The 60948-nt window shown below is 38.6% G+C and overlaps 1 protein-coding gene across 3 annotated transcripts; it reads right to left on the reverse strand.

Moving 5' to 3' along the window:
• Window positions 1-9999: 9999 nt before the first annotated feature.
• Window positions 10000-60361, reverse strand: LPGAT1 (lysophosphatidylglycerol acyltransferase 1). Of its 3 annotated transcripts, none has more exons than XM_070948708.1 (9): window positions 60177-60361; window positions 58395-58619; window positions 57139-57406; window positions 45620-45738; window positions 36633-36728; window positions 31050-31323; window positions 19650-19776; window positions 12971-13077; window positions 10000-11894 (listed from the first exon to the last, which is right to left on the reverse strand). In XM_070948708.1, exons 3-9 carry the CDS (start codon window positions 57374-57376, stop codon window positions 11743-11745), a joined length of 1113 nt encoding a protein of 370 aa, XP_070804809.1. In that variant the 5' UTR covers window positions 57377-57406; window positions 58395-58619; window positions 60177-60361; the 3' UTR covers window positions 10000-11742. The 3 variants fall into 3 exon arrangements, with proteins under 3 accessions (XP_070804809.1, XP_070804817.1, XP_070804826.1); XM_070948716.1 differs by lacking the exon at window positions 60177-60361 and adding an exon at window positions 59625-59706; XM_070948725.1 differs by lacking the exon at window positions 58395-58619.
• Window positions 60362-60948: the final 587 nt, after the last annotated feature.

The following is a 60948-nucleotide window of genomic DNA, read 5'->3' on the forward strand; positions in this document are numbered from 1 at the left end:
ACCTTGATATTGGGCCAAACTTTGGTGAGGAGAAATTAATCTACATGCTCCCATTTCCCAGGTTTCTGGAATGAATGGGTGCATCACAACACTTCTCTTACTAACTCAGAGTAACTTATTTATTTGGAATATTTAGATGATTTATGGAACTGCCCAATCCACATAATCATGATTCCAGATGGTATACATTAAGTAAACAAAAAACAGTAATCACAAATGAAAAACGGTATGAAATGAAAAATGAAATCCATAAATCAGACAATATACAGCTAGATCAACTGAATACCTCCACCTCCCAGAAAATGGGTTCATCTATCATTCTGGCCCAAATCCTGAAGGAAAAGCTGTTTTTTTTTAAAGCTTCCCAACAGGTTTAAAGGATTGGGCCACCTGAATCTTAGGAGAAGCAGAAGATCATGCCAGAGAGCATATCAGAAAAGGCACACCTTCTAGGTCCCATCAAATTATCATAAACTGCTTCAGAGAGGGGAAGTGGTCTGCCATCCTGTGAGAGTATGTGGGAAAGGCAGAAATAGGCAGTCACAGGCGTAACTTGACTCTATTCCAAGTAGGGTTTTGTAGGTTGTAGCCAGTGCATTGAGGTGCACTCAGAAGGCTAAAGAGAGCTGGTACAGCTTGCCAAGTAAATGTTGCATAAGCAGATTCAGGGTGTCCAAACTACTCACACAGCTGCATTCTGGGCCAAATGCAGCTTCTGGTGGTCTATAAGGACAGCTCCATGTAGACAATTTAGTAGTCCAGATAATTAAGGCAAGAGGGCTCACAAGCAAGGCCCTCTGATCCAGGAATGGTGTACAAGACGGAGTTGTGCAAAGGTCCTCCAGGTCACGGCTGTCACCTGTTCCTATTGTACTCTATGTAGAATATAGAGCAGGAATAGACAAAGTTTTAGCCACTGGGGCAGGGATGATGGAGAGACAGTTACATTTATATATATGGCCAAGGGGCAGAGAGATACTATGATAAAAAAGCAAGCAAGGCTTGGATTTGCAGAGGAGTGTTCTGGGTTTGGGTTTTTTCCCCTTTCTTTTACGTGAGTCCAGATGCACAGCAATAAGGAACAGGACCTTCTCAGTTATGGTAATCGCAACCCCACTCTCTCCCATGGAAATCTCTTCCCAAGAGGTTTGATTTGAGGTGTTGTAAGGTTTCAGATTACATAAAAATGCATGTCACTTGGGCAGTTGTAGTGAAAAAAAATGTTCCAAAACCAGACTGCCTTGGAGGCTATTTTTAATTATCCAGATTAACTGCTCAATAATCTAGTTTTGGTTTGTGGTAGATTATTTTACTGAATAATGGTTTATTGTTATTGCTCCATTGCACTACTCTGGACAACTTTTAAGAAAGAACAGTATACAAATAAAAGAAATGAAATAAACAATCCCTCACCTCCTTTCAGACACCAACAATTATGAGAAATCATCCTTACAACTTGGTTTCTTTTAATGGTTTTAAGGGTTGACTTTAGCAGTCCAATCTGCTTTGTTTTTGTTTTAATCTAGTATTATATTTGTAATCTGGCCAGAATTCACTGGAATGGGGCAGTTTTATTAATTTAATATTATTTGCTGAATTCTGAGTCTTCTGCCAACAGAATAGAGCTTGGTGACCTGCCACTTGGGGATTTAAGTTGCCCTGCCCTGATCCTATGAGGTTTGTCCGTCATTGCAAAATGGCAATCTCTATGAAGAGCATTATTATGCTCATTATTATGAAAGCAATACTTGTTTGTGGTTGCTAGGAGTCAATAATAATGATTTGTTGGCACACAATCATCAATAGCTTTTATGATAGTAGAATGTATATGAGGGGTCCTTGGTGCTTTCTGAGCTTGCTTGTCTTCTTGCAGACGTTTTCATTACCCTAACTAGGTAACATCATCAGTGCTAGTAAGGAATGCTGTTTGCTGTCAGTTTATATTCTGGTGCCTTGTCTGTGTGGGTGGGGGCAGATTCTTTGGTTGGGCTGTTTACTGATGACTCTTTGGCACTTCCTTGATTGGGGTATTGCTTACTTGATAGTTGGTCCGAAGTTAACTTTGAAGCTGGTGTAGCTTGCTGATCTGAGTGCTGATTACTGGTGGAGATATGGAGTTTTTTTCTCTTTTGTCTGGTTGATTGCATACATTGTGCAATCAGCCTAATGTTGATGATGAATGGATCATCAACATTAATGGAATGGAAATAGTTTGGGATTAAAAGCAATATGGGGGCACGGTGGCCTAGTGGTTAAGACGCTGGGCTTGTCGACCAGAAAGTTGGTAGTTCAAGACCCGAGCATTGCTGCCCCAGCTCCTATCAACTAGCAGTTCGAAAGCATGCAAATGCAAGTACATAAATAGGTATAATTTTAATGGGAAGGTAACAGCATTCTGAGTGCCTCAGCATATAGTCATGTCAGCCACATGACTCAGAAGTGTCCTTGGACAAAGCTGACTCTCTCAGCTAGGAAATGGAGATGAGCACTGCCCTGGGGTTGGACATGACTGGACAGGAGAAACCTTTACTTTTACCTTTTTAAGAATAATAAAAGAATGTTCTCAAAACTGATGCATGCATTTCTAATCCAACAACCTAATGCAAGGGAGGGAAATTTTGAAGCCTCAGAATTTAGTAAACTGAAGTGGATAAATTACAGTAAAAATTATAAATTCAAGCCTCAAAAGAATTATAAAAATGTGAAATGAGAGAACTGGGGGGAAAAGTATCTAATACAGTAGCTCAAAACTTATCTTAGAAAATAGCGAATCCCAGATAGTCTGATGATCCTTTATCAATGAAACACTATCAAAAAGTTCAGTTTAACCCAATACTCAATTTTTACCTTACATCATTTAAAGCCATTTGTAATCAGTATTCTGGTTACTGAAGGTGTTTTCCTTTTGAAGATGTTTATTACACACAGAATGGAAAAAATAGCAGCAACATCATTACTGTATTGGTCAAAAATGAGCATCTTTCTGGCAACTTTCTGTTTATCTCAAGAAAAGAAACCACTAGATGAGATGAGTTGGCCACCTAAACCCATTTAATATAGTATTTGCATAATGAGATAAAAGCAGGTGTCTGCATTCTTAAATCAGAGATGAAACTAAGCAGAGCAAGTGGACTTAGTCTTATCAAATGCATCTTTAGAAGTTCAAGCTTTGCATTATGCATGTACAGCCCAACAAAAAAAATACTGAGACAGTTAAGCTGAAAGCTAAATGAGAACTTTAATTAACTATCTTGAAGCACACATTCTTGTTTTACTTAGAATATTAAGACTCCATCCTCATTACTTACTGGTAATATGGAAAAATCACCCTTAACAGAATAACAAAATAACGGAGTTGGAAGGGACTTCTTTCTTCTAGTCCAACTCCCTGCTCAAGCAGGAAACCCTACAACATTTCAGACAATTGGTTGTCCAATCTCTTCTTTAAAACCTCCAGTGTTGGAGCACCTACAATTTCCAGAGGCAAGTTGTTCCACTGATTAATTGTTCTTAGTTTTGGGCTGGTTCTCTTCTTGATTAGTTTCCATCACTTCTTGTCTTGCCTTCAGGTGCTTTGGAGAATAGGGTATCTTCTTCTTTGTGGCAGCCCCTTAGATGTTGGGACATTGCTATCATGTCATCTCCAGTCCTTCTTTTCATTAAATTAAATTAAACATAACTAATTTCTGCAACCATTCATGTGTTTTAGCCTTGTCACCTAATCATCTGTTGCTCTTCTTTGCATTTTTTCTAGAATCTGAACATCTTTTTTATATTGTGGCGACCAAAACTGGATGCAATATCCCAAGTGTGGTCTTACTAAGGCATTACAGAGTGGTACTAACACATCACTCATTTAAGTCTAGGTACCCCTTGACGTACGATCACAATTGAGTCCAAAATTGCCAAGTGTCTGAATTTTGATTGCGTGACCAAGGGGATGCTGCAACAGTTGTGAAAACCTGACTGTACAGAACTGTACAGTTTACAGTTCTGTTTAAAATACAAAGATTTAGTTTTTAGATTTAGAGTGCTGAAATAGTTCTATTTTCATGTTATTTCAGTTCTTTGTAAACTAGTTTGTTTATTTAAAGCATTTGTAACCTGTTCTCAGTATCTGATGTTCCCAGGTCGGTTTACTTATAAGTAGGATGGGGGTTGGGGAATTGCTCAAGTTTCATAGCTGAATGGAATTAGGCTTTTCCAGATTCAAATTAAGGCATGCTGATTGAGGCAAAGAAGAAACAGTTCTTTCCATCCTTTCATCTATGGAAGTAAATTGACTGGGTAGCTGCATTTTATTCCCAGCACTAGTGGCTCCATGGCATTCTCTTTTGCATCTGAGATAAGTTTAGTTGAGGCCTTCAGGGTAGACTATGTGGTCTCATAGGATTCTGTACTTAAAGACAAAAACAGTTCTTGCTGAACTCCCTTCCTCAAAATAACCTGCTTCGTTGTCTTATATGGTGGGACAGCTTGGTCTTACCCACACAAAATCCAATTCTAGTTACCTATGCCACAGTCAGGAATCCCACTGAGATCTACCAATAAGTCTTGCTTACCTTCTTTCCAGCCCTACTACAGGTAATCCTCCACTTGCCATTCATTTAGTGACCATTCAAAGTTATAATGGTGCTGAAAAAAGTGACTTAGGACTTTTTTTCACACAACTGCTGCAGCGTGGCCAAGTGATCATAATTCGGACGCTTGGCAATTGGCAGGTATTTATGATGGTCGCAGTGTCCCAGTGTCATGTGATCCCTTTTGCGAACTTCTGACAAGCAAAGTCAATGAGGAAGATTCACTTAACAACCATGTTACTAACTTAACACCTGCAGTGATTCACTTAATAACAGTAGCAAGAAAGGTTATCACAGGGAGTAAAACTCACTTAACAGCTGTCTTGTTTAGCAATGGAAATTTTAGCTCAATTGTGGTCACAGGTTGAGGACTATCTGTATAGGATTTATTTGGCATCCTGTTTTCTTAAGCACTTCTTGTACAATCAATTATGTAAATAATTATGTAAATAATTATGTAAATTATGTAAATAATGGTTTAATGTTATTTTGAGTAAGTAATCAGTGAAAGCTTGTGACCTTTCTGATAAATTATTGAAAAGGGGGGGGATTTAAGCAGAGCATTAAATTCTCACTTTAAACAGTTAAAAATCTTATTCAGACACACTGTTATTTCTGAGATTCAGCACCACTGCCCACACATTCCCAAGCATCTTGTGGCAACTAACCAGCTATACTTTAAAAACCAAAAGAATAAAAGAAAAAAATCTAGGACACTTAAGTTTTGTTTCCATTACTGTTCTGAATAGAAAATGCTGAGTGGAGAACTCAGTGCCCTGGTTGCTGTTGGGCTACATCTATCCATATTCTTCAGTGCTTGTTGGGACTGCTGAAAGTAGTCATTACTCAACATCTGGCAAACTTCCCAAGCCAAGGCTATGTGATACAGCTCTTCATACTCACTAGCTGGTAGAGAGGCAAGTCAAATCCAGACAAAATCCTATCTCTTACAGGATTTCCTTATATATGTATAACCTGGGTGAAATCTGGGTTGGAAAAAGTTCATTGAAAACTTGCACAATTTCTTTCACAAGGAAGCTTGACTTGTGCTTTCCAAACAATGAACTGTTTATGGACGTGTAAAAATGTCTCCCATTGTAGTAAGTTTGATTCACCTTTACAATTTCTGTCGCTCATAATAAGAAAAAGGCCTGTGTTATAATAGAAAATATTTGAAAGACTAGATAGGCCAAAGACCACTTCTTTCTTATTCCAATTGCTTCTTTCTATATTGTATATTCCTATCAATGAGTTGTTGATCAATGAGAAAACACACAAAGAATTTACTAAAAACAATTGGCGAATATCCAGTCATCTTATTGAATATTGCGAGTTGCTGGACCCTAAGCCTTAGGGAGCAGAGTCCTAATGTAAGTTTATTATTAGTTATTTATATGACATGCACAGTAATAACTATTAGGTCATATCAATTGTTGCTTGTTAATGAAGGCATAATGATTTGCTACCAAGTCACCAAATCCTGAATGTGAAGACACACAAAGGGTGCTTTGGTTATAAGGGTGCTTATATTGTTTATATTTATTAGGACATATGTGATAAGTGTATGTTAATGTCTTTGTGGTATTTGATCTCCCAGGACAGGAGCCTTTCTCTCAAACAAAGAATCATGTCCTGAAATGCAGTCATGCCTACTTATACAGGCCCTACCATCTAAATGTTAATCTTGCATTTAATAAAACTATATCAATGAATATAGGAATAGGGCATATATAGTATATTACTGTGGAATCAAATGTATTTGATCAAACTGATTGTACAGTATGTCTGTTTCTAAATCTAAAAAAATATTCAAAGTGGTATCTCTCTTCTAAGACCAGTGTTTCTCAACTTTGGCAACTTTAAGATAGATGGACTTCAACTCCCAGAATTTCCAAGCCAGCCTGACTGGAGAGGTCTGGGAGTTGAAGTCCGCCCTTCTCAAAACTGCCAAGGCTGAGAAAGATTGTTCTAGACAGATAGTAGAACCAGTTCCCACTGTGGAAAAGCCCAAACCAGCCCTTTCTAGGAACTATTTCAGAAATTCAATGTGTATGTAAGTATCTCAAACTAGAGTGTTGTTTCAGTACATGTTCAGAAACATCAGAAAGAAATTAGAGACCTACTTGATTATAATTTCCTGAAGAGATTAGATGAATCATGCATGTCAACCAATTGGCAGACAAAAGACTAAAGATTTAAAAGCCAATATATCAGACTGCAGCAAAGCAGGATGTGTAAAATGTGAAGGCCATTTTGGAATTATGAATTTGGAACAAAATATGCAGTATTTCAGATTTTCATCACAAGATCAGGACAAAATGAGTCCCTTAAACAAAGTTTAAGCCCTAATTTTAAAAAACAACATCCCCAACCATTAAGAATGTATATTAACCAATTAAACAAGGAGCGGTCCCTACTTTTCTGGCTGGTTCTAATTAAGGAAGGAAAGGATGTGAAGTAGTTTTGACCCCTGAGAATACAAGCATTTAAAGCTAGCCCTAGATTCCACAAGGCAGCTTCAGAGAACACAGAAGCAGGAATGTAGTGCTATACTACTTCTCTGTAACTCTCTAAAGCAGCCATGTTGGGGGGTGATTTACTAAGTTGCAGATGAGGCTTCATTCATCTCTCTCTAAACACTTTTTGGCATCAGATCCAAAGTGCACAGCCCTAATATTTTGTTTTATGCTAGGAAAAATCCTTTCCCTTTCCCTTTGCTCTAATGTAGATTATTAAAGGCATTTCAATTTGTAGTTGTATAAAAGGAGAGAATGCAGCATTTTGACCCTGAAAATTCACAGGGCATGCCAAGCGATTACCTGAAACACCAAGCACAAAGAGTTCTGAAATATATACATTGTATTGCTTTCTATGGAGTCAGCATTATTACTGTCAAACTCATCACTTCTGGCCTAAAAATAATACTGTGCTACTCCTATGATCTGAAATTAACAAATTTTATAGGTATATAATTTCAACACAAGGTTTCAAGAACAGCAGGTGACCCAGGCAAGCAGGGAAAAGGTAGAAGTTTTCACGGGTATATATGTGTGTACAGTTAATATTTCGGGTTTCTTCCCGTGTAATTGTGAACATATCCCTAAAAGGGTAGAAGCGACGGTTCGACAGAATCTCAAGTTACAGCAAAAGACCCTTCACATAAGCCTGATGATGGCAGATGAGATTCTGTTGAACCGTCGCTTCTACCCTTTTAGGGATATGTTCACAATTACACGGGAAGAAACCCGAAATATTAACTGTACACACACACACACACACACACACACACACACACTCCTTCCTATAATTGGATCATTTGGCCTGTTGAACTCCAATGGATTATTGCCAAATAAACAATTTAACCATTTTATATTCTGTGTAGAGAAATACTTTTATTGAGAAGTTCCTGAAACCGCTGTCTTCAGTTTCTTCTGATTCAGCCATGAAGAAAGCACAATAATCTTTCTTCATGTTTTCCACTGCAAATACTGTAGAATAAAAAGTCCAGTGCAGTTTATACCGAACACCTTATTTGGAAGTGTCTCTTGAAATTAATGGGACATAGCATTATACCATTTTACCAAAATCACAAACATAATTCATAATTAAAGGGCCACCAGTGCTTTATAAATGCCTTATAAATGCTTTATAAGTGCTTTATAAATGTATCACATTAAAGAAGTAGTGCAAAATCGGAAGATGTGGAGAGACTGGCCCACAGGATCGCCAAACGTCAGACACAACTGAATGGACTCATCATCATCATCATCATCATCATCATCATCATCATCATCATCTTCTTAAAGAAAATAAACTAAAATTAGTGGTTAACCTACATTACACCTAGTGATACCCATTTGTGTTTTAACAAGCCCCCATTTATTTATTTATTTGATTTGATTTGATTTCTATACCGCCCTACTCCCGAAGGACTCAGGACGGTGCACAGCCAAACAATAAAATACATACATACAAAATTTAAAAGTGGAATTAAAATCAAATTAAATAGTTTTGGCCCAGACAAATTAAAACCCCAATCAATTTTAAACCAATTTTAAAATTTGAATATATAAAATACTAAAAAATATTAAAAAATTAAAAATCTTTTATAAAAGAGGGAGAAAATTAGGCCAGGCCCGCCTGGTGAAATAAAAAGGTCTTTAAGGCACGGCGGAAGGTGCGCAGATCCGGGATCCTCCGTATCTCCGGGGGGAGCTCGTTCCAGATAGTAGGTGTCCCCACAGAGAAGGCTCTCCCCCTGGGGGCCGCCAGTTGGCATTGTTTGGCCGACGGCACCCGGAGGAGCCCCTCTCTATGGGAGCGTACCGGTCGGTGGGAGGCTATTTGTGGTAGTAGGCGGTCCCACAAGTACCCAGGTCCTGAGCCATGGAGCGCTTTAAAGGTGGTAACCAAAACCTTGAAGCGCACCCGGAAGACCACCGGGAGCCAGTGCAGCTCGCGCATGTCGCTTCCATTACCACCCGCGCGGCCGCACTCTGTGCCAGTTGGAGCCTCCGGGTGCTCCTCAAGGGGAGCCCCATGTAGAGAGCGTTACAATAGTCCAGACGGGAGGTGACGAGGGCATGAGTGACTGTGCATAAGGAGTCCCGATCCAGAAAGGGACGCAACTGGCGGATCAGGCGAACCTGATGAAAAATCCTCCCGGTCACGGCCGTCAAGTGCTCTTTTAAAGACAGCCGTGAATCCAGGAGGACGCCCAAGTTGCGCGCCCTCTCCGTGGGGGCCAATGATTCTAAATGATTTAGAATTTGTAGTATTTTTCTATCAGAAATATCTGCAATGGACAAGGACTGTATTCCTCATGACAGAGTTTAAAAACAACAGTGAACTTGAGTGTCTACTTATTTTGTTTAAGCCCAGATTATTTTAGAAGCAAATTAATCTAATGTATCTCCAAGCAATGTACATCTAAACAACTATTAGTTTGTATCCACATCAACAAAAGAGTATTTTGAATTATAGCCATATCCATCCAATGAATAGAAAGAAAACCTGTACCTATAACACCATTTTGCTAAAGGAAAATGAAACCTTCTGTTCACCTTAAAACCAGCACAAAAAAGCAAGTGCAATTAAAAGTACTCATACCCCAAAATGCTGCACTTCATAAGAATTAATTTAATGGCTTTCTTTTTCTTACATTAGTAATAAATGGATCATGTTTCAAAAATTAATTAAAGGGTACCTGTAATACTCACAGCTGATTGTCTACTGCATGTAATTATGATGTTGAAAATATACGGTATCCTAGAGTGAACTATAGATGTTGCCATAATACATAGTAAAAGGTATTCTAGTTTAAAATTAGTATTATTTGCATATTATGGCATTTATATAGATAATATAAAATTTGCTTTTCTGGTTGTATTTCTACCCCATTGAAAACAAAAGATAAATATAATGTGGTTTTATATTTTTATTTTATATACTACTCACCAAAGCTGGTTCTCATGAAATTTGGGGAAACAAAAACAGAACAAAAACAGAAGAATATATATCTCAAACTCAGCACAGACAATTGTTGTTGGTTTGACTTTGCTCTTAGAAAAAAAGTTACAGTCCAGAAAAGACAACATTTGGTAATTAGTGTACAGGCCTGAATGTGTAAATTAGAAACTGGTTTCTAGGAATGGTTTTGTATTATAATGATGCAGTCACACAGTATTGATGTCAAGCATTCAAAGAATGATAATAACACAGAATTCTTCAAAATTATTATAAAACTGTAATGTGATCACCTGGAACCCTGTGCCAAACTGCCTCTTCAGTTTAACTCCCTATGACAGTGACATATTTCAACAAGATGACAGATTTAGTAATGCCCTTTACAGTTCAGAGAATTTTACAACAGCTCTGGTTTATAAAGCAGATTATCTTCTTTTTTGTTTTGTTTTGTTCAATGACTAGGTATTCTGTTTGGTGATTAAGCTAACTTCCTCTTATTTTTCCTATAACCAAAGCATCTAGGTGCTTGGCATGTATGTACATAAACTGTCCCACACACATTTCCAGTGCTTCTTTTTCTCATGAAAATAAAGGCCTCTCTGAAGATTAAAAATTACAACAACAACAAAAAAAATCATTTTGCCAAATCTATGGCAACTCATGTACTTCAATGCTGAAAATCCAGACCTTTCTGAACTGTAATAGCCCTCCAAAATACTAGCTCTTAGAAACAGCATCTACATTTCTGTCTAGCTATGCTCCTTACCACTTTTTAAAAAGTGCATTTTGAGAAAGAAAGAAAGAAAGAAAGAAAGAAAGAAAGAAAGAAAGAAAGAAAGAAAGAAGGGAGGGAGGGAGGGAGGGAGGGAGGGAGGGAGGGAGGGAGGGAGGGAGGGAGGGAGGGAGGGAAGGAAAAAGACAAAATGCATTCTATAATAACAACAGGAAACAGATTAATGACATTCCATTTCTGAAGCACCCTTTCAAGAGGATATTCACAAGAGGTTCAAATGACAAAAACATGGTAAAAATAGATTGGTCTATGAGGTATGCACAATTTTTTCAATACTTCGTGACACCGCAAGCCTTTTTGCAGTACTTTTCCTTTTCTTGTCTTACAATACAAGATCTCTCAGATAGTATTCAAAAGATTTTTTTTTAAAAAAGGAAAAAAGCTACTAAACAGGTATCATGGGGCAGTCACAATACCATAGCCAGGGCTGTGAATTATGTTAAACAGATTCAGCATAATTAATTACAATACAATTTGAGTTGTGCAGATGAAGGATCTCTACCACAAGACTTGCAGTACAGACTACTGAAGAAAGAGTTGCTGAAGATTTGGAGTTTTAACTACAGTGTTGAATACTACCGGTGATAAAAGCATTCTCTGCTACAGATATTCACCTGTGATGGCTGCATAACTGCATTTCCTGTTAAAATGCTGAATTTGCTGACATAGGTATGCTGAAGTCACCCCTTTTAAAAATATGGATAATTTTTAAAATATATCATTCGGTCACTATATTGTTGATCCTTTCTTCTAGCGGAGTTTAAAATCCTCCCCCAAAAGGAGAGAAAGTCCATCCAGTATGCTCCTTTCTACTGGCATATTCATATTTGAACACATAACATGATGCATTCTGTAAAGTACCCAAGTTCCTCATTGTGTCCTTGTGTCTCATTCATTCACCTTTTAAAATAGGCATTCATAAAAATACTGAAGAATGCAGTACCACATACCACCTGACAAAAATGCAAATAACTGTACAAGAATTAGCCACAAATTGCTAAGAGTCATCTCTCGGGAAACAACTTCAGTCTGTCCTTGCAGAGGAGGGAATGTTCCTGAAACAGAAAAAAAAACCCCATTTTGTGACAAGTTCAATTTACCTTTCTAAATTTTTTTCTCTATATCATGGATTTAACAAGAACTCAGGGCACACCAAATATGACCCTGGCTCTCTTTTATGATCATCAATACATTAGGAAGTGGTTGTGTTTCCCATCTGCAAACATTTTCCTATCTGGAGTAATTATTGTTTATATATCTTAGTAATGTTTATTCCACTAAGTCTAATTAGTTTTACCAACATTTTGATTTCTTATCAAATCCTAGTCAAGCAATGGAAAATGAATGTATCTTTGTTTAATTTCTGTTTGGGTAAGCATTGGGGTTTAGCTTCAACTCAGATTAGCATCAGAGCTGAATTCTTCGACCTTGAAATAGGGTTTCCTTTTCAAAGAACTCACATAGACAAAGGAATCAGAGTAACTTCAATAATTTTGCTTATCAAGAGACTGTTTTGCTCACAAAGCAAGACACTGCATCAAATCTAAACAGAAGGGCTTTAGATATATACAGTTTAAAAGATTCTCTTTGAATTTTTCTAAAATTAAAGAAGCAAAGATGACAGCATTTCTGAAAAGAAACAGCGTGGTGAACTAGTATTTAAATGTAAGATTAATGTATTATATGCATTTATTTGAAAAATAACATTGTTCAATAACTCACTCAACAAGTGACATTGTCTCTTAACAAAACTTTAAAAGTTTATGGCAACAGGAGAGGCACAGGACAATTTTCAATAACTCTTATTTTTCTAGCCACCTGAACTTTTTTAGACAAATCTACAAGCTATGAAATAACTTGTGGTTTCTACTATAGATTTCTTCTTTGTTCCATGATTAGGTGTCAACAAAAGTCTAATGGACATCAAAGATTTATTGTACAAAATATTTAATGTCCATGTTAAAAATATATATTATCTCAGGAAAGGAGACTAACCCAAACACATATCCATTGCGTGGTGGACCAACAAAATGAGAATATAAATAGGAGTTGTGTAACAGAACAGCAACACCTACATTGATTAAGAAATTGTTCGTGGTGTTGTGTTAAGCAGACAATTCTTACATAGTACCTGTCTTGTAAAAGTGTGACAAAAGACCCTCCTTTTCAATGAACCGTTGATATAACCAAACAGTGAGTGCTTCAGGATCATTGGGTACATCCTTAATTGGAAAAATTCTGCATTTAAAAAAAAAACAGAAAAGTCAATTAGATATATGAAATATTTTTATTTTTTCAGATAATTTTATTTTTGCTTTGAACTCCATCAGGATTTAGTAGATGTTCCAATATTTACCCAGCTTATTTTTTAACAATAATCTATAATATTTAGTATTATTCAAGGGAAACATTTTTAAAATTATTGGGGTGGTTGAATTATCAAATGATAGTTATTCTTCAATTTCAGGTTTAAAAAATAGACATTAATTCTGGCTTTCAGTTCAAACTCTAGTATCTGGCCTATATTTCACTAAAAGCTGCATTTTATTCCTTCAGAGACCTCTACATTTTGTAAACAAAAAATGTAATTTAAATCTTGTATTAAATATCTCGTCTGGATTCTGAAAAAGAGAATCAACAATTAAATATTTACAGATATAAATATGTAATACATATATAAGGCCTGATAATTCTAGCTCTGATTTTATTTTCTATTTGCCTCGGTCTATGAAGACAAGTACTATAAAAGAAAAATTAACATATGCAATACTATCTCTACCTAATGTTTCCATATGTGACTTACATTGTACAATTAGTATGATTCAGTCATGGTGAAATATGAAAAAATTATGCCATTTGCTACTTGTGATCTGCTCTGTTTCCCATCACATTTTTCTTTTTCTTTTCTTGATAGGATATGATGGAATAGATACTTAATTTTATTTAAATTCAAAATCTGAGACGCTCTCAGCCTGAAAGCACCACTTCATTCCAGTATTATATACAATGAGCAAGTTTAGGAAAATCAGTATTTAGATGAATGGAATCAACTAAGTCAAGTTAACATACAAAGAGATAAGGAATACTGACTTTTGAACACAATGTTATTTTATTAGATCAATTCTCATAGATTTGAAAATGAAAGATGTTTTCCTTTTGGCTCTGGCTTTCCTCTCATTTTTATTGATTTATTCCTGTCTCTTTTTGCTTTACTCCTCCATTTTGGTTTCCTGAAGATAAGCAGGCTGGGAAGTACCTGAGATTCATTACCTATATTAATTTGAGATCCTTTATCTATGAATATGCATGTTTACATCATCTGCTACTTATGTATTAGTCCCCCCTGTCTTTCTGACAGGCAGGCAGACCCTATATCAGGTGGGGTCTCCTTCAATATTCTTTGAAAGGAGTCCCACTAGCATGTGTTGTTTAATAAGCACTTCATTAAGCCTTGATTATTTGTTTTGGGTCCTGCATTTTGATTCCAAACAAGTAAAACATATTTTTTCCTTCTGTCATCAGTTTATTGAACCTTCAATCTGCAAAGCAATGATTTCCTCTTTATTGCCAAGTAAATACCTAAGAGTGAAAAAAACCTTCCATGCAATAAAAATCCAAGGTTTTTTTTAGATGTTACCATAATAGCATAGTCTTCAGAGAAACATTTATTGCCTTAGCCTAGTACAAGAAAGCTAATTCACTGAATGAAATATTTCCTGTTCATTTGAACCACTACATATCTGTTTTACTCATTTCACGGCCAATTTCTGATTCTCATCATCCTTGCCAGGAAGATACTAAAAGGTCATGAAGTAGCTGCTTTTGTTAGTAAGCTCTCTAACGCAAGTGCCTCTGGGCTTCTCTTATGCAAGCCTACTGAGCACCAGCCTTCTGTTAATAGCATGAACTGGTGATCTAAGACTTAGGCATTCAGAAACATCTTTCATAATCAGAATCTGTTTGTACTGTCCTTTTTGTTGGTATGATTCTTTATCTCTAAAGCCTTTCTACTTACGATACAATTCATTATGGTGAAAAGTTGTTCAAATTATAGAATAAAACATTATTGAAAAACATTATTGCATTCTGTGTTATATTCCAGATGTATCCTATTTTGGGGGGGCAGTTGGAATCATAGATTTGAAGGTACCATTCATCTACAGTATTAAATCCAATGTACTGTTCATTACAGGAATCTCAATAAAAGCATTCTCATGTTAGAAATTATTTTAACACATAATCATAGAATTGGGACATAACTAATATAGAAAGTGTTTTGTTCATTGAGCAAATAACAAAGGTTGCATGTTTACTCATAATATAGCATCATATTTTGCTACTTAATAAACACAACTGTGAGTTTGCTGCTATGCCAGGAACACTGCAGTACATGGTTTAAGAACCTTTAAGGGCACTGTGAACTGAGAAACTTTGGAACCCTCTCTTGTAGAGCATAATAATCAAATCCTGAAAACTTGCTTCCTTTTTTCCCATTACACCAAAAAGAATCAAAGTGGAATTATTTTAAGTCTCTTTCTCATACTTCCTCCTTTCCCAGGACTCAGTAGTTTACTGATTCTTAATGGCTTTCCTAACAGCTCTTAGACAACCTTGACAAAACTATCTCTGCACTCCGCTACAAACAGGGACATGGAGCCGGGAGACAACTAAGGGTCCACCTCAGTATTTATCTACAGGTGTCACACTGGGACCACATATAATAAAACACAATATACCTAATGACTGTATTTCAAATACTGTAAGCTCCATTTATTTATTTTTTTAATGGCTGGTACTACACAGTCATGATAAGTTTTGATTAACTACAATTTCAAGATCCTATTCTAACTACACTAAACCAGCTACAGGTACCTGAACACACTTGTAAGTGGATCATAAGTTTCCTAACAAGCAGGAAGCAGCAGGTGAAGCTAAGCAGAATCACATCAGATACTTGTACAATTAGCACAGGGGCCCTCCAAGGCTGTGTGCTCTCCACACTTCTCTTCTCTCTGTATACCAATGACTGCTGCATCTCTAACGATCCATCTGTTAAACTACTGAACTTCGCAGATGACACAACATTGATTGGTGTCATTCGAGACAATGATGAATCCGCATACAGACGGGAGGTTGAACAACTAGCCTCATGGTGCGACTGGAACAATCTGGAACTGAACACACTCAAAACCGTAAAAATGGTGGTAGACTTTAGGAGAAACCCTTCCATACTTCCACCTCTCACAATACTAGACAACACAGTATCAACAGTAGAGACCTTCAAATTTCTAGGTTCTACGATATCACAAGATCTAAAATGGACAGCTAACATCAAAAACATCATCAAAAAAGCACAACAAAGAATGTTCTTTCTGCACCAACTCAGAAAGCTCAAACCACCCAAGGAGCTGCTGATACAGTTCTACAGATGAATTATTGAGTCTGTCATCTGCACCTCTATAACTCTCTGGTTCTGCAACCCAACAAGACAGACACAGACTTCAGAGGATAATTAGAACTACAGAAAAAACAATTGCTACCAATCTGCCTTCCATTGAGGACCTGTATACTGCACAAGTCAAAAAGAGGGCTGTGAAAATATTTACAGACCCCTCACATCCTGGACATAACCTGTTTCAACTCCTACCCTCAAAATGACGCTATAGAGCACTACACACCAGAACAACTAGACACAAGAACTGTTTTTTCCAGAATGCCATCACTCTGCTAAACAAATAATTCCCTCAACACTGTCGAACTATTTACTAAGTCTGCACTACTATTAATCTTCTCATCATTCCCATCACCCATCTCCTCCCACTTATGACTGTATGACTGTAACCTTGTTGTTGGTATCCTTACGATTTATATTGAAATTGTTTCCTGATTGCTTATTTGTAACCTAGGATTATCATTAAGTGTTGTACCTTATGATTCTTGATGAACGTATCTTTTATTTTATGTACACTGAGAGCATATGCACCATGATAAATTCCTTGTGTGTTCAATCACACTTGGCCAATAAAAATTCTATTCTATTCATTCTATTCTATTCACATATATTGTTACTAAGCCAGATATATATTTGATATCTTTCCATTTGATTTATTTTTAAGAAATTTGAACTGGTTCCTATTAAATTTTATTGGTTATTTTCAGTCCACATCTCTTGCCTTAGCTAACCAACGTAATTTTGAATGCTGCTGCAATTTTCTAGAACATTAAGTTATGCCCAGTTCAAACTATTAAAGAATGTGTTAAACAGTATGTGACCAAAAATGAATGCTGTAATACCATCTGGAGTTTACCCCCAATTTATTTCCAGAGACTCAAGCAGCTTAAAGAATGAATATATGAAAATAAAGAATAAAAATCAATCAAACCAATACAACACCATTTTGGGTTACATAATCTTATTCATCTCAATCTGAGGAACCATGATTTTATAGGTCTCTGAAAACAGTGTATATTGAGGGGAGGGAGGGGATAACTGAATATCTAGGAAAAAATTGCTCCAAAGGAGGGGGTCTATTTCTAAGAAGAGTTCTATAAAATCCTCCCTGAAAGATGCATCTCCTTGTTGGTGGGAGTCTCAGCAGGCCTTCTCTCCCACTTTTCACTGGACAGGAAAATTCAATTTAGAGAAGGTGGTCAGTGAGATACACAAGTTGATAAAGAACTTGGTGATGAGCACTGACTGAATTTTCAAGTCAGTTTAATCAATGTGCCACCACTCTATATTTAATCAGCTTGCTAATCAGGATAACACGGAAACTATAAAGGCAGGATGGATACACATACATACATACACACACACACACATCACCTTTATTATAATAAATATATAATTATTAAGTTAAATGCTTTATTGAAGTCCATAGCACTAACAAAAGAAAGCCTGTGCAGAATATCTGGTCTGATAAGACTTATTCTTGATAAATCAAGGTTGACTTCAATTAATCACAGCATTGTTTGGAGGTTTTTTCTTATTTAATAGTTTATAATCTGCTTTAAATGATTCAAAGATTTAATGTGAGTCTGACAGCAGAATAATTCCATAATACGTTATTTTTCCCATTTTTAATGGCAGGAACATTTGCTGTTTTCCATCATGTAGAACTTTTAAGTATTCAGCAAGATTTCTCACAAATAACAGACATATGTTACAATATATTATACCATGATTTAGCATTACATAAACTTCATAAAATAAATCTGCACAAAAGCTTTGGACCTGCTTCCTCTCCTCCAATCTTATGGGGAAGAATGGCTTTTTCTATCACTTAATTTCGTTTTATAGAATCCTAGCTTATTCTTACTATTGTTTATCACATGTGCCCACTGTTGAAACATACTTGTTTGAAATTGTGTTCTAAAATAGGGTCAATTGATTTTATAAGAATCTGCACAGCATACTATAAAAGCAAAAGTGAAACTAAATGCTAGCAGAGCCCTTCTGGATGCATGGGAAAAAGCAGTAAGAGAAACAGAAGTCTCAAGTGCAGCGGTGATTCCTTCCAGCTCATATAGGTAGCACTATGAAAATCTTCCACAATTTGGTAGTCTCCAAAACTGTTGAACTATAATTCACATTATTCCCACATGGGGAAAATCAGTTCTTAGATGAGTGGAATTAATTAAATCAAGTTGATATATAGAGATATAAGGCCAAAATTACAATGGGTAATTTTTTGTGTGGTGACTTGCATTCCCATGAAATGCCCCCTCCTCTTGGGTTATGGGAGATGTTTTCCTTCCTGTTTTATCACTTTATTGTTTAGTAACCTGAGCTCATTTGCTTACAGTAACTTGAGGTCCTTTACCTACTACTTAGATTAGTATCTGTTATTTATGCATTAGTCTCTCCCACCTTTTAAAGATATAAATATGAGTGTCCCACCAGTATGTGCTGTTTAATAAAACACTTCGGGTCCTGCACTTGATTTCACACCAACCATTACAATTGTTGGCAGAAGAGTGATGGAACATGCAATCCTGTATTTTACAAGAGATCAGGAAGAAGAAAACTATTATTTAATGTTAAGTGCAAGTGCTAACCACCCTATTTTTAAATTACTGTTTTGTAAGTTGCAGAAACTGGCAGCATTGAAAACAAATTTAAGGAAAATAAAGAAATTCACTATGTTCCATATTCTCCCCATATTTTTAAATTAGCAGCGACAAAGCTGAAAAAACGATACACCTAGAAACACAAATAATATTTTTTTCTTTTCTTACAAAAGTAATTATTCTCATGGTATTTCAAGTTGTTTAGCTGAGTTGTTAGCAAGTTATTATTGGCAGTTCATTTTGGTTAAGGAGATTTGATTTACCATCCTCATGAACTTTGTTGCTGTTGCAATAAATGTTAAAATATGCAAGAAAAAGTGGCAGAAAGAGCTGTTCCAGGCAGGGTTTTAACCTGTTTGGGGTCTCCTTTTGTTTTATTCTTGTTTAATACTTATTTAACTCTTAGGAAGTTTTCTTTTTGTGTTTGTAAGCTTATCACAGATATCTTAAATATGTTTACTGTTACATGTGCTAAAGCCTAATCATATATACATTTATATAAGGAGGGGCTTCTTCTTCAAGCTCACTAGTTTGGACTTGGAACTGTAATTTATAGCAACCACGATTTAAAATATACTTTCCAGCATTTCCAAATGCAAAATTGCATGCTCAAAAGGTAAAACGCTAACTATAAAGCTGCTTATACTTCTACAGAATTGTATGTTCTGAGATGTCACATTAGGAAAATTTCAAATCCAGGCCTGTTAAAATGAATTGAAGACAAAAAGTGCATTTCATACCTGTAATGTACATGAGTAATTGTTGGTCGCCTGTAGCCAAGAATCCATGTCTGAATGTCTATGGGCTCAGCTTTGGGATATGCAATAGTTGTATCTATCACCCACTGAAGACCTTTTGATTTACTTTCTAAAAAAAGAAATTATAGAAGAAAGAAAACCAAGACAACAACACCTTTAATCACATATATCATAATTCTAATATAAGATTTCATTAATGTTAACATTCTAATAATTCATCCCTAAAAGATACCAAATCCCACATACTATATTCAAAATGTTTATTTCTTAACTTGGATAACAAATGGAGAATTCTCTTAATCTGCAAACTGCTACCTACATACATTGGCTAATTTTAATCAGTACTATATATCAAGTGTTGGATATAAAAAATTGTCCTGATTTCTTAATAAGCCATGAAGTAAATCAACACTGCAATGTAAAAGAAAATTACTTGCCATTCAAATGCTTTAAATATATTATATGGTGGTTTATGTTTTTATTATTACATTATATTATTAAGTTTGTTTGCTGCCATTCTTAAGGCAACTCTGTGTTAATGGAATTGTTCTAATATCAAACTTAAATAATAATAAAATTGTTGCTAAAATATGAATTTAAAAAATCCATGAGCACTGGATGTGCATTATTTGGTGTTCTATCAACAAGTGAATGGCTAATAAGCCAAGCACTTAACTCAAGCTATAAATGCTAAGTGCTAAATGTATGTTTGTGTATTCTTTCCAGGCAAAAGAACTGACATCAGGCCAATAAGTAACTTTAAAGTGCTTGCAATTTCTAGTATCACTAGCTTAGCTCTAAAATCTATTTTCAGATCCAATTTCTACACAGGAATATACGAAGTTTGATTCTGGTATTAAGAACTAGAACTCCCTTTCTCTCACTTCTGTTTGCAAGATAATTCTTGTAATTCTTTAATATGCATGGTCCTTTAGTAAATATACCTTTGACATATAGAAACCAAATATTTAATACAACTGTTTAGCACAAAGCTGATTAATGTAAATGATACATTTCTTAATAACTAGAATATTGTAATCTACATTCCATTTAAATCAGCATTTTCATTATCACCTATATGATAATTAGACAGAAACCTTTACCTTTTACCTACATCACCTTGCAAGTCCTAGAAGGGTGGAGTTGACCCAGAACCTGTTGTTGACCCAGAGCCTGTTGTTGGGGAAGGTATGTGTTGCAATAAAGCATTGTATACAGGTTTGCTATGATGTGATGTGTCAAGTCCTTGGAGAGCAAAGAAGCGGGGCTATAAACATTCCTCAAATTGAAATTTTCATGAATATTCTTGTCATAACATGAGTATAGTTATTTCCCTACACCAGTATTGTACCATTTAGATCCGATGCATATGGGAGGATAAAGCATGTTAATACCACTGATTTAATGCCTTAGCAATAGCTACAAAATCATTTATTGTTATAGTTCAGAATAGATCTATTAATCTCATTTATCAATACTGGAAGTGCTACTGATTTTCTGAAAGCCTGTTCTTGCAGTGCCCAATGACCGAATACCTATTCAATTCAAAAGCCAATACTGGACTCTCTGAGAGACTTGCTCGGCTGTGCACCTTTCAAAATATTGGCAGTGGGTAGCAGTTCAACAATAAATTAGGAGCAGACAGACATTGTAGGGATTTGTGCAGAAATTAATTAAAATACATTTAAAATTGTCATAGGGTTATACCCACTCTAATTTAAGTATTATAACTATTTTAGAAACTTTTCAAAATTACAAAAGTTAACTAAATAAAAATTAGTATTAGGAAATATGATGAGGAAGGATATTCAAAAGTGGACTACTATTATCATCTGTGGTAAAAGTTCGAGGTAATTCCAAATTGCAAGACTGGTGCCAAAACCAAGTTACATGTTTCTTTTTGATTACCATCAAGTCATTGTCAACTCTTAATCACAGATAGGCCCTTTCAGGATGAGCCTAATCTGGCCTGCCAAATCTTCCAATGGTGAACCCATCACCACTACAGTATACTTGAATCCATTAACTTTGCTGCTAGTTATCCTCTTTTTTGTTCCATTTTTTTTTCAGCATTAGGACTTCTCAGGGGATCTGAATCTTTGCAAGATATGATAATTTGACCCTGGTCATGTTTACCTCAGGTGAGAACTCTGAATTGATTTATTCTATAACTCATTTGTTTGATTTCTTGGGTATCCAATGGGAGTCTTCTCCCACACTAAAAGCATCAGCACTTTTTCTACCCTGCTTCTTCAAAGTCCAATTTCCATACAATATTGCCTACATGATTTTTTGGTGGAAACATATCACATTTGAATATATTTTCGAAAGCCTTCATCATTATCCTACCAAATACTAATTTAGGGCATACTTCTTGATTGCTGCTTCCTTTGCTAATTTGTTATAGATAGTTAATCCTAAAAAACAGAAATTATTCAGTATTTCAATATCTTCAATTGACAGTTCTAGAATTGGTTGCTATAACTGCTGTCATCAGTTCAGTTTTCTTCATATTTAATTATAATCCAATTTTTTCAATGTGCTCCTTGACTTGCATTATTACAGCTTCCAGATCATCTGCATTTTCAACCAGCATGCTAATATAATCAACTGTAAAAGTCATTGCTGTTTCTTCCTCCAATTTTAAAACTATATCTTCTTCCAGTCCAGTTTCCTCTCAATATATTTTCAACACATAAACTGAATAAATAAACCATGTCTCTTTCCTTTGCCAATCTGGACTTACTATATTTTATCATCTTCTGTCTGGATTGTGGTTACCTGAACTGTATATAGATTTTTAAGATTTTTTAGTATTAGATGTTCTGAGAGATTCATTTTCCTAAAGACAACCTACATAAGCATCCTGTGGCTTTTTCCACAGTATCTCTAGTAATGATAGTTACTAACATTTATCAGCAAAGATGTGCTTGTTCTTTTTGGACTTTACTAAAGTAATTTGGAACATCAGACATCTCCCTTTCCATGTAAGGCTCTAATCTTCATTGGATTATCCTGAGCTTTTTTTTTTTTTTTGGTGCTAGCATGCGAAATAAGGATATTGGATGATAGAATGGACATTTGGTTAAGCTTCCTTACTTTGGTACTAGTATGTATACTAACCTCTTCCAATTTTAGCCACTGTGGGTTTTTTTCCCAGATCTGATACCACAGATATTCTATTAATTGCCATAGTTTTCCACTAGACATGCTCATTCAATGTTGAAAACTCCTTCTCTGTTGGGAGATCTTTTGGAAGTGCTTTCTTGCTTTTCTGTGTCAACTTTATGTAAGTCACTCAGAGAGATCTGAACTGTGAGATTGGCAACAAATTAGACAGGCAGACAGATAGAACACTTCTATTCTCAATGTTTACAGATGTTTTTTTTTAATTCTGTTTCTTGTCTCTTCTATTTGATCTCTGAAATTCTTTGTTAAATTCTTTCCCATATTTTTGTCTGCTTCAGCTTCTCTTCTTGTCAATTTTCACCATTTGTTTTAGCATTTAGGTTGCTTTCTTCTGTTTCTTGGTCTCTTTTCATACTCATCCTTAACAACTTCTTTATTTCACTCCACAGTTCCTTTGGTTTCCTAGCAATGAGGTTTAGGACTTCAAAGTAATTTCTTAAGTTCTCCTTGAAAATGCTGGGTATATGATCAATGTTGTAGTATAAAAATGGGCTGGTTCTAGCTAGATTTGGAACCTGCATAAAAACAGTTTGTGATATAGTTGATTTGATTTATGCGTACTCTGGCAATGTAGGCATCATTTTAGTTGTTTTGAAGACTGTGTTAGCAATGAAGAAGTTATTGGATGACAGAAAAGAATGGCTTTCTTTTGCTTCTTTTCTATTTCCTAGGCCATATAGTCCAACTACATTTTCCTTCCGACCATTTCCAACTTTGACATTCCAGGTTCCAATCACATGTTCTGTTGATTTCAGATTGCCCTTGACCATAAAACTAATCAACCTCCTTTTCTTCTGCATCAGTGGTAGATAATCTTCATATGAAAAGTGTTGTCTGCAAAATCTAATTGATGTTATCTGGTCACTGAATGTCCTGTACCTAAGCACTGTTTTTGTTACAGTAAATCTTTCCTAATATGAAAGCAACATAATTTTTTGTTTTTCATGACCTGACCACTAAACAATGTAATATAGTTCCCACTATAAAACTGTGCTTGCAGTTTTGGATTTTCTTTTCCTGCATGGTAATATCTTGAACTAGACATCCAGAAGGTTTTCATCTAACCACATCCTAAAAACTATTAGTACTCTGAAAGATCCTCAGCAATTCCTCAGAAGCATGTTGAGTGCCATCAGCCTGAGAGACCCAGCAGCCAGTACTATATCATCAGTTACTTTAACTTATCTCTGTGACTTTGTTAAAATACAGGAGTGGCTTACTATTTGCCTTCTCCCACATAATATGAAATGATGCCTTTGCTGTTGTCATCAAAGTTATTTATTTATTTATTTATTATTTTATTATTTTATTTTATTTTATTATTTTATTATTTTATTTTATTTTATTTTATTTTATTTTATTTTATTTTATTTTATTTTATTTATTTTATTTTATTTATTTTATTTATTTATATTAAATTTATATGCCACCCTCTTCCCGTAGGACTCGGGGCGGCATACAGAATTAAAACATATAACAATAGAAATCCTAAAAGCAGGCAATAAAAACCCCAACAAAATAAAAATCTCATAGCAGATCAGAGAATTCGCTGAAATAATAATCCAACCCCAGCATCTTCTTATGTTGCTGCTGCTTGATATAGCTTCCTGTTTGCTTTAGCTGGACAACTAGAATAATCTTGGTGTAAACTCCTAGAATTTTTCACTTATTCTTTTCAGGAATACCTACCTGCCCTGCTATGATGAGACAGCACAGTAGGATGTGAGGGTATATGATTGTTTAACTACTATTAAATATGGTAATGTGCTAATAGTATGAAAATATTGCCCATATTGCATATCTTTCCTAACATTTGCCATATAGATACTTCAATAAATATGACACATAAAATCCAGAGATTAATTAGAGTTTCAGGTAAGAACACAGTAATGGCTATATCTCAGGGGTGAAATCTAAAATTTTTCCCTACCGGTTCTGTGGGCGTGGCTTGGTGGGCGGGGTGACCTGTGACTGAGTGGACATGGCCAACTCGATGTCACTCACAGCCACGCCCACTCAGTCACAAGACCCCCTTCCACCAAGCCACGCCCACAGAACCCAGTAGGAAAACTTTTTAAATTTCTTTCTCCCACGGCTCTGCCCACCCGCCCTATTCCCTGGACTCCTACACCCAACCTGCCGCTGAATTAAATAAACGATGTGCGCTTGCGCAGCCGGCACGTGGACCAGAGCGGCTCATTCAAGGAGAGTGAGTGACTCTGGTACCTTTCGGGTGCTTGCCTTCCCTGACAGCCAGCTGCGGGAGAAAGGTGAGCAGTAGGAGTCCGGGGAATGGGGCGGGTGGGCGGAGCCTCCAGCTGCCATTGCTACCGGTTCTCCAAACCACCGGCCATCATCGCTACCTACTCACCCGAGCCGGTCCGAACCGGGAGCATTTCACCCCTGCTATATCTATTCAAAAACTATAGACAAGAATGATTTCAATCGGAATAGAGCTGGAAGGGACCTTGGAGGTCTTCTAATCTAGTCCATACTCCTGCTCAAGCAGGAGACTCTATACCAGTGATGGTGAACCTTTTAGACACCAAGTGCCCAAACTGCATGTGTGTACGTGCCCAAACTGAAAGATGTGTGCATGTGCGCAAAAGTGTGCATGCATGGACATGTGAATGTGCACATGCGCAGGAATGCACAAACATGCACATGCACGGACATGCATATGCACAGCAGAGACCTGAAGACCAGCTGGCCAGCGGGAGGCGGGGCTTCCCAACACCGGCAGCACAGCAAGAGGTAAGATCTTTTTCTTTCGTGAGCTTCTGTTTCATCTTTTGCAGCAAAACAAAAACTCACAAAAGAAACGCCACAGAGATCTGACCTGGGACGACGCTGTGTGTGCCAGCAGAGACGACTCTGCGTGCCACCTCTGGCATGCATGCCATAGGTTTGCCATCATGGCTCTATACCATTTCAGATAGGTGGCTATCCAGTCTTTTCTTAAAAACCTCCAGTGATGAAGAACCTACAACTTTTGAAGGCAAGCTGTTTCACTAGTTAATTGTCCTCAATGTTAGGAAATTTCTCCTTAATTTCAGGTTGTTTCTATCTTTGATTAGTTTCCATCAATTGTTTCTTGTCTTCTGGTACTTTGGAAAATAAGTTGACCGCCCCTCTTTATTGTGGCAACCCCTCAAATACTAGAATACTGCTATCAAATCACTCCTAGCCCTCCTTTTCTCTGGACTGGCCATACCCAATTCCTGCAACCTTTCTTCATATATTTTTGTCTCCAGGCCCTTAATCATCTTAGTTGCTCTTCTTTGCACTTTTCCCAAGTCTCAACATCTTTTTTGTAATGTGATAACCAAAACTGGATGCAGTATTCCAGGTGTGGTCTTAGTAAGGATTTATAAAGTAGTACTAATACTTCACGTGATTTTGATTCTAGGCCTCAGTTTATACAACCAAGGATTGTATTAGCTTTTTTGGTTGCTGCCGCACACTGCTGGCTCATGTTTAAATGACTGTCCACTAGGATTCCAAGGGCCCTTCTCACAGTTATTGTTTTTGAGCCAGGTTTTCTCTAATCTGTACTTGTGCCTTTGGTATTCATATTTGGTATTCATACAAGTATTCATGTTATATGAAACTATAACGAAAGCACATTTGTGGGCTTTCAAAAACTGGGCAAGATTGCTATGACTGCTGTCACTTCCATAATAGAGGTAGTCTTCCATAATATATTTACAACTGTAGTTGAGCCTGGAAACCATGAGGGTCATTAAACAGGTGACCATGTGACTGCACCCGATTTGTGACCATTTTTGCTGTGGTTAAGCAAATGATGCAATCATTATGCAATCTCATTTTGCAAGAAATTGGAAGTAAACAGTGTTTTCCAGCAAAAAATATTGTAAATCACAGTGATATGACTGCTGGGCACTGCAAATGGCCATAAATGTGGGTTGGTTGCCCCATCTTGTAAAAGATTCCTTTGACTCTTGAAATACTACTTCATGGTGATGGTGGGGTGTGTGTGCATAGATCAGGTTACAATTCTGATGATACTAGAAAAATAACTAAGTTTTCTCTTTAGCAATTATGATAGGTTTCAGCTATAATCCCAGCCCATGGAGGAATTATAGTTCTGAATCGTCTAATGACACTTCAGGAAAAAGAAAAAAGGTAAGCACTTATATTTAGATGCTTCTCAAGAAAAACTATAAATGAAGGGGCTAAAATGTTTAAAAGACTCTCAATTTTGTTACTTGAAGAAAATACAAATTTGTATCTAGTTCAGAGATTGCTCCTAATGAGACTTTCAGTGTTGCTCCTCTTGAGAATTCTCCAAGTTCTTGCTTCCTCTGAAAGCAACCAAATTAGCCTATAGAGATTTGAATGGAACCCTGCAGAGTGCAGAATGCATGTATCTATTTCTCTGAACAGGTCATTTTTCTCTCATGGCTTCTTGCAGTCAGAGGCTGCCAAGAACAATAGTTTGCCTTAATATTTCATATGAATACACCATGAAGCACAATTATTTTCACTCAGAATATTTCCTCACAATATCAAGCTAAAAAAAAAAAAAAACCAGAAGAAAAAATTTGCAATGCTAAGTGAAGTACCGTTACAATTCAAGTATACGTAGTCACAAAGTGTGTATATGTAGCAACGAAATAGAAAATGAATGTAAACATGCACGCTTTGGGAGGGGGAGGGAGAATTAAACAATACAGGTAGTCCTCGATTTACAACAGTTCGTTTAGTGACTATTCGAAGTTACAACGGCACTGAAAAAGGTACATGACCGTTTTTCACACTTATAATCGTTGCCGCATCCCCATGGTCATGTGAATTACATTCAGCTGCTTGATAACTAACACACATTTTTGATGGTTGCAGTGCCACTGGGTCACATGATCCCCTTTTGTGACTTTCTGACAAGCAAAGTCAATGGGGAAGCCAAATTCATGTTACTAATTTAAGAATTGCAGTGATTCACTTAACAAATGTTGCAAAAGTTGTAAAATGGGGTAAAACTCACTTAACAAATTTCTCACTTAGCAACATAAATTTTGGGCTCAATTGTGGTCGTAACATGAGGACTACCTATATATCTGAATATCATCATTATCAACTGCTTATCATAGACCCTTTGGAATACAGAAAAATAAGTGGATTATTATAGCCAAAATATAATTTTGCAACCATCTATTAAATTGACTTACATAATAATTTATATACATGTAATGAAGGGTGTGATTCAATTAAACTCCCACATTTTAATATTGCATTTAACATAATATATATTTATTTGTTACAGTTATAATTGTTTTTATGAGATGTACACCAACTGAAATCATGTGCTGAAATGGATGGCTGTAGAAATCAAATAAATAAAATAAAATTAGAAATCTCCAGAAGTATTATGAGTAGAAAAGCAACAAATGAGAAGACTAGTAGTATGTAGTATATGAGATCCACAGAAGCCATTTATTTCCAAAAATGGCAAAATAAATAAATAGGCTAGAAAGCTTGTAGACTAAATGAAAAGGTAAATTGGTTTGATCATCACATAATTATTCTTTTATAACTTTTCCACTAAAAGTAGCCTGCTCGTTGAACAGATATGAAAACTCAGAAAGTATTTGCTCTAACTAAAGGTATGGTTTCACTTAGTTGTACGATTGTTGTTTCCATAGGACCAGTAGCAGTTAAAAGCAATGCCAATGGAATTTGTTTTTTAACAAATTCAAAACACATGGATCCGGTTTAATTTTTAAAAACTAAGCAATGTATACTGCTCAAAAAAATAAAGGGAACACAAGCAGAAGACATCCGAGATCTGAATGAATGAAACAGCCTTATTAAATACTTTGTTCGTTACATACAGTAGTTTATACACTGCTCAAACAACTAAAGGGAACACAAAACTACTGTATGTAACAAACAAAGTATTTAATAAGGCTGTTTCATTCATTCAGATCTCGGATGTCTTCTGCTTGTGTTCCCTTTATTTTTTTGAGCAGTGTATTTATTATTAGTTCTATGTTAGAATCTCTGTAGCAGCCGAAATACTGTATATATTGTTTATTAATGAATATAGGTACAGGTAGTCCTCGACTTACAACCAGTCACATAGGCCCCAAAAGCTACTTTTGACCCAGTTTCATAATTCCAAAGTCACCCTCTCACCCACGTCATGTGATCACATTTTGGGCACTCATCAAGTGGCCACATTTACAGCACCCGATGGTCATATCACTGCAATTTATGGTTTGCTGAAAAACAGTGTATACTTCCAATGTCTGGCACAAACCAGCCCATAGTAAACTTTAACCACCACAACTTTGCTTAATAACTGTGACATTTGCATAACGACTGCCACAAAAAAGATTGTAAGAAGCCCTGGTAGCGCAGCAGACAAAAGCACTGTTATTAACATCAGCTGCCTGCAATTACTGCAAGTTCAAATCTCACCAGGCTCAAGGTTGACTCAGCCTTCCATCCTTTCTAAGGTAGGTAAAATGAGGACCCAGATTGTGGGGACAATAAGATGACTTTGTATAAAATATACAAAAGTATGAAGGCTTGCTTAACGCATTGTAAGCCGCCCTGAGTCTCCGGAGAAGGGCGGCATATAAATCAAATTTAAAAAAAAAAAAAAATCAGGTCTAGTTCCATGGTGATCCATTTTATGACCATCATAATTTATGGCCGTAATTGCCAGGATCAAGTACACTCATAACTCGAGGACTACTTGTATTTTGTGGCAAATTTCGTTCCTAAGAAAGATACTGACAAGTATTATTTTTATAACACTTTACACTGAGAATCATAAAGGGGTCCACAGAAATGTGCGGATATCAAAAACTGATCCCAGAACTGAGACTTGACAGTTTGATGTGTTGGGCCCTGGTTGTCATAAGCTCCACTTGAGGCTTGCTTGAATGAAAACCAGTACGAGGGATTGAGGCTATCATTGTCTGGATCCCTTTCTTCCTACAGTACTTTAATCACAGAAGATGCAGCAAGCAATGTTATAAACCTATTCCAGGCAGCTTTGACTCTGCATGTGAGCCTAAGATGGTCTGAATAGCGTTTGTGTTTTGCAAGTTTGCCATTGAACCACAAAGTGTAGATGTCGTTAGTTTTAGATGAATATGAGCTCCTAAACTGACTAAATTTGACCTAAATGGAAGATTATTTTTATGTTGGCCTAAGTGGAAGTATTCCGATCTTCTGGTATTTGGTAACAGAAGGGAAAACCAAAGAAGCGATGCATGGAACACTTTTGGGTGTGATCTCTGCAGACATATTTTGTTAGTTCATCCTTTCCAGTAATTGCTATTTGGGCAGCCACCTTCCCTGATGGCAAAAGACTCGCTCTATAAGACCCCCTGGAATTCCAACGGCCTGAGATCGGAAGGGAAATTGTCAGCAAAGACCACCTGCCTTAAAATTGGATCTAATAACCTCCAGAAAACAAATACTTCCATCTGTTTCCTTCCTCCATTCCCTCCACTCCCCGGAAGGACTGAGAATAATCTTCCACCCAAGGAAACAGCACAGGGAACCTCTAACTGTTATGCTGCAGATGCCAAGGGTGGTTCCTGAAGACAGTTACATGGAGAACTGCCTTTGTAAGTTCTGTTGAAGGTATTATTCAGATTCTAAATCTCCATGTAAGGTCATCTGGTGTAAAGATGATCTTGATGGAAATATGCAAGAATCATTACCTAGGCAAAAGAAGCCAAAAAACTTTTCAAGTCCAGAGTAAGGCAATATCACTTGGAAGTGCCTCAGGGAGATGCCTCCTAATTTGCTGAAGTATAAAAGGAGGAGGTACAGTACAAACAGCCTTGCAAGATTCTGTTAATATTGCCAATTTCAGTAAAGAGAGTTTTAGCCTTCCTCTGGAGTTGATTTTCTGATTTGAGGTTGACATTCACCTGTCAGAAAGTTTTTCTGAAGTACCTTAGGAACTACTCAAGACTTTAGAGGTCATAGCAGCAAAGAAAATTAGAATGAATTTTAAAAAGGAATTATTTGATAGGTTAATAGTGTTGCACAGCTTTGGTAAATGTAAAATTTACAGGATACAATGCTAATTTATACAAATTGTTGTGTAACAAATTATACATGCAATGCAGTACAGAATAAAACCTCAGATTACTTTTAAGATTCTGCTCAGATACCAGCTGTTTCATAAATATTCAAAATGTTCCATACCTGATACAAGAACCTTTTCACTCGCCAAAGTTCCATTTTCTTGCTGAGCTACCAGATTTTTCAGTATAACTTGTGTGGCTCCCAGTCTTGGCAGTGTGACATGTGTAAGAAATGGCAAATTGTTTTTCTTGGCAAATGCCTGACTGGTTTCTCTTCTTTTTCTAAGAAAACCACCTTCTGGAAACAATACAATCCACTTGCGACTACGGCTCCTGTAATATTTTTCTAGATGTTCATGGAGGAGTACAAGCTGCTGGTCACGATAAGCTTTTCCCTAAAATTGAAATGACAAAAATAATACTTAATCAAATATCAGAATAATCTCTACTTTCCTACTCAAACCAGTTATTTTTACTGAAAAACTTCAAACCAATTTGTTTCCAATAAATTGTGAATTTAGGAAATAAAGTAAACATGAAATTAATATATAATTAACATATTTTACAGGACTTCAATTTCCTTTTTCAAAGCTAGATTCATACACTGCAATAAGGTATAATATACTTTGTTTGATTAGAGCTCAGTATGAAGTATAAATCAAGTATGTATGAATTTTTAAATAAAATATAAAAGAAGCCATGGCTTATTACATTGTATGAGAGATCCTTCATGCTTTCTGATCTTGGTTGTTTTCGTACAGATGTTTCATTACCCAAACTAGGTAACATCATCAGTGCTAGTAGGAGTGGGGTTTGCTCTCAATTCATATTCTAGTGGCTTGTTCTGTCAGTGTTAGTGGGGATGGTTAGAGGTTCTTTGGTTGGGCTGTTTACTGTTAGCTTGACATTCCTTGATTGGAGTATTGTTTACTTCTTGTTGGTTTGATGTTAATCTATGCACATGTGGGTGTTGATTGCTGGTCCAGAGGTATTTTGGTCTTTTTGTTCCCTTTTTGGTTTGTTGATTGTCTCCCTGGCACAGTATAGATTTGTTTATATCTCTATTAATTACCAATTTGTCAGAGTGCCAGGTTTACAAGAATTTTCTAGCGTTTTTGGGCCTGGCTTGGTGTAGGATGGTCACAATTTTCCAGTTGAAACTATGACCATATGTTGTGAAATTAAAGAGGTTTTTTTCATCATGTCTGGATGATGATGGATGCATTCTGGATGATGATGAATGAGTACTTAGAGTACAGTATTGCAGGCTAATTCTGCTGACTGCCGGCTGCCTGCAATTTGGCAGTTCAAATCTCACCAGGCTTGAGGTTGATTCAGCCTTCCATCCTTCCAAGGTGGGTAAAATGAAGACCCAAATTGTTGGGGGCAATATGCTGACTCTGTAAACCACTTAGAGGGGGGCTGTAAAGTACTGTAAAGTGGTATATAAGTCTAAGTGCTATTGCTATTCTGCTAGTCCTCTGCCTGTTTGTCCTACATAGTAGCTTTGCAGTCTTTACACTATAGATTGTATGACTCTTGTTTTTCCTTCTGGGGCTGCTCAATCTTTTGATTTACTTAGGATGTTTTGAAGAGCTTTAGTTGGTTTGTTTGCTGCACTGATCCCATGTGGTAGTAATTATCTGTTAGTGGTTTCTGAGATGATTTTGATATATGACAATGTTATCCATTTTATGGCTTGTGTTGGATGTGCTATATTGGGTTGAATTTATGCTCAAGCATAAACATATTGCAGCCACCCAGAACAGCAAAAAAAGGAAACAGAACATCTATACAACATATTCCAACAAAATGAATATCCATGCAATTTCATCAAAAAGTGCCTAATTTAACAAGCCAAGTGAACAAAAAGATCAAAACACCTCCCCACCAGCAAACAACACTCCATAGATGAACATAGACAAAGATTAATATCAGACTTATAATCAAGAAGTAAACTTTTTTTTTCTTTTTATGACCCTGTAATTTCTTGTTTTGGTGTGGAGTGACGACACCTACGCAAAGTTTGCAGCAGATATTTTCTCTTTGCTCCCTAATAGGGAAACATTTGTCCAGTGCTGTGGAGTCGGAGTCGAGGAGTCGGAGTCAGAGGAAATTTTGGGTACCTGGAGTCGAAGTCGGAAGTACAAAAAACTGAGGAGTCGGAACATTCATCTCCCGACTCCACAGCCCTGCATTTGTCACTGCCTAGGATTGAATTCTCAACCTTCTGAGTGGAAAGACCTCTAGTCCATCTTGCGACTCAATCAAGAAGTACACAATACCCCAATCAAATAACTGCAAAACAAGCTAAGAGTAAACAGGCCAACAAAGAACCACCAAAACCACTCCCACTAATACTGACAGAGCAAGCCACTGGAATATGAACTGAGAACAAAGTCAACTCCCTACTAAGCACTGATGATGTTATCTAGTTTGGGCAATGAAATATCTGCAAGAAAACAACAGAGCTCAGAAATATCTGCAAGAAAACAATCACCTCAACCCTGAACTACGAATATTTTCCTTTATCAATATATTGTATGACTTCATACAAAGTGTTTACATTAAGAGTATTATTAGAAATTAGATACAAAAGTAAATCATGGAGTTGTCCATTATTTAAGTAATTCATATATTTTGTAGTTATAAACCACACAATACATATTGATGACTACACTTCACTAACAAGGAATGGTAAATAATAATACTATTCCCAGAACTGAAAGAAAGATAGCTTTCATTCAAGTTTAAGTGCTAGGCCTGACCTAGATAATCCTTTATGGCCTGGCACCAAGTTACCTTCAGGACTGTAGTCACCCGCTAGAATTGGACTGATCAAGTTGATGTCTCTGAGAAAAGCAGTTTGGGGAAGAGGAAAAACCTCAGCGGTACTATTTCGGCCACTAGAGATTAGGCAAGCACTTATTTGAATTGCCTTACAGACACATCTGAAAACAGAACTCTTTCAGAAGGTGTTTTGAGATATGACACCAGGAATTTTGCTTTATTCTACATGCGTGTGTTTTTTATTTTTAAGTTCCTCCATTCCCTCCACTAACCAAAAGGATTGAGAATGAACTTTTGCTCAAGGAAACTGAAAAGGGAACCTCCTCAGAAGCCAAGAGTGGCACCTGAGGAGAGCTACATGGAGAATGCCTTGATAAGTTGTCACAGGTCCTAGTTATAATATGATTCAGATTCCCAATCTCCATAAATGGTCACTAGGTGTACATACTAGTAAAGATGACTGTACACCAACTGTGCATTAATTGTTGTATTCTCATAAAGCAATCAGAGTTTTGTGGGAATGTGATAGGACATAAATGAAATAAAAATGATTTATATAAATTATGCAAATTTAAAATAATCTCTTTCCTATGTATATTTCTACATTTCCTAGCATTAAGGTTCAAGTTAACAGATGGGAAAAAGATCAAATCACTTCTTAAGAAAAGTATCCTATTTCTACAAATGATCTTCCATACATGTACACTGGACTTAAGCATGAAGCTTCAACTTTTAGAAATAATTCTCCCCCTTCCTTACCCTAGAAAAAGCATCCAAAACCCGAAAAAGCATCATGAGATGAGCTTTATGTTAAAAAAATAATACTTTTAATGTTCATTTTAAAATAAAAATAAAAAAGTGAGCACAGAATCTGTTCAACTGGGTAAATAAAATCAATGTAATCAGCCTTATCATTTCATAAACTTGTTATACACTAATCCAGTTAAAAGTAAACTTCCCAGAGAACAGGCAATCAAATTAAATTTAATTATTTGTGAATTAATCATTCTTCCATTTCTCCCTGTAGCCCAACAAGGTAGACCAGATTAAAAAAACAATGCCACATAGATCAAGATTTTTGTTGTAACAAATGAGCAGGTCCTCCTCTATTTTTATCTTTATGTAAACTAGGGAGGGGCCTGCCTGTCATGTTTACTCAATCCTATCTTATCTGACCATTGCTATGGTACTTCCTCCTTCAAGGTCATTCCCTATGTCCTCTATACTCCCCCATTGACATCATCTTACTTATTTGGGGATAAATCCAATCAAAATATGTTCCCGCCATTATTTCCTTTGCTGCTAGCTTTATAACTAATTGCTAAGTCTCCCAAGCTCAACAATTTCTAGCCAAGTGGAAATTAATATTCAAAGGCTCCAAATTGTGTTCATTTCTTTTCACATTTTTTCCATAGAAACCTGGAGTGACCAGAAATGGAAGGAAAGAAGCGACAATCTGTTATAGAACTGAACTATACCTAAAGAAGAGCAGGAAATAGATATCAGAGTTTGTAGAGCTATGACCACTCTATTTTGAACCTTGTGGTCTGGATCTAGGCTACTTCCATTCTCCAGCTACTTTCTAAGATAATCCATTAAGAAATGTTATTTTTCAACTCACTCTTCTTTCTCCAGGGACCATTTTTTTGTCTTTAATTTATAGCCTACATGTTCACTTTAATCCTTTTGAAGTTTATGGCTGTTTGTCTTTATCACTTTTTTCTGTCTTTCACTTTCTTTATCTGCAAACATTGTTGAACAGCAGGAAACAAGTTACCAAAAAGCAGAATATTGCATCCGCATCAGTAGTATTCTCTCAAATACATAGGAGTGATTGTTGGCTGTCCAATAATAAACATACTGTATCTTAGAATTTTCTAAATGAATAATTAAGTAAAGACTATAAAACTACAAAAGTCACTCATTTGGAATTCTTTGCCTACATGTCTACTATGCAGATCAAATTATAAATTAAGAGATTTATATGATTTATAAGGTAGATTTATGGGAGATGCATTTTACATCTTAAACAACACTTTCCAAATCTGTAATTCTATGAAGAATATAAATGTTTTGTATATCAAAGATACATTACAATTTCTGCTGCCCTGATATTTAAGGATGCAAAATATTCTCTTGCGCTGCAGTTCTAAAGAATCATCTATATGTGTAAAAACACTAAACTCTTAAGATAAGTATGTTTTACAGTTTTCAAAATGAGTTGCCCAGAGTTGTCTGAAAGGTGAGAGGTTATATAAATGTTTTAAATAAATAAGTATGGGATACCTGGCATATAGAGAAGTCATTCAGACAAAGCCAAAATTTGGATTAATATTTTATTTAAAAAGTTTGGATTCACTTGTTCCTATCTCACATTAGATTAGAAACTTGTGGCAAACCATGTACTCTAATCCTCTCAAAAGTATAGTTTGCTTTAAACAGAGGTCTTGTATTTTTAAGTGGGTGAACAAAATAAATGACAATGTCTACAGTACACCAAACCAGTATTCTTAGTAGTTACTGTGTGTTTCTCCACATTCTGTTAAATTTTTCATTAATTGTTGACACTATTAGAAATGGATTTCAATTTAATATATAGCAATAGCAACACAGTAACACTTAGATTTATATACGGCCCCATAGTACTTTTCAGCACTTTCTGTGTGGTTTACAGAGTCAGCATATGGTCCCCAGCAATCAGAGTCATCATTTTCCCAACCTTGGAAGGATGGAAGGCTGAATCAACCTTGAGCATGTCAGGATTGAACTCTGGGATGTAAGCAGAGTTAGCGTGCAATATTGCATTCTAACCACTGAGCCATCAAGGCTCTTCATATACATTGACAATTATAACAAGATACATATAAATATTTAAGAAAGCAAATTTTACTATTAAAATATTTGTAGTTCTTGCCTGTCTTATAAAGAAGTCTCCATGAATCAGAGATACAATTCCAAAATTTGTGTATTTAAATATATGATCCATCAGCCACATCATCCGACGAACAACCTGGGAAAATTGAGATAAGAAATAGTGTGCATTCTGCATATAAACAAAGCAAAAATCAAGAGATAGGTTTTCTGTTCCACAGAAGCAAATTTATAAAAATACAAACATATTTTTGCTATTAAATGGAAAACTGAATACAATTTGCATCCTTATAATGTTCGTATAAATGTATGAACATTTACTAAAAGCTTATTAGCTTTCATGAAGTATTTACTAAAGCAACATTCTCTCAGTATTCTCTCCTTCCTAAAATCCTCACTTTCACTTTATATAAAATCAACAGACAGCTATTTCTTCACTATCTTGGATAAATTATATTATTTAAAATCCACTTTCATTAATTAACATTTTTAAAGCTCTCACACAATCTTTATTTCAGATAAGAAAAAGCAAGAGAATACAAAGCAAACTTGTAAATGGTAAACAGGATTTGCAAAACTATATTGATTATTCAAAAAACGGACGTTGCTTACCTGAACGTCCCTTCTCGACATGCTGCTGGAGAATCCAAAGCTTCGGGTTGTTCAATAGTCAAGTAGCCTACACTGAGTGTGTTCCTTTAAATCTTTTCTTCAGACACGCCCACTTGCTCAACAGAGTCTCAGTTTTGTTCACGAAGGACGAGGCAGTAGAATACAGGAAAAAAATCCTCAGCAGCCAGATCGAGTTGGGTTGGATTCTCCAGCAGCGCGTCGAGAAGGGACGTTCAGGTAAGCAACGTCCGTTCTCCAACGCGCTGCTTGGAGAATCCAAAGCTTCGGGATACACCCAAGCAAGTTTAGACTGGGAGGGAGGCTGGCTTCTGCACAGCGTCTGAAGAAGTAGACACAACCTGAAGCACACGGCGACCGAAGGATGCCTCAGCCGAAGCGAAAGAGTCCACCTTGTAGTGCCGAATGAAGGGATTCAAGGATGACCAGGTAGCCGCCCTGCAGATGTCAGAGACGGACGCGTTGGAGGCCCAGGCAGCCATGGTGGCGGCACTCCTTGTGGAATGAGGAAGGATCCGCGGTGGAACGGGGGTGTTCCTAGCAGAATATGCCCTGGAGATGCAAGACTTAATCCATCTCCCAATCGTCGTGGAAGAGATTTTCCTGCCCATAGTGGCAGGCAGGAAAGAAACGAAAAGCGATTTCGACCTACGGAAGTGCTCTGTTCTTTTTACGTATCTGCGAAGCACTTGCCGGACATCTAAGAGGTGCCAGTTTGCTTCTAGAGGATGTCGTGGTGTCGGGCAGAAGTCAGGAAGGACCAATTCCTGTGCACGATGAAAGGAGGAGTTTACCTTAGGCAGGAATGAGGGGTCCAGTCTCAGTACGACTCGGTTTGTGTGAAAAATGCAGAGGTCACTCCTCACCGATAAGGCCGCAAGTTCAGATATACGGCGAGCCAAAGTGATCGCTACTAAGAATGCCATCTTGAGTGTCAACCATCGGAGGCTGATGGAGGCGAGAGGCTCGAACGGAGGATGCATGAGGGCCTGAAGAACTAAGGAGAGGTCCCAGGACGGGTAGCGATGGACGACTGGGGGACGCAGATTGGCTACCCCAAGTAAAAAGGCACGAATCGTAGGATCCTGCGAGAGGGGTAGATTGGAGTTAGTAGAGAGGACAGTACTCAGCGCAGCAACCTGGTGACGAAGAGTGTTAGGAGCCAGATTCTTATCAAAGCCCTCCTGGAGGAAGCCCAGAACTTCGGGAACGGAAGCGGACATAGGATCTAGGTGAGACCCGGCGCACCAGGAGCAAAAGGAAGTCCAAGTAGTGTTATATATACGGCAAGTAGACGGGCGTGGGGATCGCAGTGTTGGGCACATTGACTTTCCTCAACAAGATCCTTTTAAGCGCCAGGCGGTCAACTGCAACCACTGGGGCTCTGGGTGAAGTATGACCCCCTGGCTGAGAGCGATCCTGTCCCCCGGTATCCGCCACGGTCGTGCCACCAACAGGTCCACCAAGTCTGCAAACCAGGCCCTCCGTGGCCAATGGGGCGCTACCAGGATGACGTCGGCTCTGTCTGTTATTATCCTGCGAAGGAGGCGAGGAAGGAGTGGCAGGGGAGGAAAGGCGTAGAGGAGTCCGCTTGGCCAGGGAGAGGCGAGTGCGTCAACTCCTTCCGCTTGAGGACACGGGTACCGGGTGAAGAACCTGGGAAGGTGTGCGTTGTCGCAGCTGGCGAATAGATCAACTAGAGGCATGCCGAACCTGCGAACAATTTCGGCGAACAGATCCAGGTGAAGTCGCCACTCGGCGTGGTCCAGATGTTGTCTGCTGAGCCAGTCCGCTCTGATGTTCGTGGTCCCGGCAATGTGTTCTGCCACAAGGGACAGGACGTGTTTTTCTGCCCAGGTCAGAAGTAGTGTCGTCTCTTCCATAAGCGGTCCTGATCGGGTCCCCCCTTGGCGGTTCACATGTGCTTTTGCTGTTACATTGTCCGTGCGTATTAGGTGATGCCCCGTCACGACATGCTGGAACTGGAGGAGAGAGAGACGGATCGCGCGGAGCTCCAGCCAGTTGATCCCGTTTCGGCGATCCTCTGGCGACCATGTACCCTGGGCGACGTGAGAGAGAAGGTGACCACCCCATCCCGTCAGGCTGGCGTCCGTTGTCACTACGAGGCGTTGTAGATCGTGAAAACAACAGCCTTTCAGCAGGTTCGGGGAAGACCACCAATGGAGGGACCGTATGATTCCCGGTGGAAGGGAGACTTGCCTGGAAGAGTTGCTGCACTTGGACCTCTGAAACGGGAGGAGGAACCATTGTAGCTGCTGGGAGTGAAACCTCGCCCATGGAACTACGGACAGGCAAGGTATCATCTTCCCAAGCAGGCGCGACAGGATCAACAAGGCCACCCTCCGGGAGGCTAGTACTTGAGAGAGCAAGGACCGGAGACTGGAGCAGCGGTCCATTGACAAGAAGACCTGGCCTATCACCGAATCTATTACGGTTCCCAAGTGAAGGATCCGTGTAGTAGGCTGCAACTGACTCTTTGGAATGTTGATTGAAAAGCCATGTTGACGAAGGCAGCGGCATACTACTGCTAGGTCTCGCGTAGCCCGGGTTGGAGAGGCGGAGAGTACAAGGATATCGTCCAGGTAACAGTGCAGCCGCACCGGCTGTTGACGGAGGTGGGCCGCCACTGCTGCCAGGAGTTTTGTGAAAGTCCTGGGGGCAGAAGAGAGGCCGAAGGGCATCACCCTGTACTGGAAGTGCCGGTTGTCGTAGGCAAAGCGGAGGAAACGTCGATGAGATGGTCGAATAGGCACGTGGAGGTACGCCTCCTTCAAATCGATGGATGTCATCCAGTCCGAACGGAGAATGGAAGCCAAGATTGAGCGGAGAGACTCCATTTTGAACTGGTGGTAGATGATAAACTCGTTCAGCCGCTTGAGATCCAGTATGCCTCTGTAACCCCCCCGATGCCTTGGGGACCAGAAAAAAGATGGAGTAGAAGCCGGTCCCCTGATGTTGAGGGGGGACCGGTTCTATGGCCCGGATTTGGAGCAGGTGATGGATCTCTGCGTCCATTAAGCGCCATTGGGTGAGGTTGGAAGAGAGAGGGCATTGTACAAAACGATATGGAGGACGAGCACGAAACTCCAGGGTGAGACCCAGGCGAATCGTCTGGAGTACCCAGGCGTCCGATGTTGACATCTCCCACTGTGAGAGGAAATGTCTGAGGCGGCCGCAGATAGGAAGATGAGTGTAGTCATTTTCCTCTTCTGAATGCACGGGCGCCAGTGCCTCGGAAGGGCCGTTTGGTCGCTGGGGGCTTCCGCCCGCAGTCTCTGAAGGAGGTCCTATCGAAGGAGCGGTCGAACCCTTGCGATTAAGGTCTGGAAGGGAAGGACCCGGAGGGTCCGGCGTCAGCCCGAAAGGTCTGTCTGGTGGAGTATGACGAAGGCTTACGATCGACTCTTCTGTACGAGGATGGCATGATTTTCCGTTTATCCTTGTCCTTGACAAGGATGGGGTCTAAGGCTTCGCCAAAGAGACGGGAACCCTTGTAGGGTGTGGAGGCCAGGCGCCACCTGGACTTTGCGTCAGCTCTCCAATTCTTCAGCCACAGCAAACGGCGAGAGGTAACTGAGGACACCAGGGCCCTAGATGCAAATTTAGCCGCGTTAAGCGAGGCATCCGCCATGTATTCTGTTGCCGCCACCAGTTTATTAACATCCTGGTGGAGACAAGTGTCATCTGGAGGAAGGCGTTCTTGTAGTTCGCGGAGCCAAATTAATGATGCCCGGCTGAAGAAAGAAGCTGAGGTAGCCGCCCTGACTGCCCATGCCGCAGCATTATGAGCCCGATGGAAGGTAAACTCCGCCTTTCGGTCTTCAGAGCGTAAACTGTCAGCTACGTCACCAGAATTTACCGATGAGGAAGTCAAGTTCGCAACTGGAGCATCAACCGTCAGTAATTGAAGCAGGTCCTGCAGGCTAGGAGCCGAGCAATATAATTTCTTGTCTAGTCCCATAGGGGCAGGCAATGAGGAAGGTGAAGCCCAAGAACGCTGAACCACCTCTGAGAATAGCTGTGGACATGGGATGAAGTCTTCTTCGCGCTTAGGAGCTGCGAACAGTCCCTCATGTGGCTGCGAAGGCCCTGGTTGATCTACCAGTGTGGTAGGATCTGTCATTTTTGTAGACAGTTTGGCCTTATACAAAAGGGACTTAAATAGTGATGGTCTGAAGAGACCAGAAAAGGCAGGCTTATCTGGAGGCATATCCTCGTCGTCGGAGAACTCCATATCTTGGAGATCCGCTTCACCATCCTCTGAGGATGACTCCCCACTGCGCCTGTAATCGCGATGGGAGGTGTCTGGGCGCAGCACGGATGGATACTGGGCCGAGGCCGATTGGGCAGGGTGTGGGTGAGGAGGAGGAGGACAGTAGTGAGCCTGAGGCCAGGCCGCATACTGTGCTGGCTGCTGAGCGTTCGCCGCCAATGTCCGGGAAACAGTTTCAGATATCAGCCGTTGAATGTCGTAAGGAAATGGAGGAGGAGCCAATTCCGCCGTACGCAGGCCAGCGACTGAGGGAGTAAAGGTCGCCTCAGGAGGTGCCCTTTGAGGAAGCGAAGCATTACGAGAAAGGTCCACCGGGCCCCAGGACTGGGCCAAATTGAGGGCAGAAGGTTGTGGATGTTCGAACTGGAGAAGTGGCTGCGGCTGTGTGGCGGTTTGTTGAGGAGGTTGATCAGCTGACTCCACCACGGGTGAGAGAGGAGGCGGCTGGTTGGAGGCTGCCGCCTTGTCCGAAGACTTGCGTGCTTTCTCGAATTGTCGTTCCAGGGCCTTATGTCTCCTGGAAGTGTCCTTGGCCGCAGCCGATGACGGTCTGGATCGTTTGGAAGATGTAGCCGCAGAGGAAGAAGAATGAGATGAGCGTTTCCTGGAAGACCTGTGCGATCTATCTGGCAGCGGTCATTCCGGAGAACTTTGGACATCCTCAAGGTCGGAAGAGAGGGCACGTTCCGCCATCGCCAGGTAATGGAATTCAAACTACATTTATTCCCTTTTTTTTTTTTTTTTTTAAGAAAATGAACCAGTCAAACAACAACAAGAAGAAGCAGGAGGCAATTGAAATAACTGTAGACCTCAGCTGACAGAAGGAAATGATTAAGAGAAGTCTTTTAGGCCGTTGATTGCCAGCAGATCACTGCGCGTGCTCAGAGCTGTTGCCGGGCAGATTATGTCAGCCACTCGATGGGTGACAGAGAAAATGGCGCCAAATTCGATGCCTGAGTAAGCCGAGCAAGGACTGTGCTGTAATGGTGGACGAGGGCTGAGCTGTATTCTCCCGGCTGAGAAGGGCGATCGGCAGGCACTTTAAGGCAGTGGAGCGAGCCAAGACAAGTATGCTCCTAGCGCCTGAGGAACAGAAGGCGGGCGCGCGAGACTCAAAAGCGCTCCAAGCGCCAACCGCAGCGGTCACGTTGAAAAAACGGCCGATAAGGGGAGATCGCGGCAATCACAGCTGCCATTCGGCAAGGGAGGCGGCGTGCGAAATCCTGCTGCGATTTGAAGCGTGCGATTACTCAGAAGCAATCCAGACGCGAAAACCAAGCCTCCCGTTGTCAGTGTGCCACTGAGAGCAGCGGTAGTAACTCTTAAGCCGCTCAGGGGAATAATAAGTCAATGGCGGGGGCGGTATTGCTGGCAGACCGGGGAACCAACCCACACGCCAGCAGCAATTAGTCAATGGATGGAGTCTGAGGAGGAGCGGAGCTTGTCAGAACGAAGTAAAGAACAGGGGCGATTAGCCTGGAGCCCCAGGCCACTCACCCCTGCCACAACGTTGAGATGAGGAATAAGTCCAATTTAGTAATCCAAAGCTTCGGAAAGGAACAATAGTCTAGCCAGAAACTGGAGAAATTTTCAGACAGTGTCACAGGCTCAACTGAGTGAACTAAACTGAGATTCTGTTGAGCAAGTGGGCGTGTCTGAAGAAAAGATTTAAAGGAACACACTCAGTGTAGGCTACTCGACTATTGAACAGCCCGAAGCTTTGGATTCTCCAAGCAGCGCGTTGGAGAATATACCTACCCAATAATACTTTTTAAGATCTTTAAACCTTTCTATTTTAGAGAGCATTCACTTACAATGTTGTCTTAATTTTTAAAATTTGTGTAGATGTACAAAGTTAAACTTATTCTTGTATTATACCCATCACATCAGTGGTGTAATGTAAATTTGTTACTACGGCTTCTGTGAGTGTGGCTTGGGGAGGTAATGTGACTGGGGGGTGTGGCCAACTTTTTTTTTTTTAACTTTTAAAAGCATTTTTTCTACAACCTCTTGAAGAGGTTGTAGAAAAAAATGGGATCTCAGAGGCTTTTAAAAGCACTTTTTTGATGATCCCAGCTGAGCCGTGCGATCATCAGAGACTTTTTTTTTTTAACTTTTAAAAGCATTTTTTCGGCCGAAGAGGTTGTAGAAAAAAATGCTTTTAAAAGTTTAAAAAAAAAAACCTCTGATGATCGCGCGGCTCAGCTGGGCATTGGGGGAGGTGCGCAGGGATTTTTGCTACCGGTTCTCCGAACCACCCGCCACCATTGCTACCGCCTGAACTGGGAGCATTTCACCCCTGCATCACATTCATTTTGAACATGCCATTATATATTCTCTATTTTATTTGTCCCATTTTGAATGATATAATTTCTCATGCTACAAAAATGAGGTAAGAAAAAACATGAGGACCAAATTAAGGTATCTAATTACCATCGCCTGTTTCCCAATTTAAAAATAAAAAACAAAAGCAGATATGTAAAAGAGTATAGGTAGTCCACGAGTTTCAACAGCAAGAGAAGCAGAGAAGTGATATTACACTGATGATACTCAACTTTATGACTTTCTACCATTAAATTCAATCAGTACTTTTCAATTTGCTTAAGTTCAAAAATGGGATGGGTGAAAGAAAAAGAAAAACAACCAGTTGAAGTAGATTAAGACAAGATGAAAAGATCGTAAACAGGACTTGGGGACTGAGGTTCAACCTCTTAGATAAAATTACATTCTCCTTAAAAGATCAGAACCTGCGTAGGAATGTTTCTTGAACCTCAGGTATAAGTGGATTCTTTAGTGATAGCAACAGGCAGAAAGGAGGATTTTGCATAACCTCATCTAGTATACCAGCTGCATCCTTCCTGAGACAGTCAAACTTGACTGCTTTTTCATGTCTTCGTTACATCCCATCTTGAGTGTTGAAATATGCTCTACTAGGAGCTACAGTATCCTTGACAAGTATTTGAAAATTTAAGTTAGTTACCTTAGGTTACCTAAGGGTCAGTTTCACCTATTACAAACTTCTTATATTTGTAAGATCAGAAATATAGGTCCTCTTAAATATATCTACTATCAAAGTCTCATGTTTTTGACTTGTGGGAGTGGTTCTTTTCTTGCTATGGCACTCACTCCTTTAGCATTTATACCTGACCCCAATTCTCTCAGGGTTTAGGAAATTTGTAAAGATGCATGCCTTCCATCAGACTCTTAACTGTCCAATGATTTGATTATTTTGTTGTTTAAATGTCTATTTTAGCTTCAATACAGGTAGTCCTCGAGTTAGGAACACAACTGAGCCCAACATTTCCATTGCTAAGTAAGAAAGTTGTTAAGTGAGTTTTACCTCTTTTTACAACCTTTCTTGCCATAGTTGTTAAATGAATCACTGGACTTGTTAACTAATTAAGTGAATCTGTCTTCCCCATTGATTTTGCTTGTCAGAAGGTTGCAAAAGGTGATCAAGTGACATTGGGGAAACTGCAATCGTCATAAATACATATCAGTTGCCAAGCATCTGGATTTTGATCACATGTCCCTAGGGATGCTGCAATGGTCGTAAGTGTGAAAAATGGTCATAAGTCACTTTTTTCAATGCCATTTCTAATGTCAAACAGTCACATATGGTTGTAAACTGAGGACTAGCTGTACTCAAACTTTTATTTTTATTTATTATCATGGCTGTACATCAGAGTAGGTAGGTAGGTAGGTAGGTAGGTAGGTAGGTAGGTAGGTAGGGATAGACCAGGGCTGTCAAACTCCTGGCCTGTGGGCCGGATGCGCCATGCGCTGGCCACCCAGTTAGTAAAGGGTAAAAAGTCCCAATACGCCGTGACAATGTGAATTTGACATCCCTGGGATAGACAGATAAAGACAGACAGACAGACTGACTGACTTTAATGCTGCCTGACCTGAACACTTGTAAGTCCTGCTTCTACAGAACAGACATATAAATAATGAAAGTTGAGAAGATACAGAAATAAAAAATATGATTAAAGTATTGGATGGACATATGTTTTGTGCACAAGTCTTCTAATGTTGTATTTCTGAAAAAAGTACCCAGATTGTTCAACAAGTACAATATATCAACAATATCTATCGAAGTAGCATACCGTGCCTTTGTCTTGAAGGCACATCATTAGAGTGCAAATATCTCCAGTTGCTTGATGGTTCACCAGCATCAAAGCTTCATCTTCTGAAACTGTTCTAATATCATCTCCCCATTCCATGACTGTGCAAAAACAGAAGAACAGACTTAATTAAAATAACAGTCACTTACACAAGGATGATAGCAACTCATGTTTCACAGGGATTCCAACAAATTACAATACATTGATTTGTAAATTTGGATTACTTCAACTATAATACACAAAATATAAAAAACAAAGTCTTATAAAAATGAGGCAAAACTAAAATGTAGCAATCTTGTAGTAAAATTTCTAAATCCAGGAACAAACATTACATTTTCCATTTTTAAATTTGTAAATTATTATATAGTATATATTGAACATGTATGTCAAAACTATCTTTGAAAATAAGTAAAACAATGATAAGGCAAGAAAAAAAATGAAGGCTTATAAAGATGAGGCAAAATGTAGTAATCTGGCAGGTAAATTTCTGAATTCAGAAACAAATACCCTAGATTTTCCATTTTTAAATTTGTAAATTATTATGTACTGTATATTGAACATGTATGTTGAAACTATCTTTGAAAATAAGTAAAACAATGGTAAGACAAAGTCTGTTTCAAAGTGAACCCAATACCTGGTGATTTCATGATTATCTAATTATTCTAATTTTCAAAAACTTGAAATGATTTACCATTGCATTCTTCTATTATTATTTCCTTAATTTTCTACTCTAGCCTGATAAATTCCATAAGTTTCCTGGTCAAATATCAACAAAGATGGCAAGGATATTACAATGCTTCAGTTTTTAATTCAAGCATTCATATTCTGATACCAAATGCTTAAAGCTTAAAAAACACTGATGAATGACAAAGACCCGCACATAGTGAAATCTTTTCCTTCACAGGTATATAAAAGGTATATACAAACATTATTGAATCATACAAAAACAGGGTGGATAAAAATCAATGATTTTTTTAAAAAAATAAAAAAAACAGATTTTTTTTATTTAAATCAGATTTTTTTGATTTTTATCGAATTTATTTTAATAAAAAACTTTTGGGGTAAAAATCTATCATAAGATAGTTTTCTATTTAAGATACATAAATAATTTAGTTTATTCAGCATGAAATGGAGCTTAGTTATGTAGCATGAGGCTGTATATTCTGCAACACTGGGACTATCAGTGAGTCAACAGTGGGTCAAAGGAGTAGCAGAGATGACAGTTGCTCTTTAAAAATTATGATTTAAATCGAGTTGATTTAAATCAAGCCTTTTTACTAGTGATTTAAATCATGATTTAAATTGTGATTTAAATCAACTCGATTTAAATCAAATCCACCCTGTACAAAAAAATAGTGTATCATAAAATCCCAATTCGAGTCACACAAATTCAGCCTGGATAGAGTTCAATATGTTAACAATCCCCCAAATGGGTCAACTTTAGTTACTCTGGATAAATGCCATGTGTGATAGCCCATGACTGAGTAGGTCATGCAAGGTGAGCTGCAAAACTTAACTTGCTAAAATTATCATGGGGCATGTTCTCGTTTTTATTTTCAGAATTTAATATCCACTCCCTGATGATGGACCACTTTGTGACTTTTCCTATGAGCATACTGATACTAGCACTAATCCAATACTGAAGCTGATTAGTTTTCTTGCAGGTAGAGAGAATGATGATTGAACAATTCTGAGTATATATATGTGAATTATCCCATATGAACCATCTGCCTTTGTAAATATTTCTGAAATATTAGCTTTATATGTCATCATTAAGGAAAGTAAAGAACCCTGGAATATAGTCACCCTATAGTACTCCTAGAGATGTAGAATGATTTCCATCAAGAGTTCCAATAATAATGTAAAGCTCAGTTATCTAGGAAAGTTTAGGAATGTCAATTCCTAAGTGTTATTCTATAAAATAATCTGAACTAATTTTAACTCCACTCTGGAATTTTTAGATCGGATTCTCTCACTACATGTTCTACAGTTGCCTTGATTCCCTTAATATTTCATTTTATTATCTGTTCAGTATAAGGTTACATGCAACACATTGGAGGCTACAAAATGTTCCTAAGAAAAAATACAGTATGGAAAAGAATCATAATTACGCTCTTCCAAAAAAATTAGATTAGATTTTAAGATTGAAGGAGGTTACTACTCTAATTTTTGTAAAACTGATATAAGAAAATAAATCTGTAAATGATTATCAAGGTTTTTTTACTTAATAACAGATCATGATACGTTATTAAGAATTCTAAATTTCTGAAGCTTGCTATGGAGGGAATAGTCATCCTGAGAGAACATGCATTTCTTCTATTATCTTCAAAGCCTCTGTAATAAGCAAAACTAAAAGTCTCTTATTCTTATACATTTGACAAGACTGGTCAGAGTCTAAATTTTATCTTAAGTTCAAAATACAGATACACATTTTCAATCATAAAAATGTTCAAGTGGCAAGGTCAGGTTAAGGTGATGTTAGCTAATAAATGTGTCATAACTCCTAAAATATGTAAGTTCATATACAAACATAAAGAGATCTATCAATACCTATTCATAACCAGGAATAATTAAGATATTCCTAAAGCAATTTTAAATACTTTTGAATTTAACAAATCTGCAGATCCTAAGTTTTTCTTCAAAAAAACCTGTTTTGTTATTTTTATATCAAGTACAGAAAAAACTACTGAAAAAGAAATATACGAAACAATATATGTAAAAAATTTTAAAAAGCCCTATAGGAATTCCATCTCACTCAAATGCTGTAATTAGGGGAAGGACATCAAATGCAGCACCTCTCTGGAAGAAAGGTAACAGCAGCAATAACTACGAAGATGCTGCACCAAGGCCAGAGGAAGAGCTACATTCTGTGTCAATAGTAGAAGATTTCTGGGACAGAAGGTTTGAGACAACCAATCTTTCATTTAATGATGTTATCCCTGTACAACAGGGGTGTCAAACTCAATTTCATTGAGGGCCATATTAGGGTGGTGTGTGACCTCGGGGGGGGGGCTAGCTCGACACTCATGTCAGGGGCGCCTCTGGTGGCCTGAGCGCTCTGCCAGAGAAAACAGGTTCCCAAGTTCCGTTTTGAGCTGCGACGGCCTCCTGCAACCCTCTGCCAGAGAAAACGGATCCCCGGGAGGGCTCGAGCTATGTTTTCACTGACAGAGGCACTGCTACTACGCTGTTTCAAGGGCGGCCTTGCGGGCAGATCTAAGCACCCCTGCTCTACAGGTATTACAATTATATTTTGTTCCTTTTGATAATTCACCATGATAATACAAATTAATAATATTCTGTGATCAAGCTGTAAGTCACTTTGATAATTGAGAAATATTTTGAAAAATAAAAATGTACTTAAAAATTCTGATACTAATTACAATCCATGAATTGTGCATGTAGCCAGCTATAGAAGTGAAACTTCAAAAAACGTAATATTTGGGTATTTTGAAGATAATTTCAAAAATAAGAAAGAACAACATATTCAAAGTAATCTTGCCCTCAAGAGATGAAGAAATCGTTTGGCCTTATGCAAAGTGGTCAAACCCTAGCTGCATGGGGAGGATACAAGGGCTCACACAGCCATAGGAGAGAACCCTCCCCTTCCACGTACTATCAACTTCTAGTCTCCCCATCTTGAACCTCTCCATCTTTTGTAACTTTATGTTGTTTTACATTTTTAAAATTTTTAATCTTAAATTATTCAGTTTTAATGTCTTATTATGACAATGTTTATAAGACCAGCCTCAAAAAAACTACAACAATGCTGTTCATGGCAAGGGTTACAAAGAGAAAGCTGCTGCTGCTGATGGAAGAGAATATTTGTAGCTCACAATACGGCCCGCAATGAGATAGGGTTTGATATATCTAGTCTAGTGTTAATCTTGATATTAATCTCTGCTCATCCTAGTGATGGCTGGTGAAGATGGTGCTTAGGTCTTTTTGTTTCCTTTTTGGCTTTTTGATTGTCTCTTTAATGGTATGTAGATGTTTTTTTCTATGCTTATCTTTAATCAGTCATCTATAAGCATCTGATGTCAAATAACCTACTAACCATTTCTTTTTCAGAATGTGCCCTATTTCCATCAGAAAACACAACACAATATCTTAAGAAACATTGTGATCCATATGGACAAGAGATTGTGAAAAGTCAGCAATCTGCAGGGCTTCATCAGGCCTGCTGAAGAACTGTTCCCTTCCATCCAGTTACAGCTACTTTCTTCCTCCAAGGCCATTTATACATATTTTAGACAGAAGAACAGAGAAGAGAAGCAGTTGAAGATGTTCATTACATTTGATTTTAAAAAATTTAATCCTATTTCTTCAGTGGGAGTGCAAACTATCTGGAGTCAATTTTAAAATCTGTAAGTGGAAGACGCAAACTATCAGCTCTGAGTTTCTCAATTACATTTAAATTTGTAAGAAAAACAGCTAAATATTACTTTATAAGTTTTTCCATAGGTGATGAATTCTTACTACCAGTAGAAAATGTAGATATAATAGCCATTATCTCAACTATCACAATTCAAACAGTTTTAGCAAATAGCTATAAAAAATGTTGACACCTGGGAAAGTCAAATGCTTCCATAATAGGTAGCAGATGATATAACTGAAAAGCACATGATGCAAATGTAAGCAAAGAATTAAAGAGTGGCCGGGGGAGGGGGAGGGTGTTCAATTTTTTTTTTTCCTCTGCCAGGGCAGTTTTCTGTATCTCGTACATTAAATTTGGTGCTTCTTTTCTTCTAGGCAGAGAAGCACTGAAGAATCTATCATCTATCTATTTATCTTTTTATTCAATTTATATGCCGCCCCTCTCCGAAGACCCAGGGCGTCTCACAATATACTCAAAAAATCACTATAAAAACACTTAAAAATTAAAAACATTAAAACCCATTCACACCATTCATGGCCGGATCTCGTCAGATCGCAAAGCGAGATCAACGGCCCCAGGCCTGCCAGAAAAGCCAGGTCTTCACCACTTTCCGGAAGGCCAATAGGATGGGGATGGTCCGGACCTCAGGAGGTAACTGGTTCCAGAGAGCTGGGGCAGCCACAGAGAAGGCCCTCCCTCGCGGGCCCGCCAGCCAGCATTGTTTAGCTGATGGGACCCGGAGGAGATCAACTCTGTGGGATCTTACCGGTCGCTGGGAGCTATGCGGTAGAAGGCAGTCTCGAAGATAACCTTGCCCTGAGCCATGTAGGGCTTTAAAGGAAATAACCAACACCTTGAATTGTGACCGGAGACCAATAGGGAGCCAGTGCAGCTCACGGAAAATTACTGACTTCATCGCTTCAAAACATACGAAATCCTTCAAACAGATAATTCTTTATAAAGAGAAAAACCATTTTACTAATATTGTTTCTTAATTCTACTGCAATTTGTACAACTATATTGTAAAATCAAGAATTCTTAAACATTGTAAGAGAAATGACCAGTCCAAATGCCATAGGTCTGTTACAATTTCAAAGATACCAAACATTCCAGAAACATCCTTTGAAAAAGAACCAAGGGAACCAACATAATTTTCAGAAGCAAGCATATACAGATGGTCCTCAACTTGCAACAGGTCATTTATTGACCATTCAAAGTTACAACAGCATTGAAAACAGGACTTACAACAGCTTTTCATGCTTACAACTGTTGCAGCATCCCCATTGTCACGTGAACAAAATTTGGATGCTTGGCAAGTGACTCACATTCATAATAGTTGCAGTGCCTCAGGGTCACGTAATCATCTTTTGTGACCTTCTGACAAGCAAAGTCAATGGAGAAGCCAGATTCACTTAACAACCATGTTACTAGCTTAACAACTGCAGTGATTCACTTAACAATTATGGTCAGAATGATCGTAAAATGGAGCAAAACTCACTTAACATCTGTCTCACTTAGCAACAGAAATTTTGGACTCAGTTGTGGTCATAAGTCAAGGACTATCTATAACAACATGAAACAACTTTATAAAAACTCTTTTTCCTTAGCAAATTATGACTTCCATATATAGCATCACTGCTCTCAGAATTCTTCCATGATAAGCTTGACATAATTACAGTAACAAAAGTATAATATAAAACCCACTTCTTTTTGCTCAAAGAAGCTTTCTTTATTATGCTTAGAAGTTTCAAAAAAAGCCTAAAACACTTTGCGACTATCTTTGAATAAGTATTTTTTAAAATTAAACCTGAAAACAAGTTATACCTTAGTAACAACTGTAACAATTCCAAATAACTCAAGTAGACTAAGTTACAGGTAGTCCTCCACTTACAACAGTGATCAAAGTTACAACAGCACTGAAGAAAAATCAGTTTTTCACTTATCGCCATCACAATATCACCATGGTTACATGATCAAAATTCAGATGCTTGGCAACTGACTCATGTTTATGATGGATGCAGTGTCCCAGACTCATATGATCATCTTTTGCAACCTTCTGACAAACAAGGTCAATGGGGAAGCCAGCTTCATTTAACAACTGTTACTAATTTAACAGCTGCAGTGATTTACTTAACAACTGTGACAAAAAAGGTCGTAAAATGGGGCAAAACTCACTTAACAAATGTTTCACTTAGCAACAGAAATGTTGGGCTCAATGACAGTAGTAAGTCAAGGACTATCTGTAATGTACAATCATAAAAGAGCACAAACACACACACACACACACACACACACACACATCCTTGACTCACATCCAAGAGATTTACTTTGTCCGGCTGAGTTCACACATCACACTACTATAAGGCAAAATGCAATTTACATGTCTGTGCTTTAGACTGTTGTATGAACTCAAACTTTATGCCTTGTAAAGCTTGGTTTATGGCCTAGCATAGTTGTTATTTTGTCACTTAATCAACAAGCCAAAAACAAATAGCTTTATAGAACTTGTGAACTAGGTCTAATTACTACTTGGGAAATCCAAGATACAATGAATGCCTTACATCCATTTGATTAACTAATTAAAACATTGTGTGAAATCATTACACCTTGAAGAATGAATAATCAGAATTTTATGTTAAACAGAGATCAACTTGCAGCCTTAAATTGCAATGGATATGTTATATTCAAAGTCCAGATGCAATTTTTGTGATCCCAAGCACCCTTTAGGTGTGTCACTGAATATACTGAACAACAAAGATTTGGGGTGTATCTTAAGAGATTTTTGGCTGCTAATCACGAATATAATCCTCAGTTTAACATATCACATATCATTTTATAGAAATCTTCTGGTTTTACACAATGGCAATATCCACACTTCATATCTATTGGCTATGCTGCACACATTAAAGAAACACATAAAAACATGGAAGTTGTTGAAGCACGTCCACTATACCAAATACAACTGGAATAACTAAGATCTAAAAGTAACAGGCCTGGCTACTTGGAATGCAGCTTAGATATACCAAGTTCTGTTGCTACATATGCAAATGGGACAGCCAGGCAAGAGAGTTGCATTGCATTAAAACAAATGGCCACTCTGAAATAATTTGCTTCCAAGAGGGTAAAACGTGGCACACAAACTACTTATTGAACCTGACAAAAAAAATGTTTGCCTCTGCTTCACTTGAAATTCAGACTAATTAAAAATTTTGTGAAAGCAATGAACAAGTGGAAGTTTTCATTATTTGAGACAGATGTTTGCAAGAAGAGCACTTGACGGCTGTGGCCGGGAGGTCTTTTTATCAGGTTTGCCTGATTCGCCAGTTGCGTCCCTTTCTGGATCGGGACTCGTTAAATACGGTCACTCATGCCCTCGTCACTTCACGCCTGGACTACTGTAATGCTCTCTACATGGGGCTCCCCTTGAGGAGCACCCAGAGGCTCCAGCTGGTCCAGAATGCGGCTGCGTGGGTAGTTATGGGAGCAGCATGGCGCTCCCATGTGGCTCCCCTCCTGCGCGAGCTGCACTGGCTCCCGGTGGTCTTCCAGGTGCGCTTCAAGGTCTTGGTTACCACCTTTAGAGCACTCCATGGCTTAGGACCGGGGTACTTACGAGACCGCCTTCTGCCACCAATAGCCTCTCACCACCCAGTACGCTCCCATAGAGAGGGGCTTCTCAGGGTGCCATCAGCCAAACAGTGTCGACTGGCGGCCCCCAGGGGGAGAGCCTTTTCTGTGAGGGCACCCACCATCTGGAACGAGCTCCCCCCAGAGATACAGAAGATCCCGGATCTGCGCACTTTCCGCTGTGCCCTCAAAACATTCCTGTTTCAGCAGGCCGGCCTGGCCCAACTTTCCCTTTATATTGCTTCTGATTTTGTTTTAAACTGGGATGTCTTGAATTATCTAGGACCAGAGTGTTTAGTATATTTTAATTGGTTTTTTAATGTTTGTATTACATGTATTTTTATCTTTCGCTGTTCACCGCCCTGAGTCCCTCGGGAATAGGGCGGTATATAAATTTAATAATAAATAAATATAGGTAGCTGGAAGACTATCCAAAATGGCTCCTCCATAGCAAACTGAGATTGTCATCTGTTTCTTGGTATGCGACACTAAGTATAGGTGACTTACTCATTGTTCATATCCGATTCAGTTGAGCATTTTCAAACTGAATTGATATGAAGGGCAAACCAAAATATCCATGATATATGACTGAATATTTGTGACATATTGTTATGTCGTATTTGTTAACATTTGTATAAGTGTTACACATAGTATAAACCTGCCAAATTAATTTATAGAACACCAAACTGATTTGAAGATGAATACTGGCAGATTGCCTTACACAATTCAGTATTATAAAAACTCATTTTTAATTATTAACATTTTCTGACAACACTTATCAGAATAAACTTAGGCAACTTTTGGGTGGCATAAACTATACTTAATTGCTTTGAAAATAGCACAGCCACGTTTTAGGTTTCCAAAACAGTTTTTTTTAATTTTCCAACTTAAACTGCAGTGCTGAAATTCAATAACTTAGCTGCTAAAATTAATAGAGGTTGCATAAAGTTGCATTTTATAAATCCCTATATTGTATATCAGCCCAAAAAATGTATGATGAAAAACACCAACATACAACTTTTTATTTTAAAATATCCAGATATCAAAAAGAAAATAGTACATATTTAAAATAGATACAGAATCACAGGTAAGAGTTATATACTTCCATTCAAATATTTTTAAAACACACCCTTTGTTTTAAAAATTAGTTGTCTTAAGCATAAAGAACTATTACCTACAGATCATGCCAACTGCACTGATACCTTGACAATGCTGCATCTACAGAGGAATTTCTCTTTATTAATTACTTATTACCAGGAATTATATAGATTTCTTTCATGCAGCATCCACTGATCATTCATGAATTATGTTGATTATGTGTGCATATATAATTCACAAACATAATAATTAGCATGGCACAGTTATTAAATATGACCTGGATAGCATGAAAATTACATGGATATAGAGCAGGTATCAAAATCATACTGAATGTGTGTTTATCAACAGACATTCACTATACTGGAATGAAGTATCAGCTGAAATACCATAGAATATATCCGTCCTCACATTTTAAAATATTTTTATTTCAGGCTTAATTCAGAAGATAGAGAATACTGATTATAAGTCCAGTTGACCTATATGATGGAACAGCTGATATTCTAGAAGACAGCAACAATTAAAAATGCTTTTGGTTTATTAGATAAGTGGGCTGAAAATAATTTTTTTTATATAGAGAGCAGAAACCAAATGAAAAGATATGAACTTAGCAATATCTGATCTTGCAATAGTGCATGGGTGTCAAACCTGCAGCGTCACATTGCCTTCACATGACGTTTCACAACGTTTTCCCCCTTTGTGGAGCTAGGGTGGGCATGACCTGTGCGTGACGTATCCGGCCCACGGGCCACCAGTTTCACACCCCTATAATAGTGATTTAAGTGAATGAGTCGATGTGGCTGCAAAAAAGCCAAATGCAATTTTTGAATATATCAACAAAAGTATGGCTTCCAAGCCGTAAATAATTCTACTTTAGTCCTACTTATTAGTTCTCACCAGAACTCTGTCATCTCCAAGCATCATACTTTACAGAATTAGCCAAACTGGATCAAGTTCAAAAAATAGCAATGAAAATTATCATGAGGTTAGAAACTAAGTTCTATGAAGATAGACAACAGGAATTAGATATGCTTTGCCATAAGACAACTGAGAGAGGATATGAGAAAACTTTTCTAAGCCCCAGAAAGGGTACAAATACAGAACTTCAAGATCTGCTCTCCATCAACCCAAAAAGATACAGAACGATGAAATTAGGTTACAAGACAGCAAATGTCAGCTGAACATTAAGAAGAAAATCCTAACAGAAAGAGCAGTTTAACAGTACAACTTGTTCAAAGAAGCACTTTTGATTCCCCCAAAAGTGGATGACTTCAGCAGATGTATACAACCAATTTATCACTGTTTTCATATGAATTCTTCCTTTGAACAGAGAATTGACCTTCATGGTTTAAAGGGTCTCTTTCAATTCTATTATTATGAGTATCTTTTCCTGTAACTATCCAAGTTATCATTTTAGATATCAACACTATTTGGATGAATATGGCAATAAAACGAAGTAGTAAAGGGTAACATTCACAGAAACATTTCCACAAACTATTTGTGATGGTCATTATAAAAAAAATAGTATTAATTTCAGCATTCACTATGGCTGATTTCATGCCCGAGTCTCTCATATTTTAACTGATTTATTGAACAAACCAGATTAAATTCACACAGCTCATACACTATAGTTGACAAATCACTACAGCTGACTTTGCACAACTGATAGGCTACAAATGCAAACAAACCACCTTTTGGTTTAGTGTGCTGAATATATTCAAGCTCTCTAAGTTTCCAACCCACAAATTTCAATGCAACCCAATTAACAGCATCTAGGATAGCATGCAGATTCAATATAACCTGCTTTTCCACAAAAAACAAAGCTTTTTTTTGTAAACTACTTGCAAATGAATCTGAATTCTATACAGCTTTTTTTTCCTATTCAAAATCAACTTGCCTTTTTATAAGTATCAAATAAAAGCATGTTTAGGAATATCTCTGAGGCAAGAGTGGACTAAATGAGCTTCAGAACTCATTTATATATAGTTTAATATATATCTTCTGTGGACCATCACTTTGGTACTGGGTTCTTTAGCTGCCATGTATACTTTACATTACTTTAAGCAATGTACAACAATTTAGACAAATAGACAACTTAATTTGTAATACTCTAACCATTTTTTTGTATCTGTGCAAGAACACATGTAAATATTTTAAGAATATACTAATATATCTAAATGTAGTTGTTTGTACAATATCCTTAACTGAACTATGGTTTAATCAATTAACCAGAATGTATGGTTTGCATAGCAAACTGTGCCATAAATTAACAGCATAGGTAGAGTTCATATATTATGTTAGTCTAAATGTGGTTGAGTGCATGCATCATGTAATTACTGCCAGTGATTTATTCTAAATAAACGTTATATATAAATGTTTCATATCAAGAAAAATTTCTTACCTGTATATCCTGCCCACCAGCCCCAGGATGCCACCATGGCTAAAAGCCATTTAAATAATACTCCTTCGATATACCAAAACCGTTTATTATCCAATAATCGAAGAGGTTGCAGTACTATCATGTACATAATATAGGACGGAATAGCAACAAGGTTATTAGCAACCATGAAGCTAAATCTTAACAGTGCTTTCAGAAATATATAGCTCGCCCTTTGGGCCTTCTCCAAAGTTATAGCCATTCTTTTCACACAGAGGTTTGTAGTCTTTTCCTACAGGATAAGAAAGAGAAAAATTATTCAGCATAATGTACACAATTTCATGTTTTTTTAAAAAAAATCCCTTTTAGATGAAAAATATTTTCATCTAAAAATGTTAATAGATTTTGCAAGTATTTTCATGTTTTTTTTTAATTTTTTAGATGACTATATAAATATTGTTCTCAAATCTTTTTTTAAAAAAACATAATAAAATTCACTGCAGGCTAATAATGAAAATTACTTATCTTTATTGTTGTTATATTCACAACTGCTAGAAGAATTTTACAAAGCTGTTCCTCCTAACACTACGGTTTGTATTTTTACAAGAATATACATTTGACAAGATTATACATTTACAAGGACATACATTTTATCTCTCAATAAGATAATTGCATATGAAGTAAATCTTCATTTTCAATGTCTTAAGTATGCCACAGCAAGCATACTATGTGCGTTCTATTTGGTAACACAGAAAACCTAATTATGATATACAAAGGGCAGATCTTTTGAGACAAAGAATTCCCTTTGCTCTTCCTCCATAAAAATTGTAATGATGGGTTACACATTAACATCAAGAATACTTATCTGCCCTTTATTTTGCAAGAGGAAATGTAGGTAAAGAGAAAAAAAATGAAAACATGCAGACTATTATGCTTTTAAGTGTACGCCTTGAGATTTTAGTGTGAAACACTATAGATATGCTTTCTCTAAATGCTTTTAAAAATGACAAAACTCATTAATTAGCAACATGATTAAAATTACCTCAACTCCTAAATTACAAGAAAGAAACAGTGAAATAAAAATACAAAAGCACCAGTTTAAATAACAAATAGGTAGCAAAGAGGAACAAAGACTAGAGACTCCATCCCAAAGGACTTATCTAGGAGTAAGATTTACTAAATTCAATGCTTGTATCTGGAGCATGTAGAATACTAAAGGGTTGGGGAAAGAGAATAGAAGAAAGAAAGGCTCAGCCCACACTATTCACCGGATCACTCACCTTCTGCTGCGCAGAGGAAAGGGAACAGGAGGGCCCAGAGAAGTGGGCCTGATGGCCTTAGCAATAGAGGGGGGTGCCTTGATCGGTGGCTGCCGGTGAAGGAGAAGGAAGTGGAGGCAGTGGCTGCAACTCTGGCGGGATAACGGCGGTCTCATGGACATGGAGGTTGCTGGCCTGGACCCAACGGAATGGGCTGGGAACACTCCCTATTTCCTTTGCACTTCTCTGAGGGGGGGAAAAAAGAAGCGGAGATAGACCACTGGAAGAGTCTGAAACAGCACAAATGCCGGCCGGCTACGTTACAAGGGAAGGCGCCGTCCAGAAGACTTATCACACCCTAACCAGGTTTGCACAATATTCGGGGCCTACGGCGATTCGCGCGCCTTTCTCAAGGGGAGGCTGAATTCCGCCGCCAATCACTCCGGCTGGTGTATCCGCTTCTCCCCCCGGGAGGAAGAGGGCAGCAAGCGCAACTCCCGCACCTGTTGGGGTATCGGAGCGGCGTGCGCCGTAAGGCAGGGAAAAAGACGCGGAGGATGTCTTAAATCTCAGCCGCCGCTGTCGAATATTTCGGATCACGGGAGGCAGGCTCGAGCTCTCTGGACATGCACAAGTTTGCAAGGGCTCCAAAGAAAAGAGAAGCTCTACTCTTGCCCCGGCCAAATAGAGAACTAAGCTTAGTACTCCGCTCAGAAGCCTTTACGCTGTTTCAGTAGAGGAAGGATAGTGAAAAAATTCTCCCTCCAAACCATGAGTTTCACCATATCGTATTAACATTCACTTCCTCCCTGTAGGAGAGGTTGAAAGGGTAGATTTTCACAAGCGCCCCAGCAAGGGATGCACAGACACGGGAGGGATGCATGGTCATTCAAGGTCTTTTCGAAAGCATCGGGGGCGACCCATTCACCTATATGAAGTGCCTCGAAATACACTATTATCTTACATTCACGAGGGGGGGGAATGGAATTCCCCCTCGCGTCCTCTAATGGCGCGGGGAGTTGGAATCCTGAACCTTTGTTCCAATTCGGGGGAAACAGAAAGGATCCTAGCGGGAATAGAGCACATTCCGGGTCAAACCCGGCCACAAACTTTCTAAAGGTTGGGAATGGGTCTCTCCCAGGAACTTCAATTGGCTCCTTCCTCCCGGTTGAGAACTTCTTTCAAGGGCACTAACGGTGTGCCTCCTCAGCCTCAAGTAGGGGACCTTTCGCAAACAGCACCGTTGCCTACCTAGGACACTCGTGGGTCGCTCTCCTCCTCCTCCTCCGCCGACCGACCGCCTTCGTCTTCCCCACCACCACCCCGGAATGAAAGCCCTGAAAAGGGTCATGTTCCCGAAGAAGGCATCTCCCCGCTTTGGCCAAAATGAGCCCAGAAAGGCAGCCGTGGACATGACGATCCTTGTCTCTTTTCAAGTTCAACCTCGGGTTCCAGGGCAGCCTCAAGGGCGACAGCCGCCCTCCTTCTCCTCCATCACCGCCGCCACGCCGTGCTGCTCACCCAGAGCAAGGGGAGGATCTGAAGAGAGCGCCAATGGGAAGGAAGCGCCCCGACCTGGCCTCGGGCGGCGGGGGAAGGGGGTCCTTTCAAGGGCGCCAAGAGCCTGTCCCCAGCTTCTCCCCCAGGAGGGGCTGTTTCCCCGAAAAGCCCGGGAAAGCGAGGGCGGCAGCGGCTTCGAGGCTCCCTCGCTTATCTCGCGCATCCCCCCCCCCCCGCGGTCCCTTCTCTTCCCCTCTCGAGAGGCGCCGCTCGCGGGCAAAGGATGGGTGGGGACTTTCCTACCTCCGACCAGGCGGCTTTCCTTCCAGGGCCATTTCTGAGGAGCCCGTCGGATTCATAACGGTGGCCGCCAGGGCCCTCGCCCACCTCGACTGCCGCGAAGAGGCTGCGCCGTGACCCCTCGACGCCGCCTCTTTCTCCTGCGGCTAACTCGGCTCGCCGGCAAGTTTCGCTGGCTCTCGAGGAGGTGGAAGCGAAGGCAGGAGCAGGTCGCTCCCTGCAACAAGCCCCGCTGTCTCCGGCCGATAGCTCCCTCTAACGAGCCGAAGCTTAGCAGTCTGGCTTCGTCTGTCCCTCCGCCCGCCAGTCAGCCAGCCAAACTCCCGGCGGGCTGGGCCTCAGCAGGCCGCCTCCCTCGCAGCTCCCCTCCCCGGTCCCGGAAGAGGCAGCGAAAGCGCGTCCTTCTTCCCGCTAAAAGGAACGCGAAAGTGAGAATATCGGAGAAACGGCGACCAGAACCGCAACCAGTAAAAATGCAAAGAGATTTAGCAGCCTTTCTCGTTGTCCTCCGGCTTGAATGGCTCTACCGGCAGCAAGAAGAGGATGTGACCGAATGACTGCCTGGGCGACCTGAAAGCGCCACGGCCTTTGCACAGTTCGCGACTAGCGAGTCTTGAACTTAAAAAATCGCGTTAGGAGATTAAGACGGATGGTGCAAAAAAAAAAGCAAAAGAAAAAAAACCAGCCCCACCGCCCCATGTTTCACGTGTTCTCTGAAAGCCCGGACAGCCTACAAGAAAAAACTTGAGCCAGGGCCTATTGAAATTAAAACTTA

The sequence above is a fragment of the Pituophis catenifer genome, unplaced genomic scaffold (genome assembly GCF_029215685.1).
Source record: "Pituophis catenifer annectens isolate HBS135680 unplaced genomic scaffold, rPitCat1.0.hap2 SCAF_1, whole genome shotgun sequence".
Lineage (NCBI taxonomy): Eukaryota > Metazoa > Chordata > Lepidosauria > Squamata > Colubridae > Pituophis > Pituophis catenifer.

What these genes read in the sequence shown, in the direction of transcription:
- LPGAT1 (XM_070948725.1), bottom strand. Translation starts at nt 57,376, where the DNA reads ATGGCTATAACTTTGGAGAAGGCCCAAAGGGCGAGCTATATATTTCTG. An exon ending in TGAAAAGGTTCTTGTATCAG is followed by an intron (nt 19,777 to 31,049) that starts GTATGGAACATT and finishes TTCTTTTTTTAG; the next exon opens with AAAGTAAATCAAAAGGTCTT. An exon ending in ATTACTCATGTACATTACAG is followed by an intron (nt 13,078 to 19,649) that starts GTATGAAATGCA and finishes TTTTAAATGCAG; the next exon opens with AATTTTTCCAATTAAGGATG.